The sequence below is a fragment of the Camellia sinensis genome, chromosome 2 (assembly GCF_055761805.1).
Source record: "Camellia sinensis isolate YWXY chromosome 2, ASM5576180v1, whole genome shotgun sequence".
In the NCBI taxonomy this organism is placed as follows: Eukaryota; Viridiplantae; Streptophyta; class Magnoliopsida; order Ericales; family Theaceae; genus Camellia; species Camellia sinensis.
The window spans coordinates 101,790,600-101,862,688 of record NC_138962.1 but is presented as its reverse complement, the minus strand read 5'-3'; the positions used below and the strand labels follow the sequence as shown (position 1 = coordinate 101,862,688).

At 39.2% G+C, this 72,089-nt stretch overlaps 2 protein-coding genes across 2 annotated transcripts; both read left to right on the top strand.

The window, feature by feature from the left end:
• Positions 1-58,394: 58,394 nt before the first annotated feature.
• On the top strand, positions 58,395-60,818 carry LOC145816374 (putative disease resistance RPP13-like protein 1). The gene is made up of 3 exons (XM_082912551.1): positions 58,395-60,139; positions 60,280-60,741; positions 60,815-60,818. The coding sequence occupies exons 1-3, from the start codon at positions 58,395-58,397 to the stop codon at positions 60,816-60,818; spliced, it is 2,211 nt and encodes a 736-aa protein (XP_082768677.1).
• Positions 60,819-60,824: 6 nt separating this feature from the next.
• Positions 60,825-69,575, top strand: LOC145820234 (putative disease resistance protein At3g14460). Its single transcript, XM_082915290.1, has 3 exons — positions 60,825-62,775; positions 64,166-64,251; positions 68,951-69,575. Exon 1 carries the CDS (start codon positions 60,859-60,861, stop codon positions 62,758-62,760), a length of 1,902 nt encoding a protein of 633 aa, XP_082771416.1. The 5' UTR covers positions 60,825-60,858; the 3' UTR covers positions 62,761-62,775; positions 64,166-64,251; positions 68,951-69,575.
• The last annotated feature ends 2,514 nt before the right edge of the window (positions 69,576-72,089 follow it).

The following is a 72,089-nucleotide window of genomic DNA, read 5'->3' as shown; positions in this document are numbered from 1 at the left end:
TGGAGTATGGAGGATAGTAGTAAGGAAGAGGATCATGGGTCATGTTACGGTTCGTGAAATAAATATCATGAAAAGTTTCATTAAACTAATCCAAAGGTGACTGCATAATATATAATAAAACACTACAAACTAATCCAAAAATGGAGAATCTTCATAAAAAAAAAATTAATGATATTTCTTTCATGAAACTTAACATTATTGGAGGGTCATTCCCTAGTGGAAGGAAATCAACTCAATATAACAAAATTTCCATAATAGGAAAAAAAATTAGTTCTTACCTTTAGCAAGACTTGACTCATTAACCTCCCAATTAAAAGTATACATGAGTGATAAATTAGTTAATACCACATAATTCTTAGATGTCAGTTTTTGTTAAAATATGATGATAGTTAGTAATTGGATAAAATTACAAAAAATAAATAACCTAAATATATATATATATATATATTTTTAATGGGTTAAACAAGAACCAAACTAGCTGCAAAGTTTCATCCATAACAAGATGAGATAACTTAGAGGGAACTTCTTCTATCTAAACCTTCAACCTAAGTGCATGTTGATCCATCCGAGCCAATTGATGAGCAATTTTATTTCATTCTCTTAAGATATATGAGCAATAGAATTTCTGAAATCCTCTACTCAATCCAATCGCACCTTGAATAATATGTCCAAAAGGAGATAACAATTGTTCATTTTCTTGGAAAGCCTTCACAATATTCAGTGAGTCACCTTTCAACTCTATCATACCTAATCCTAACTCTCGGGAAAACTCCACTGCTCTTGCAACCGCACAAGCTTCGCACAATCTGCCTCCATCCATTGTTGGAGCCTCTCTAATAATGCATGAATCACTTGCCAATTTTGATCTTGAACAATCACCCCAACCCCAATAGTTTTTTTTGCCCAAAAACAACACCATCAAAGTTGAGCTTGAAGACACCCACACTCGGAGGTTGCCATCGTTAGTGATTCACGGGGGCACCATTAATCCTTTGCGATATCAATTACAAAACTTATCCAAATCTAATTTTTATTTGGCGATAGAATGACCAAAGATTAACTTGATATCAAAATTATGTGCCTTAGATATGTTTTAATTAACCGATGTTTTTTTTTATTTTCTATTTTAATTACTAAATATGATGATAATCACAATTTAAAACGTAATAACATGCATACAAAAAAAAAGAAAAAAGAAAAAAAAGAATAAGATAGATGTGGAGGAAAACAAGAGACAAATGAAAGAGATAGAAACAATTATAAGAGAATATTTTGATAAATTTAAACATTTATAATGGTAAATTATTAGGAATTTATTAGAAAGAAAGAGAGAAAAAAGATGAGATACAAACATTTTAAAGCATATTTAAAAATTTAAAGGGAGTTAAATATAAAAAAAAAATTAATTAGAGATAAAAGTGTAATTTTTAAAAAATGAGGGGGCACGTGCCCTCTGAACCGTATGTAGCTTCGTCCCTGGCCATCGTAGGGGAATGCGACCTAGACGAGGGCCTTGTACCGCGTCTTTGCTTGCCCAAACTCCTGTAGCAAATCACAAGCTTGCCTCACAATCTTCTTAGTAATCCCAACATTTTTGTTAAAGGCAGCTTGATTTTGGGCTAACCATAGACCCCCCAACATAGACCCAAAAACAAACCCAACCCCGCACTATCTATTCGTGAATGTATTGCCTCAAGCCATTGTAAGAAATCAAGGCAACCCACTGAATCAGTTACCCACCTTAGCAGACTCAATGCCCAAACTTGTTATGCCAAAACACAATCTCGCAAGCAATGTATCAGTGTTTTGGGAGCTTCGTCACAAGTCTCATACACTTCCATAATCGACACTCTCCTCTATATTAATAACACCCGAGTTAGTAAAACATTCATTATTTTCAAATAATTTACTATTTCAACTCAGTTTATAACTTAGAGGGTGCTTGATAGCAGGCACTTGGTCCATAAATCTAGGTCCATAAATCTAAATTAAGATTTTCTTTGCTCAAAGGTCCACCCTTTGAAACATTATGTCTATAAGGACCAGCTCCACGAAAATGACCACACTACCCATATATATATATATATATAGTATCCAAACCAAACCAAACCAAACCCTAACCACTCCTCTCTCTTCCCGTCGTCATCGTCGTCATCGTCGTCTCTCTCTCTCTCTCTCTCTCTCTCTCTCTCTTTCATGCTCACCAAACCCTCATCACTAGTCTATCTTTCTCTCTCTCTCTCACCACTCGCCTCTCTCTCTCTTCCTTTCTCCAAATCAACATAGTAGTGTTGTAGGCAGCGACGTGTGGTAGATGTCATTGTCGGCGACGGAGGATCCAAGAGTCGGCAATGAAAGTGGATCTAGTTTTTGAAGATGGATTCACTGCAAAGGCTAACAAATTTGCCTCTAAGATTCTACCACGTGTTCAGTTATGGCATCGCGTCGCCAATCTCTGTCCGAACCATTGCCATCCGCTAGAAACTTGCCCCCATTGTCGCCATTCCTCCTCCGTCTCTTGATCCTTGTCTCGCCAAACAGAAGTTTCTTATATCTATTCCACAACTGCACTAAACTTGCTAGATTTGACTCCAAAAGCAAGTAAACCCTCTTTCTCTCATAGAACACCAAGTCCACACACAAATTCTCTGATCATTTGTTCATTTTCTCTCACTAAAATATATATATTCATATATCTATGTGTTTCGATTTGTATGAATCATGATCTTCGAGGGTTTGATCGATCCTTTTTGTGCTTTGTTTTGTGTAGATCGATTGATCATTGAAGATGCTTGGGAGAGCACCGAAGAACACAAAGTACTATGAAATTCTTGGTTTTTCATTTTTTTTTTTTTTGGTGTTGCTTGGTTGCTAAGAAAACCTCGAATGGGAGAAGAAAATGAGATTGTGAATCTTTAAATTTGTACAGATAAAATTCTGGTTGTTGTTAATCTATTTATTATTTTCCTTTTTCAAATTTAGGTTAGGCTTTAGACAAAGATTATTTTTGTATTGTTGTTTTTGATGATGATGATGAAAAAACAGATTGCAACATATTGTTTTTTGTTCTTGTGCTGATGTTGATACAAATGAGACAGATTGTAACAGATAGGAAGATAGAAAGAGAGAGAGAGAGAGAGAGAGGACCAAATAGAGAGAAGAGAGATTTTGTAATAACCCCGACCTGTGATTAGCTTATAAACCATGATTAAGACAGTCTAATAAGTGACTAAGAGGAAATCCTACATTAATTGCATGTACTATATGTTATTTGCATTTATATCTGTTCATGGCAGGAATATATGTTTGTTGTTCTGATTCGGTATGCGAATTGAAGGCCTTATCGGCATTTGATCACGAAATTGACTTGGTTTATGCATTATATAACGATCCCGGTTTTCCCTCTATTATGTATTGTGTTCTGGACTTAGGTTCCGTTGTTGTTGTTGTTGTCTATATCTTGTTTCCGTCCTTTAATTCTTTGTATTTGAGTTTTGGGATGTGTTGGGTAAGTTTGTTACAGGTTGGTTATGTTTTGAAACAAATGGTTGTTGCCCAGAATTTGGCTTCTTCGCTCGAGCGAGGCCCGGGTATTTGCTTCTTCGCTCGAGCAGTATTGTGGGTCTTTAGGTTTCTTTTCAGATGCCCCTTCTGCTCGAGCAAGCTTTATTATGCTCGAGCGAGGTCTATGTTATTTGTCTCTTGGCTCGAACGAGAACTCTTGCGCTCAAGTGTGCGTGGCATCTAGTTTGGACCTGAAGGTTGGTATTCTTCGCTCGAGCGAGTTTTCTTGCGCTCGAGCGAGCCAGCTATATGTTTTATGATCCTTCGCTCGAGCGAGAAATCTTGCGCTCGAGCGTACGTTTGGTTGCAGATCTGAAGCTTTGAATTGTGCGCTCAAGGGAGGCTTCTTGCGCTCGAGCAAGGTGTTTGTTATGTCTGGTCGCTTGAGCGATCACTCCTTCGCTCGAGCGAGCCCTGTATATATCAGTTCGCAGCAGCGGGTTTGAACATCATTTTTTCATCTCCATTTCTCTCCAAACCCTAGATCTGACTCTCTCTCTCTCTCTCTACACACTTCTTCTCTCTACATATACACTTGATCTAGAGGGCTTCTACCCTACCTCCTTTGTAAAAAGGGTGGAGCATCGCATGGGCTACACTTTGATCCGAAAAATAGTGGATTTGGAGCATCTTGGGTTTTTCTCTTCATCTCCTTTGAGTCTTTTTATTTGAGGTAGGGATACACTACTCCTTCTTATGAGTTTTAACATAAATAATAGTCATTTTGTATAAATGGTGAGATTTGAAAACTTTGGAAAGTTAGGGTTTGAAATTGAAATGTTTAAAAGGGGGGTTTCTTAGTTTTGGGCCCCTTGGCCCCTTTTTAAACGTGAGGTCTTGAAATAGGATCATGTGTGTTTAAATTGATGAAATTGAGCCTTAGGGTTGATGTTTGAGAAAGAAGGAAAAATGCCCTAATTGGGATTAAATGAGTTATATATATAAATAATGAATTAATTATGGAAATGCATAATTGAGTTGGAAATGATGAAATTGAGGGAGAATGTAATTAATTGGTATAGTTGGATTGAAAATTGCTTACCTATGGAAAATATATTAATTTATCTGTTTGATAAATTTAATTATCTATTTAGAAATAACTGTTTTTGGCTATCGGTAGAGGATAGTCTTGATTGTTGTAGAACTGCATGATGGTTAGGTAAACTGCAACTAATCAACTGAATTATGTCATTGAATATGACGGTTGGATTAACGCATTGAATATATGGCTTAATTGATCATTGTATATGATAATGTGTATAAATACATTGTATCTGTATCTTTGTATAGTAGGAGATAGGGGATGTACTCCATTGTTTGGGAGGAGATAGGGGATGTACTTCATTGTTTGGAAGGAGATAGGGGATGGACTCCATTGATAATTAAGTTGGCCGGAGTGTCCAGGGTGAAAGTCCCAAAAGCCTTATATACATCTGAATGATGTTGATGAATTGAAGTATTGTCTTTATGAGTTGTAGTCTTATTTTAAATTGTTGATGAATTAAAGTATTGTCTTTATGAGTTGTAGTCTCATTTGAATTATTTGGGTAAATGAACCATGTCAATAATGTGAATTGGAATTAGAGATGAATATCAATGTTTATGGATTATAGAAATGATGTAAACCGATGTGTGTGTGTTGAACATTTATCAAATGCTAATGTTTTAGTTATTTCTCATATCTGGTTTAGCATATTTTTACTAGGCGTTGGCTCACCCTATATGGGACATCATTTTCAGGTGACATGCCACCTCCAAGGACTTAGCTTGGGTGGTTTTGAGGCTGAAGTCTCTTTTGTTGTAACCAAGTGTTGGCTTGAAAAGTTGTAAGCCCGCAGGGCATTTACTTTTGTTGTCAACATGTAATACTTTTGTAAGGAACACTCTTGATGTATGTATGAAAATGTGATTATCTATCATGATTATAGAACTGTTATGAGATGGATTTATGTTTTATTTTGAGGGCGTTACAACTTAGTATCAGAGCATACCGGGTTTGAATACTTTGGATACGTGGGAAGTGGAAAGTACCACAATGGGTTTGTCTCAACTGTTAGAGACATAGGTATAATGTTATGTACTTATGTGATAACATGTTTATGTGACTATATAAGTATGGAATTTAGTTTCTAGGATGTTGATCGGGTCTATGGGTTTCTAGGAGTCCTATTGGAAAGGCACTTGATCACTGCCATTTCTGACTGGAACTTTAGTAACGCCACGGGACGGTCATTATCCGGAAATGGAATTCATAAACGCTTATGTGATTATGTGCTTATGTGGAGTGAATTACAGTTGTCCAATGTATTAGGATGTGAGTGAAATAGCTTCGTCACATTTGTGAATGTGCTAATCCTTTTGTTACCTTTATTAGGATGTCAGGACGAGGACATGGTGGTAGGCATGGTAGGCCTAGGAGGCAGGAGATGCCTATACCGGATGAAATTTCGGCACAGGAGAAGGGTGTTGGCCAAGCCAATGTGGTCGAGCCAGTAGGTCAGGAGGCCATGAGGGCCTTAGCCCGCGAGATGGCAAGAGCTTTGAGGGAATCCATGGACATTCTCAGGGCTGAGAATCAAGTCCAGGCCCATGTAGCTGAAGCAGGGCCTTCTTTTCTGAAAATGGAGTTCTTCCGGTCGAATCCGGACAAGTTTTTGGGTGATCCAATAGAGCCACTGAAGGCTGATGAGTGGCTTGAACAGATGATGAAGACGTTTGAGATGCTTGGCATCGAAGATGGAGGCTTGAGGGTGACCTTGGCATCCTTCCAGCTGAAAGGAGACGCGGGTCAGTGGTGAAAGTTTGTTCGGGGGCGAATTGGAGAGACTTGGGAGGCTTTCATTGACGCCTTTCAAGAGAAGTTCTTGCCGCCCACTGTTAGGGAGAAGTTGAGAGACCAGTTCTGTCGGCTCAAGCAGCTAAATACAGCTGTGGCAGAGTTTGAAGCCACTTTTACTAGCTTGTCGAGATTTACACCAGAGTTAGTGGCGTCTGAAGAACGCCGTTGTCTGGAGTTTGAAAATAAATTACGGACCGGACTCATGTTTCGAGTGGCCGAGTCCATGATTAGGGAGTATGGACGCTTGGTGCAGGCTGTTGCCCATCTTGAGACCATTATGCAGGTAGAGGAGAAGAGGATAAGGGGCTCCAGGAGGAGTCAGGAAGATCAGGGAGACGGGAAGAGGCAGAGGGGTTTTAACCCTCAGCAGTCCCAGGGGGCACACTCTAGATCTACATTTCCAGCGCCGAGTTCAGGTTCTGGGAGAGGCGGACAGAGAGACATCACCTGTTACAAATGTGGTCAGCTGGGCCACAAGTGTCCAGCTTGTCCGCAGAGGGGAGGAGGGCAGCGTACAACTTCATCTTCGGCTCGTCCTCAGAGCCAGAGTCAGGGCAGAGGCCAGCCGCTCACTTGTTATCAGTGTGGGTAGGTGGGGCACCTGAAGAGGTTTTGCCCGCAGTTGAGTGGCATATCTGGTGCGTCTGGTTCGAGGCAGACACAGAGCCACCAACCAGCACAGTCAATTCAGGCCTCGAGGGCCAATCAGGGAGCCTTTTCGGCTTAGTCTGCGCAGCAGTCTTATGCTCCGAGGGGTGAGCAGATAGATCAGAGGCCTACAGGGCGCGTGTATGCTGTTATAGAGCAGGATCTTGTACCAGCTTCGTCTGTAGTGAGAGGTACCTTTTTGTTTTGTAACTCGGTTGCTAATGTGTTGATTGATACGAGTGCATCCCATTCCTTTATATCTGCTGCATTTGCATCTATTTTGGGATTGGAGTTGGCGCAGTTAGCTTCTCCTATTTGTGTTATGTCACCTGTTGGGGGTGAGTTGATCTTGAAACAGGGGTGTCAGGGTTGTGATATAGAGGTCACTGACCATCGGCTTCCATTTTCGTTTGTAGTAATGGTTATGTCTGGGTTTGATGTGATTTTGGGTATGGACTGGTTATCGTCATACTAACCTGTTATAGATTGCAACCATCAGAAGGTTACTGTATGTACCTTGAACGGGGATTGTTTTCATTTCTTGGGGGATCGGGTTGGTAGAGTCTTACCCCCGGTGTATGATCTGCGAGGGCGGAGTGAGTTTAGTTACCTTCTCGCTAGCTTTATGAGTAGTGAGTGTGATGAGACCTGGACTGAGTTGCCAAGAGTGGTTTATGAGTACTCGGACGTCTTTCCCAAGGATCTCGTTAGTTTGCCACCCCATCAAGAGATCGAGTTCTCTATTGACTTAACGCCTAGCACGGCACCGATTCTATGGCACCGTATCGCTTTGCCTCAGCTAAGTTGAGTGAGTTAAAGATTCAACTCTAGGAGTTACTAGATAAGGGTTTTATTCGCCCTAATACTTTGCCTTGGGAAGCACCGACCCTCTTTGCTAAGAAGAAAGATGGGGCTTTGAGACTTTGTATAGACTATCGAAAGTTGAATCAGGCAACGATTAAGAACAAGTACCCTATGCCTCGTATAGATGACCTGTTTGATCAGTTGAAAGGATCCCGTTGTTTCTCTAAGATAGACTTGAGATCGGGTTACCATCAGTTAAGGGTCAGGGAGGAAGATATCCCGAAGACGGCATTTCGTACGCGGTATGGCCACTATAAGTTTCTGGTGATGCCATTTGGGCTCACCAACGCACCGATTGTGTTTATGGACTTGATAAACCGAATCTTCCGAGAGTTCTTACATCGCTTTGTGGTCGTTTTCGTGGACGACATTCTTATTTATTCACCTTCTGAGGAAGAACACGACAAACACTTGAAAGTGGTGCTTGAGTTGCTTAGAGCCCATAAGCTATATGCTAAGTTTGGGAAGTGTGAGTTCTGGCTGAAAGAGGTTAAGTTTTTAGGCCATATGGTATCCGGGGAAGGGGTGACCGTAGACTCGTCCAAGATAGAGGCAGTGCAAGATTGGGCACAACCTAAAAGTGTTTTTGAGATCCGTAATTTCTTGGGTCTAGCCGGGTATTACTGTCGATTTGTGAAGGATTTTTCCAGGCTAGCTTCGCCTTTGACTAGATTGATGCGAAAAAGGGGTCAAATTTGTATGAAGTGAGACTTGTGAAAAGTCATTCTAAAAGCTTAAGATTAGACTTACTACCGCTCTAGTTTTGATTATCCCGGAGAGAGGTTTGGGTTATGCAGTGTATTGAGATGCCTCACGAGAGGGTTTAGGTGGTGTGTTGATGCAAGAGGGAAAAGTGGTAGCCTATGCCTCACGTCAGTTGAAAACACACGAGAGGAACCACCCTACACATGATTTAGAGTTGGCAGCCGTGATATTTTCCTTGAAGATTTGGAGGCACTATCTTTATGGTGAGAGATTCGAGGTGTTCTCAAATCAAAAGAGTCTGAAATATCTGTTTACACAGAAAGACTTGAACTTGAGGCAAATGAGGTGGATGGAGTTTATAGAAGATTATGACTTCGAGTTGCATTATCACCTGGGGAAGGCCAATGTTGTGGCCGATGCCCTAAGTAGGAAATCCATTGGTGATGTAGCTTGCATTGCTATTCGGGAATGGGAGATGTTGGGTGCTCTTAGTGAGTTTGACTTGCATCTGGGCGAGTCTGTTGAATCTGCAGTTTTGTTTTCTGTAGTTGCACAACCTACACTTGTGAATCGAGTGTTAGAAACACAGAGAGGTGACTTTGAGGTAGAATCCCTCCGGGAGAAGATTTCCAGTGGGAAGGTTGAGAAGGGTCTGACCATGTATCCCGACCTGAGTGTGAGGTACCGAGACCGCTTGTTTGTGCCGGAGTCTTGCCGAGAGGAAGTACTCCAAGAGTTCCACCATTCACGCCTTGCAGTGCATCCGGAAGGCACTAAGATGTATCATGATTTGAGTCGCCAGTTTTGGTGGAGGGATATGAAGAAGGATGTCGCAGTTTTTGTACCTAAGTGCCTTACTTGTCAGCAAGTGAAGGCCGAGCATCAGAGGCCAATGGGTTTTTACAACCATTGCCTATTGCCGAGTGGAAGTGGGAGCATGTTACGATGGATTTTTTAGTGGGTCTTCCGAGGACTCAACGGGGTAGTGATGCCATTTGGGTGGTAGTGGACCGGTTGACTAAGTCAGCACACTTTATTCTTATGCATGTAAGAGATTCGGTAGATCATCTTGCCGACTTGTATATTCGGGACATAATGAGGTTGCACGGGGTCCCGGTGTTGATCATCTCAAATAGAGATTCTCGTTTTACTACTAGGTTGTGGCAGAGTTTGCAGAGTGCCTTGGGCACTAGATTGACTTTTAGCACGGCTTACCATCTTCAGATTGACAGGCAGTCTGAGCGTACTATTCAGATACTTGAGGATATGCTCCGAGGCTGCGTCCTTGACTTTAAAGGGTCATGGAAGAGACACCTACCCTTAGTGGAGTTTGCCTACAATAACAGTTTCCAATCGAGTATTGGTATGGCACCATTTGAGGCCTTGTATGGTCGACCGTGTAGATCTCTTGTATGTTGGGCCGAGGTGGGTGATGGACCTTTGTTAGGCCCAAAGTTGGTGCGTGAAACAACGGAAAAAGTAGCACTTATCCGAAAGAGGCTTGTTACAGCCCAGAGTCGCCAAAAGAGTTATGCCGACCGTAGGAGGAGACCTTTGTCATTTGAGGTGGTGTAGACACCCCATTTTCGACCGACCTTAAGACTCAGATGTCACCAGTTCAGCGCTCAATGATATTGCATATTGGGCTCGTTCAGAAGTTTCAGAGTCTCGGCTGCGAGCCTTGCCTCCGGACTTCCGGACTCTTTCATGCTTTGCCTCGGTTTGCAAACCAGGCTCTGTTTTCTCTTCCCGAAGGGAGGGAGAGGTCTCGTAGATCATCTCTCAGTGGCCGTAGGCTACGTTTCGTGGTCGTAGGCCATTTTGCCCGTTTGGAGTCCGGTTTCTGATATTACGGAGCCGTTGGCCGTGTGCCTCGGTTCGGGACCGCTTAACCACCTCCGTTTGCTCCGGTTTTTGGCATGCATCTTATTTGATCCCTTTTGAGGGACATTGTGGCTCGAGAAACCAACTTCGTGGTTGAACACCACTACCGGTGCCTAACAGTCAGTTTTCAGGGCCTCGGGCAGCGCGTTTCGGCCCCCGAACCTTCATTTTGCATCGGTTTGGGCTCATTTTTGGCAGGGACCTCTGTTTCATTGTTAGGAAGGTCGTAGAAGGGTGGGAGGCCAGTAATTGTTCTGAAACCAGTTTTATTCCTCCATCGCCCTCCGTCGCCCGTTTTTCTTACTTGAAAGCCAATGTTGACCACCCTAAGGCCACTTTTTCTTGCCCCAAACCACATATTTGTGTTGTACACACCTGGGAGGCCACCAATATCATATGGCCGGCCAGTAATTGTGTGTGAACCTTTTGAACCCCTCCTAAAAGTGGGCTTTTCTCTCTCCTGGTTTACTTTCTCCAGTTTTTGACCACATGGTTCTGTTGTGCACACATGGGAGGCCACCAATCTGGGGTGGCCAGCCACTAATACCTCTTGACCCTCTTGACCCTTTTGACCCTTGGCCGACCGACCATGGGAAGGGCCGGCCGGCCACCTGCAACTTCAATAGCCGGCCGGCCATGATCCCCTCCTCTGGTACATTACAAATATGTATTTTGTTTCCCCCCAGATTGTGTATCCGGGGGGCTGCACTTTTGGGGGGAAACTTGAATTCATTTCCCCCCCTTTTTTCCCACACTTTTGCCTATATATCAGGTCCTCCAGCTCCCATTTGAAGGGTTACAAAAATTTGCTTTGAGCTCCTACATTGTATCTCTCTCTCTCTCTACACTCCAACCATCAAAACCTCCCAAACCCTGCACCATTTCTACACCACCACCTAGCACCACACCACCACCATCCATTCCATCAACTTGGAGCAGTTTTCCAGAGCTAAGGAGCCACCAAACTTGGTCCAAGAGTTGTCAAAGCATTGGTCTTCAAGGGTAAGTCTCCCATCCCTCTCTTTGGCCCTATTTTTGCTCAATATATTAGCTCTACTTGCTTGCATATTTGGGCTCTGACCCTAACTAAAAATAGCATTATTTTGAGCTTCTTTTCATGTTTTTTTAAGGGCCTCTCCCTGTTTGAGACTTCCTTTTTACATTTTCTTCTTTACCTCTCTTGTATGCCTCTTTCTTGCATAGTATTTTAGGCCTATTTGTAAACTGTTTTTAGCTCGGTTATAAACTGAAAAGTGGCTTATTTTGAGTCCTTCTTTAACATTGTTGAAGGACTATTCACTTTTTGAGGCTTCCTTTTGTCACTTACCTCTTTATCCCTCTTTTGGCCTTATTTTTGCATGTTTTGTTGGCCCCTTGTGCTTGTATTTTTTGGCTCCGTGCCGAACTGAAAATAGTCATATTTTGATCCCCTCTTCATGTTTTATTAATGGTGTTTTGTTGTTTGAGACTCCTTTTTTACACTTTGTGTTTAAACCTTCTTTTAGGCCTATTTCTTGCATAGTATTTTAAGCTTACTTGTGCACTGTTTTGGGCTCGGCCATAAACTGTAAAATGCCTTGTTTTGAGCCCCTTTTCAACTTTTTTAAAGGACTCTTCATTTTTTGGGCCAGCAGCTGCTACTTGCTTCTTTATCTCTCTTTTGGGGCCATTTTTGCATGCTAGCTTGGTCCTATTTGTGTTCATTATTTGGCCTTGCTTAAAAATGTAAATATTCTTGTTTTGGGACTTTGTTGATTCTGTCTTCACACTTCATGTTCAAATAATGCATGCTTTGCATAGCCATAGGTCATTCCATGTACCTAATTTCATGTTTCGGGTCTCATTCCATGTATCGGGTGCCATGTTTCCATGTTCTGGGGCTGTTTTGTATCGTGTTTCATACCTTTCCATGCTTTGGTATAGTGACATCCGTGCCTTAGGGTCGACCCTCAGTTTGCGTGCACGTGTGCATGCATTTCGAGTTGTCTCATTTTCATCGTATGGCCTGTTATGTGAGTGTGGCTGAGGTCCACTCATGTTGGTGTAAGTCCATTGTGCATTGTGTATGCCATTTCATTTCATAGCATTGCGTATGCTAGGTTGTATGTTAGCGCATTGTGTATGCCATGTTATCTCGTGCATCGTGTATGCCATTTCATAGCATTGTGTATGTTAGGTTGTATGTTAGTTGCATTTCATGCATATCATGCATATTGCATCGTGCTTGGGATAGGAGTTAGCCCGAGCACGGGAAACGAGGGACGTTTCGTACTTCGAGTGACGGAGCGTGTCTCAATTCCCTGTCACCGACACTCTGGATTGCCCATGATGGAGTTAGGTCTTGTTGTGTTTTCATATGCATTCATTCTATATTGAGTTGCACAATTCGACTCCTTGGCCATCATGCATCGAGATGCGTGATTGGTGGCACGAGGATCGAGACATGCATACATTTGTGAAAATACATTGCCATGCCCTTTTCCTGCTCTCTGTTGCAGCAAATCAAGAATCAGTAGCCTTTCAAAAGCCTTGCACAGCATTCCGGCATCAATCGCAAACAGAGGCTAATTGGGGCATCGCAGTGGATTTCTGTGCCAAGCAACCCGAGCTTGCATCATACATCATCCGGAGCGGAGTCGAGGCAGTCCCTAGCTTGCATGCTAGTTTACAGCTTTCTTAGTTTAATTTGTTAATCAATTAGAATTCGGTATTCATTTGGACTGTATTATTTATTTGGACTGTACTATTTATTTGGGACTGTATATTATTTATTCGGACCCTCCGAGCGAGGGCAATGTTGTAATAAGTGTGCGTGAGTGTGATGCATGTCTTCCAACCCCACGTCTTTCTCCCTTTTATTTACCAGCTTATGATGGTTAGATTAGGGCATGTTTCAATTAGCATACAGTATAATAGCATGTTTGCATTCATTCATCTGTTCTGCATGCACCGGGCTCGGCGCATCATACTAACTGCATTGTATTTTCAATTCCAAATTGAATACATGTTAGCTGTAGCATTTCATATGCCATGTTTAGAATAGCCGAGCCTGCTATAGTTGCATCTTTGCATATGTTGCATTAGGCATTTCTGTATAATTAGGATCATGCATGGATTTCTAATTAGCTTCTGTTTTGGCTTGGAGTACTCGATAAGTTTTTATGCTTTAGCATCCTTGCATGTGTGTGAGTGACTGCCATGATAGCATGCTTACCATGAGGCTAATTGCTTATGTGATATAACTGCCTGAATGCCTGTTGGTGAAGGTTGGGTTATTTGAATTGGAACAATTCATCAAATGTGTGTTTTAAGCCCACTAGATAGTGGCAAAATCATGTTTTTCTAAGCCCACCTGAGGGTGGCAAATCCATGTCTTAGCCTACTTGCGGGTAGCACCATCAAACCATTTTCAAATAAACAAACATGAAATGTTTTGTTCCAATTCAGGCGATCCAGTCTATACTTGTATGCTGTGCGCATCACATAGTAATTCTAGGCTAATTACCGGAATAAGAACGCATAATGTTTTCAAAACTAGATATTATGGTTAGTAAAGGCCGATCTTTGATCGGGCGAGCGGGGGTGCTCATGAAGTGACCTTCCCCAATCGTACCCAAGTTCCCGAGCTGAGGCAACTTTGGTGATGACGGACATGTGGCCTTAGGCAACGAGTCAGGGTTTCCTAAATTCCCCCAAAATAAAATATTTAGGTGGCGACTCTGTATCTGGCAAAGCAGTCCATGTTTGGCACTTCTTTCAAAAATCTGTTTTCTCAAAACGATTTGCCGGATTTGGACTCTTTGGTTCAGATTAAGAACCGTGACAATTTGAGAGTCCGAGCTGTAGTGACCCCAAATGAACAGAACGGGACTCACCCTCCCGGGGCATTCGGGGACGTCTACAGTTTCTGGCGACTCTGCTGGGGACTTAGAGAACTTGACTCGAACTCATGATATCTGGTTTTGACTACACTTGTGTGTTTCTTTGCATTGCTTTGCATTGGTGCGCCTAGGACACCGTGTTTGCCATCTGCTATTCCTGAACGGTTTGCCGAAGGCTTGTCTTGTCAAGACATGACCATAAGGCTGACCGGTTGTGGGCTCTGCCAGTATGGGAACACAAACCCCGGTTTTACCGGGGCACCCTTTTTGACCATTCGACCTAGTGCATATTCGGAATCCATAGTGACCATTCCAAGCTAGGACAGGTTGCTTACCCGTTTCTAGGTTGTTTGAAACCGCTGCGTGCGTAGTGAAACCCTAGCTCCTGACAAAATAGGACAGGGAAACCCTACCCCAACATAGGGGTGTTTTGGCTCTCACTTGTCTGCTATGTGCTTTTAGAGTACGTCTCTATAGGAATGCATGTATCAGTCTACAAGTTTGGGCATCAGGCCTGCGGGCAGCAGTTTAGTAGTTTGGGCATCAGGCCTGCGGGCACCAGTTCAGTACTTTGGGATTCAGTTCACCTGAGGGTATCAGTTTACGGGCAGAATTTTGGACAGAATTCTGTAGGAGGCACAGTCATTCAGCTCTGCTCATATGGGTAATCATGAAATCGGGCTGAGATGCTACATGTTTTCTCTTTTGCTAGGTAGCCTGGGAACCATAGCTTCAAAGGGCTCCAATATCCCCCGGGTACACCAAACTTGTGTTGATAGACATTGTCAGGTCAGAGATTCAGTTCAAAGGCAATCAGTGTTCCTTTACCAGAGGCAGGGTGAAAAGGTCGGTCATGCACAGACCACCAGTACAGCAGCTACCAGCTCAGTGGTCTTTGAACAGCCAGGTTGAGATTTCTGAGCCTACTACAGACACAGATATACCAGCTGCTCAGGACAATATGTCGAGTCTGGAAGAGATGGTGCGCCAACTCCAGGGTAGTATGAAAACCATGCAGCAAGATGCTGTCCGTCAAGCGGAATTCGCCAAGCAACAAGCCGCGACTATAGCCCAGCAGGCAGAGACAATTGCCAGGTTAGAGCAGCAAACTGGAGTATCTACTTCACGCCAGGCTCCTCCCCCACCAAGAGTTCCTATACTCGGGGAGGCAACCCACGTCCAGGATGATACGGACATTCCAGTCAGGCTAGCCCCACCCCCGGTTCTACCCCAGCTATCTAAAGCACAAACCAACCTACCGAATTCCCCTTTTGCGCTCGAGGTGGACCCCACAGCGTTGAAAGTGAGCAAACTGGAAAAACTATTCAAGAAGTCTCAAGGAGCTCAATCCATTCCGGACATAGAGGATGGTTATACCGACTCAGTGGTGACATTGCCAGATCGGTTCAAGATGCCACATATCGATTGATTCGATGTCTCTGGAGACCCAATGGTGCACCTCCACCTGTTTTCTGATATCCTAAGACCAATGGGTTTGACCACAGCCCAGAAGCTATCACTATTCGGTCGAACCATGTCTGGGATAGTCGTAATCTGGTATGCGAAATTGGAGAACTCTGTGAAACAGAACTGGGAAGAAATGGCTGAGGCCTTCAGTGATCAATACTCCTACAACACACAGATTGAGGTCACAACTCGTGATCTTGAAGTCACCCGCCAAGAGCCAAAGGAGGGTTTTTCAGAGTTTGTGATGAGGTGGAGAGCAAAGGCCTCGATGATGGCTACAAGGCCTTCCGACAAAGACCAGATAAGGATGGTTGTGCGCAACCTCCAACCCAAACTGATGTAGAAAATGATCGTGCTCCCCTTCCCTACCTTTTCAGATCTGCATGAGATGGGGGTACAGATCGAGGATGCTATGAAGCAGGGCCTTATTGATCAGGAGAAGGAGCAGCCCAGGAGGGCATTTACCCGCAGTTCGAATGCGACCACCAGCGGTGATGCAGCTGCAAGATCTTCTGAAGTGGGCATGGTCGCCACCACCACACCAAGAGCAGCCACCCCCTTTGTTGGTGCATCCAATCCAAACCCCCGAACTTCAGACTATCTACCCCGAGGCAAGAGGGTTTTCACCCCGCTCTTTATGCCTTTGTCTAAAGCTCTAGGGGTCCTACTCAGGAAAGGACATTTGAAATCGTTAGAACAACGGCCCCTACCCGATCCTCTCCCTGCAAAGCATGACCCGACTAAGTACTGTGCTTTCCATCAACAAATCGGTTATGACACTGACGGTTGCGTCCGTCTTCGTCACGAGATACAAAATCTGATTGACAATGAGGTCATCGTCGCACCAAGCTCTGCAAAGTCTATCGGCACTTGATCAGTGAACCTGTGGGGGGATAATGTAACTGTGATCGGGGGATGAACCACCTGCAGGCGGCGTTCAGTTTATTTTGGATGTGGCGTATGGCACGCACTGTTTTGAGCATTTGTGAATGCTTGTTTTGTACGTTCTGGCTTGGGTATTGAGTCAGCTCTGTTGTCTTGTTTTGAGTCGGTCTTTCGTTTTGAGTCAGTCTTTTCATACTGAGTCAGTCGAGGTCTGTCTTGTCGTATCGAGTCAATCCTGTTGTGTAGGAGTCGGGTGATTCCGGGGGTGTTACCTCGGACATCACTATCTTGTTTTGTGTTTGTCTTTTTGCTTTCTTTTGAGTCTGTTTCTGCCTTGGAGCCAGTTATGCCAACAGATTTGAATGGAACAGCAGTGATTTTCACACTTTGTGTTTGCTTCTGCCGTGTGCCAGTTGTGCCAGAAGTTTGAATGAAATGACAGTGCTCTTCGCCTGCCTTTTCTGTGCCTTTGAAGTCATTTTAATGACCTAAGTATTTCAAAACTTTTTTCGAAACATTGTGATAAAAACGAAGAGGAAGGAATTCCTCAGGTTTTACAAAACTTGATCAATTGAGAGAAAGAGAGGCACGCTAAGCCCTTAATGATTGAGATCATGCTTGTTAATGTGAGTACTGAGAAGGACCCTGGCTTGATCCAGATTGGTTCTACACTGTCTTCGGCGAGAGCGATTTGTCGCTTTCTTAAAAAATTTTCAAAACATATTTTGCGCAGTCCTGTGAAGTCTTGTGTGGGATCGCTCTTGAGATTGTACAGCTTAGGATCGCTCTCAGCCTCGAGATTCGACCCCTCACTTTCAAACCTTGAACCTGAGTTCAGAACGTTCAACGGTCAACCACAACGTGAGGCCTGTGTGGCCATTTTGAAGCAGCCCTCGAACAAGAGGCACCAAAGTCAGATCAAGAAGATCAGATCAAAGGAAGCTTGTAAAGCTAGATCAGAAGCCCCCCCTCAAACTAAGGGCAAAAATGTCAGATATGCTCGAAGAGCCGAAGATGGATTCTTCAGTAAATCAATACAACAACCACTCTCCTGGATACGGATGGCTTCAAAACCCTAAAACCATTTGGCATGAACTTGTTACACTTTTACCCTTTGAGAGGCTCGCTAGGCCGAAAACCCGGAAGGGCGACCTAGGCAAAAGTTAGAGCAAGAGAAAAATACAAAAAAAAAAAAGCAAAAAAAAAAATGCAAAAGAAAAGAAAAAAAGAAAGAAAAAAAATCCAAAAAAAAAAGAAGAGAAAAAAGAAATGAAAAAAATTGAAAAAAAAAAAGAAGAACAAAGCTCGCAAGGTCGAAAACCCGCAACGGGCGCCTTGGCAAAAGTTAGAGCCCAAAAAGGAGAGGATAGTACCAGAGTGTACCTTACCCCGAACTACGTAAGGCTTGATTCCTATCTTTGGGATACGTAGACAACTTCATTCTGAAGTCCAGCCGTAAAATACTTTAAATTCAACTGTGTCCATGAAATGGTTTCAATCATCTTTGCCTTCTCTGTATTCGAGAGTCTGGTTGTGTTCGTCGCTCTGAGGACTGACTACAATGCGCTGCGGTGCCGTTCAAACAAGGGGCAACTTTCCGTTGCCATTCAATGCACTGCAGTGCCGCTCAAACAAGGGGCAACTTTCCGTTGCCATGCAGCTCCCCTCCAGCAAGGGGCAATTCTCCTCTAGATCTGAGGTTGTGCGTCTCAAAAGTAGGTTCCGTGCTTGTTAAGCATTGGCCGTTTGCGAAAATAGTTTTTGAGAACTTTTACTAAGGTTGACTAATTTTCTCGAAAATTGTTCCATCTTTTCCAAAAACTGGACCATTTCTTGGACCCAAAATAGGAAAATTTTCAGTGCTCATAGCCTGACTTGCATGATTTCAAATCAAAAATCGAACAAGTGTGTTAATCTAACTCTCATATTGGTCAAAATTGTTTTCGTAGAAAACCAAAAAAAATGGTCAAAATGATAAACTAGGGGCACAGTTGAGTCAGGTGTTCTGTCTTTCCCCCGTCATCAACTACTCGCTAAGAAGGGCACCCTACCTGCCAAGAAGGGCACAACTGAAGTCAACAACAAAAGGTCCGAAAAGCTCTCTCATCCTCCAAGCTACGAGGTATCGAGCCAAGTGCGAAGCACGAGTTGGAATGGATCAAGATATTCTACTTCCTCATCTGGACAAATCTGATCATGTCCAAACTCCCCAGCAGAGCATCGTCAACCGATGTCAGCTGCAAATTTGCTACACGCCCAGTTGTAGCGCAGCCCCTCTATGGGAGAAGCTCACTGTTGTGAACAAGATTAAAAATCTGGTAGAATACCAGCGGCAAGAGCCCACAATTTCCAGTTTATCCATCAACCACCCAGGGGAGGGATTGAAAAATGAGAGATTCAAGAATAGAGAGATGTGCGATGAGAGAAAAAGTGAGAAAAGGGGTTTTTCAGAAAAATAGAGCTTGAGGGCCGAGTGATGTGAGGATCACAAATGAGAAAAGGTGGGAAACAATACCCGGTGAAACAGGCTCCATGTGCACGTCTGTGTGTCGTGTCTTTTGTTTTGTCTCGATTCTTGTCTTGAGTCGTTCCGAGCGTGTCTCGATGTGTTTAGGTTGTTTACCTTTTGTTTTTCGTTGTTGAGTCTTTTTCACTGTGTTCAGTCATAGGCTCAATACCCGGTTAAGAACTATTTTCTTAATTTCAAAAATAAAATTGTTTTATGCTTAGAGTGCTGTGCCATTCTTCACGTTTGTGCAAAACAAGATTCGTTCTTTCATAAAACCGCAGGGTTCAACCCAGGTCATGTGAGAACCATAAAATCAGGATCTATCTGAAGCTATATAGGTTCCGGACTGCGAAGCAAAAGAAAAGAGAGAAAATCGAAGCATCTGAGTGTGTTTCACCTTCAGCAAATTCTGTGATTGTACTCCGGATGTACCTCTTCAGGCCTTGTCACTACTCCGAAGTATGGGTGTACCTCTACCTCAAGCTCAAGATCAGGTCTGCTTCAAGCCAGAATGGCAATCAACGTGCTCCCTCAGAAAACCAGTCCTTGCCAGGAAAGAAAGGTAGTAACTGCGTTTTGGAAGTATAAGCAAGAGTAACCCACTTTCGGCTCAAATTGTTTCTGCGGAATTTTCAATTCATGTCTTCGATGTGTAGCTCATGGTCAGTCGGCATGCACGAGGTGTATCCTTTTGAAATATATATTGTGACCCTTCTGAGAGGTAAATCGGAGGTTGTGTTTGAATTGGTCTTGTTAAGGCTTGTATTCCTTTATTCGGCATTTTGTTCCAAATATACGTTGTCACGCCCGTTCCACTTGCGTTGTGATGCACGTTCCAATTGCATTGTTATGCACCCACTTCACTAGCATTGTTATGCTCATTCATTGCATTGATTTTGCACATCTATCTAGCATTGTCATGCTCATTACTTGCATTGTTATGCACCTTTTCACTTGCAATTATCATTCTTTCTCCTCGCGCGTGCGATGATTTAGACCTTCTCTGGTTAAAAGCATTTGGAATACGTTTCAATGCTCACACCATTCCGAAACACCGGGATACGTCCCTACGTTTCTCTCTCCTTTTTTGAAACACCGGGATACGTCCTTATGTTTCTTCTCCTTCCGAAACACCGGGATACGTCCCTATGTTTCTTTCACCTTTTTTTGAAACACCGGGATACGTCCCTACATTTCTCTCTCATTCCGAAACACCGGGATACGTCCCTACGTTTCTCTCTTTTTGAAACACCGGGATACATCCCTACGTTTCACTCCTCCTTTTCCGAGACACTGGGATACGTCCTTATGTTTCTCTCCCTTTTCCAAAACACCGGGATACGTCCCTACGTTTCTTTCTCCTTTTCTGAAACACTGGGATACGTCCCTACGTTTCTTCTCCTTTGTCGAAACCTTCGGGATACGTCCCTAACCTTTGGGATACATCCCTATCCTTGGGATACGTCCCTAACTTTTGGGATACGTCCCTAATCCTTGGGATATGTCACTAACTTTTGGGATACGTCCCTAATCCTTGGGATACGTCCCTAATCCTTGGGATACGTCCCTAATCCTCGGGATACGTCCCTTTGTCTCCCCCTCTTCGGTTAAAAGCGTTCGGAATACGTTCCAAAGCTCACACCATTCCGAAACACTGGGATATGTCCCTATGTTTCTCCCTGTTCCATTCCTTACACGATTTCAGCGTGTTTGGAATTCATCTCAGGTTGCGTTGTGTATGCACCTGGGCGGTTGTTTTCGGACCTCTTCTCACGATTTCAGCGTGGTTTGAGTGTCCACTTCCTTACACGATTTCAGCGTGTTTAGAATTTATCCCAGGTTGCGTTGTAGACACACTGGGCGGTTTGTGTTTGGACCTCCTCTCACGATTTCAGCATGGTTTGAGTGTCCCGTTCCTCACACGATTTCAGCGTGTTTGGATTTTATCTCTAGTTGCGTTGTGTGCGCACTTGAGCAATTGTTTCGGACCTCTTCTCACGATTTCAGCGTGGTTAGAGTGTTCTTTTCCCTCACACGATTTCAGCGTGTTTGGAATTTATCTTAGGGTGCGTGGAACACGCTCCTGATTTGATTTTCTTTGTTCTTCCTCCACTCACGAGTCCAGCGTGGTTGGCGTGTGTTCACCCTTTGCATCTATTGCACCACATCTATTACATCGTATCTATTTTACTGTCTGGTCTAGGAGACCTTAAATCCTGCATCTTTATTCGCACTGTCTTGTGCACTCCCCGGTCTAGGAGACCTTAAATCCTCTAAAGGTGTAATTCCTTTGGTGTTTGTCGTGCCTGAATGACTTCTCGTGGTCTGGTATAGCCACCTGCCTATGTTTGCAGTGAGTTCCTAGGAGACCAACTGAGACGGTGAAAACTAGAGTTCGAATGGCTCATGCCCAGAACACAAAGGTTCGGGATTTCCGAGGCTAAAGTCTAGTTTAAATACCCAGAGGTATATCCTTGGCTTGAAATCTGTATGGCAGCCCCATAGATTGAGATAGCATGTGTATACGCCTCAATTCTAGATACTGAACCAACCTAGTCTGTCAACCTGTTGGAGAATAGGGGAAACTGCGACCATAGTCAGGGAGAAAAGTAGTACCAGCGGTTCAACCAAGGAGAAGCGAAAGATCCTCAACAGCATGAGGTAAGTCATTGCCAATTGCCCCTATAAGGTACCTTTACCTCTTAGCTATTACATTACATTTTAGCCACTACATTACAGTGCATTGCATGAATCCTCAATTTTCTAACCGACTTCGCATAGCGTATAAGTCCAATTATCAAACCGGCTTCGCGTAGCGTATAAGTCCAATATTCAAACCGGCTTCGCGTAGCATATAAGTCCAATTATCAAAATCTTCATGTATATCATTTTGCATCTTGCCCCCTTCCTGCGGGCATGCCTGCGGGCACATCTCTGTTTATCTTTCCTGTTTGTCTAAGTCTTCGGCCTTGTCAAAAATGGGTCGTCTCTAGGCTTTGACATTCACTCCCGTCACTTATGACTTTCGAGTTCTGTCAAAGAGGGGCAACTGTAGACACCCCATTTTTGACCGACCTTAAGACTCAGACGTCACCAGTTGAGCACTCGGTGATATTGCATACTGTGCTCGTTCAGAAGTTTCAGAGTCTCGGCTGCGAGCCTTGCCTCCGGACTTCCGGACTCTTTCATGCTTTACCTCGGTTTGCGAACCAGGCTCTGTTTTCTCTGTTTTATCTTTCCGAAGGGAGGGAGAGGTCTCGTAGATCATCTCTCAGTAGCCGTAGGCTACGTTTCGTGGTCGTAGGCCATTTTGCCCGTTTGGAGTCCGGTTTCCGGTTTTTCGGAGCCGTTGGCCGTGTGCCTCGGTTCGGGACCGCTTAACCACCTCCGTTTGCTCCGGTTTTTGGCATGCATCTTATTTGCTCCCTTTTGAGGGACACTGTGGCTCGAGAAACCAACTTTGTGGTTGAACACCACTTCCGGTGCCTAACAGTCAGTTTTCAGGGCCTCGGGCAGCGCGTTTCGGCCCCCGAACCTTCATTTTGCATCGGTTTGGGCTCATTTTTGGCAGGGACCTCTGTTTCATTGTTAGGAAGGTCGTAGAAGGGTGAGAGGCCAGTAATTGTTCTAACAACCAGTTTTATTCCTCCATCGCCCTCCGTCCCCCGTTTTTCTCACTTGAAAGCCAATGTTGACCACCCTAAGGCCACTTTTTCTTGCCTCAAACCACATATTTGTGTTGTACACACCTGGGAGGCCACCAATATCATATGGACGGCCAGTAATTGTGTGTGACCCTTTTGAACCCCTCCTAAAAGTGGGCTTTTCTCTCTCCTAGTTTACTTTCTCTAGTTTTTGACCACATGGTTGTGTTGTGCACACATGGGAGGCCACCAATCTGGGGTGGCCGGCCACTAATACCTCTTGACCCTTTTGACCCTTGGCCGGCCGGCCATGGGAAGGGCCGGCCAGCCACCTGCAACTTCAATAACCGGCCGACCATGATCCCCTCCTCTGGTACATTACAAATATGTATTTTGTTTCCCCCCAGATTGTGTATCCGGGGGGCTGCACTTTTGGGGGGAAACTTGAATTCATTTCCCCCCCTTTTTTCCCCCCCTTTTTTTCCCCCTTTTTTTCCACACTTTTTCCTATATATCAGGCCCTCCAGCTCCCATTTGAAGGGTTACAAAAATTTTCTTTGAGCTCCTACATTGTATCTCTCTCTCTCTACACTCCAACCCTCAAAACCTCCCAAACCCTACACCATTTCTACACCACCACCTAGCACCACACCACCACCATCCATTCCATCCACTTGGAGCTATTTTCCAGAGCTAAGGAGCCACCAAACTTGGTCCAAGAGTTGTCAAAACATTGGTCTTCAAGGGTAAGTCTCCTATCCCTCTCCTTGGCCCTATTTTTGCTCAATATATTAGCTCTACTTTCTTGCATATTTGGGCTCCGACCCTAACTGAAAATATAATTATTTTAAGCTCCTTTTCATGTTTTTTTAAGGGCCTCTCCCTGTTTGAGGCTTCCTTTTTACACTTTCTTCTTTACCTCTCTTGTATGCCTCTTTCTTGCATAGTATTTTAGGCCTATTTTTAAACTGTTTTGAGCTCGGTTATAAACTGAAAAGTGGCTTATTTTGAGCCCTTATTCAACATTGTTGAAGGACTCTTTACTGTTTGAGGCTTCCTTTTGTCACTTGCCTCTTTATCCCTCTTTTGGCCTTATTTTTGCATGTTTTGTTAGCCCCTTGTGCTTGTATTTTTTGGCTCCTACCCAAACTGAAAATAGTCATATTTTGACCCCCTCTTCATGTTTGATCCAGGGTGTTTTGCTGTTTGAGGCTCCCTTTTTACACTTTGTGTTTAAACCTTCTTTTAGGCCTATTTCTTGCATAGTATTTTAAGCTTACTTTTGCACTGTTTTGGGCTCAGCCATAAACTGTAAAATACCTTGTTTTGAGCCCCTCTTCAACTTTCTTGAAGGGCTCTTCATTTTTTGGGTCCAGCAGATGCTACTTGCTTCTTTATCTCTCTTTTGGGGCCATTTTTGCATGCTAGCTTAGTCCTATTTGTGTTCATTATTTGGCCTTTCTTAAAACTGTAAATATTCTTTTTTTGGGACTGTCTTGATTCTTTCTTCGCACTTCATGTTCAAATAATGCATGCTTTGCATAGCCATAGGTCATTCCATGTACCTAATTTCATGTTTCGGGTCTCATTCCATGTATCTGGTGCCATGTTTCCATGTTCTGGGGCTGTTTTGTATCATGTTTCATACCTTTCCATGCTTTGGTAGAGTGACATTCGTGCCTTAGGGTCGATCCTCGGTTTGCGTGCACGTGTGTACGCATTTCGAGTTGTCTCATTTTCATCGTATGGCCTCTTATGTGAGTGTGGCTGAGGTCCACTCATGTTGGTGTAAGTCCATTATGCATTGTGTATGCCATTTCATTTCATAGCGTTGCGTATGCTAGGTTGTATGTTAGCGCATTGTGTATGCCATGTTATCTCGTGCATCGTGTATGCCATTTCATAGCATTGTGTATGTTAGGTTGTATCTTAGTTGCATTTCATGCATATCATGCATATTGCATCGTGCTTGGGATAGGAGTTAGCCCGAGCACGGGAAACGAGGGACGTTTCGTACTTCGAGTGACGGAAAGTGTCTCAATTCCCTGTCACCGACACTCTGGATTGCCCATGATAGAGTTAGGTCTTGTTGTGTTTTCATATGCATTCATTCTATATTGAGTTGCACAATTCGACTCTTCGGCCATCATGCATCGAGATGCGTGATTGGTGGCACGAGGATCGAGGCATGCATACATTTGTGAAAATACATTGCCATGCCCTTTTCCTGCTCTCTGTTGCAGCAAATCAAGAATCAGTAGCCTTTCAAAAGCCTTGCACAGCATTCCGGCATCAATCGCAAACAGAGGTTAATTGGGGCATCGCAGTGGATTTCCGTGCCAAGCAACCCGAGCATGCATCATTCATCATCCGGAGCGGAGTCGAGGCAGTCCCTAGCTTGCATGCTAGTTTACAACTTTCTTAGTTTAATTTGTTAATCAATTAGAATTCTGTATTCATTTGGACTGTATTATTTATTTGGAGTGTATATTATTTATTCGGACCCTCCGAGCGAGGGCAATGTTGTAATAAGTGTGCGTGAGTGTGATGCATGACTTCCAACCCCACGTCTTTCTCCCTTTTATTTACCAGCTTATGATGGTTAGATTAGGGCATGTTTCAATTAGCATACAGTATGATAGCATGTTTGCATTCATTCATCTGTTCTGCATGCACCGAGCTCGGCGCATCATACTAACTGCATTGTATTTTCAATTCCAAATTGAATACATGTTAGCTGTAGCATTTCATATGCCATGTTTAGAATAGCCGAGCCTGCTATAGTTGCATCTTTGCATGTGTTGCATTAGGCATTTCTGTATAATTAGGATCATGCATGGATTTCTAATTAGCTTCTGTTTTGGCTTGGAGTACTCGGTAAGTTTTTATGCTTTAGCATCCTTGCATGTGTGTGAGTGACTGCCATGATAGCATGCTTACCATGAGGCTAATTGCTTATGTGATATAACTGCCTAAATGCCTGTGGGTGAAGGTTGGGTTATTTGAATTGGAACAATTCATCAAATGTGTGTTTTAAGCCCACTAGATAGTGGCAAAATCATGTTTTTCTAAGCCCACCTGAGGGTGGCAAATCCACGTCTTAGCCTACTTGCGGGTAGCACCATCAAATCATTTTCAAATAAACAAACATGAAATGTTTTGTTCCAATTCAGGCGATCCAGTCTATACTTGTATGCTGTGCGCATCACATAGTAATTCTAGGCTAATAACCGGAATAAGAACGCATAATGTTTTCAAAACTAGATATCATGGTTAGTAAAGGCCGATCTTTGATCGGGCGAGCGGGGGTGCTCACGAAGTGACCTTCCCCAATCGTACCCAAGTTCCCGAGCTGAGGCAACTTTGGTGATGACAGACATGTGACCTTAGGCAACGAGTCAAGGTTTCCTAAATTCTCCCAAAATAAAATATTTAGGTGGCGACTCTATATCTGGCAAAGCAGTCCATGTTTGGCACTTCTTTCAAAAATCTGTTTTCTCAAAACGATTTGCCGGATTTGGACTCTTTGGTTCAGATTAAGAACCGTGACAATTTGAGAGTCCGAGCTGTAGTGACCCCAAATGAACAGAACGGGACTCACCCTCCCGGGGCGTTCGGGGACGTCTACAGGTGGGTGATCATGTCTTTCTGAAAATATCACCTAGGCAGGGTTTGATAAGGTTTGGGAGGAGTGGGAAGTTGTCCCCTCGGTTTATTGGCCCTTTTGAGATCCTTGAGAGGATTGGGGAGGCTGCATATCGTTTGGCATTGCCTCCGCAGTTGTCCGGAGTGCACGACGTGTTCTATGTTAGTATGCTTCGGACATATGAGCCGGATCCGTCACATGTATTGGATTGGACTGACTTAGAGGTAGATGAGGATGCTTCGTATGAAGAGAGACCGGTGAGGGTCTTGGATAAACGGGACCAAGTCTTGCGAGGTAAGACCATTCCCTTGGTCAAGATTTTGTGGAAACATCATGGAGTGGAGGAAGCCACTTGGGAACGTGAGTTGGAGGTCCGAGAAAAATACCTGGACTTGTTTATGGATGTTTGAATATGTAATGAAATTTTAACCTTTGTAAAGGACTATGAGAACATTGCATATGTTTTGAATTATGAAGTTATTGAAATTGTTGAATATGTTTCGGAACTATGAAATTTAACATTGTATATGTTGAATGTGTTGTAGAAATGCAAATATGTTATTAACATTGAATATGTTAAGGAATTATGGAATATGAGTATTGAAATTTATTGAATTTCAAAGGAATGCATATTGATAATGTATCTTGAGCTTTATATTGTGAATCGTTCTCTTGAGAAGAGATGGAATGACCGGTAATAGGTCGCGATGGTTCGTGTTGAATTGTAAACAAGTTGAGAAATGAAATAATCTTGATTTTGAAACTTGTAATTTCGGGGGCAAAATTTTTTAAGGGGGGGAGGTTATAACGATACCGATTTTTCCTCTATTATGTATTTTGTTCCGGACTTAGGTTTCATTGTTGTTGTTGTTGCCTATATCTTGTTTCCATCCTTTAATTCTTTGTATTTGAGTTTTGGGATGTGTTAGGTAAGTTTGTTACGGGTTGGTTGTGTTTTGAAACAAATTGTTGTTGCCCAGAATTGGCTGCTTTGCTCAAGCGAGGCTCTTTACGCTCGAGCGAGGCCTGGGTATTTGCTTCTTCGCTCGAGCGAGAATTCTTGTGCTCGAGCGAGTATTGTGGGTCTTCAGGTTTCTTTTCAGATGCCCCTTCCGCTCGAGCGAGCTTTATTATGCTCAAGCGAGGTCTGTGTTATTTGTCTCTTAGCTCGAGCGAGAACTCTTGCGCTCGAGCGTGCGTGGCGTCTAGTTTGGACCTGAAGGTAGGTATTCTTCGCTCGAGCGAGCTTTCTTGCGCTCGAGCGAGCGAGCTATATGTTTTGTGATCCTTCGCTCAAGTGTGCGTCTGGTTGCAGACCTGAAGCTTTGAATTGTGCACTCGAGCGAGACTTCTTACGCTCGAGCGAGGTGTTTGTTGTGTCTGGTCGCTCAAGCGACCACTCCTTCGCTCGAGCGAGCCCTATATTTATCAGTTCGCAACAGCAGGTTTGAACATCATTTTTTCATCTCCATTTCTCTCCAAACCCTAGATCCGACTCTCTCTCTCTCTCTCTCTCTCTCTCTCTCTCTCTCTCTTTCTACACACTTCTTCTCTCTACATATACACTTGATCTAGAGGGTTTCTACCCTACCTCTTTTGTAAAAAGGGTGGAGTATCGTATGGGCTACACTTTGATTCGAAAAATAGTGGATTTGGAGCATCTTGGGTTTTTCTCTTCATCTCCTTTGAGTCTCTTCATTTGAGGTAGGGATACACTACTCCTTCTTATGAGTTTTAACATAAATAATAGTCATTTTGTATAAATGGTGAGATTTGAAAATTTTGGAAAGCTAGGGTTTGACATTGAAATGTTTAAAAGGGGGGTTTCTTAGTTTTGGGCCCCTTGTAAATGTGAGGTCTTGAAATAGGATAATGTGTGTTTAAATTGATGAAATTGAGCCTTAGGGTTGATGTTTGAGAAAGAGGAAAAAATGCCCTAATTGGGATTAAATGAGTTCTTTATATAAATAATGAATTAATTATGGGAATGCATAATTGAGTTGGAAATGATGAAATTGAGGGAGAATGTAATTAATTGGTATAGTTGGATTCAAAATCGCTTACCTATGGAAAATATATTAATTTATCTGTTTGATAAATTTAATTATCTGTTTAGAAATAACTGTTTTGGGCTATCGGTGGAGGATAGTCTTGATTGTTGTAGAACTGCATGATGATTAGGTAAACTGCAACTAATCAACTGAATTATGTCATTGAATATGACGGTTGGATTAATACATTGAATATGTGGCTTAATTGATCATTGTATATGATAATGTGTTTAAATACATTGAATATGTATCTTTGTATTGGAGGAGATAGGGGATGTACTCCATTGTTTAAGAGGAGATAGGGGATGTACTCCGTTGATAATTAAGTTGGCCAGAGTGTCCAGGGTGAAAGTCCCAAAAGCCTTATATACATCTGAATGATGTTGATGAATTGAAGTACTGACTTTATGAGTTGTAGTCTCATTTTAAATTGTTAATGAATTAAAGTATTGTCTTTATGAGTTATAGTCTCATTTGAATTATTTGAGTAAACGAACCATGTCAATAATGTGAATTGGAATTAGAGATGAATATCAATGTTGATGGATTATAGAAATGATGTCAACCGATGTGTGTGTGTTGAACATTTCTCAAATGCTAATGTTTTAGTTATTTCTCATATCTAGTTTAGCATATTTCTACTGGGCATTGGCTCACCCTATATGGCACATCATTTTCAGGTGACATGCCGCCTCCAAGGACTTAGCTTGGGTGGTTTTGACGCTAAAGTCTCTTTTGGTGTAACCAAGTGTTGGCTTGGAAAGTTGTAAGCCCATAGGGCATTTACTTTTGTTGTCAACATGTAATACTTTTGTAAAGAACACTCTGATGTATGTATGAAAATGTGATTATCTATCAAGATTATAGAACTGTTATGAGATGGATTTATGTTTATTTTGAGGGGGTTACACAATATTTGGAATTTTTAGAACATTATGGTAGGTTCAATTGAAATTCAATTCGAAACGAATTAATTAGAATAAAATAATGCCCATTTGATTAGTGGTAAGCCTAGTTAATTAAACTTTCTAATCAAGCCTATATAAGGCCAATATAAGGTCTAGAACATGACATACACCCATTTCACCATCTTGTTGAGCTTATACACATAGAGAGAGAGAAAGGGAGAGGCTTGAATCAACTTAGAAGAGGAAAGGAAGAAGACTTGGTGGGATTTGAAGATAATTTTGAAGATTAAGCTAAAATTTCATTACATTCAAGTGTTAGGTAAGATTATTATCCATAACTCTTGCAATTACTCTATGTAGGAGTAGATCATATTAAATAGGTGAGATCATTTGCATGAGTATGTAGAGAAATACATGAATTAGAATAGAGCGAATTAAGCTCATGCATGTACAATTCACCATGTATTGAAGTTATTTCCAAAGAATTCCCTCATTCATGTCATTGTTTTGACTTAGTTTTGGAAATTCATCAAGTTTCATGTCATTTCATATCATTTGATCATGTTTTAGAAGGTTAGAGTTCATGATAATTCATGCATGTTATGTTTTTAATATTTCAAGTTTAGTTTTGTATAATTGGAATGCTTTTGGGCTTTGATTTTGTGAAATGGCTTTCAAACCATGAAGTTCTATGAATTTACATATGTTTCCTCAAGTTTGGGCCTAAAAGGATGTGTTTTGTTGGTTTGAATTTGAGTTTTGGACTTAGAACAGCAATCTGGAAATTCCAAAACTTTGCATCTCCGCTCAAGCGACCGAAGTTGCACTCGAGCAACCACCATTTGTTTTGTGCTTTTACTCGAGCGAAGAAGTCTAAGCTCGAGCGTAAAATTCATGCTCCTAGAAGTTTACAAAATTTTGCAAACCGCTCTAGCGACACAAGTTGTGCTCGAGCGAGGACCCTATTTACTCAGCCTTCCGCTCGAGCGACCGTCGAGCGAAAAATTCATGCAACAAATACTTTTGCAGACCTAGGGGCTCGCTCGAGCATAGGAAGTGACGCTTCAGCGAGGTGCCCTATTTTCAAAAAATTTGCTAAGTGTTTTAAAATGCATTGTGGCATCTTCATTGCATCTTAAGCATTCATTAGCCATAATTAAGGTTCAATAATGAGGATAAGACTTATAAACATGCTAAGAACGAGACGAAATAAGATAAGTGTTATCCAAATGTGTATTTCAATATATGTATCTGTTATGTTTGTGTAGGTCACGCACCATGAGCGGTTTGATCCATTTGTTCTACTACCAAAACTATCTGTGAGTAATAACTCTGTAAAGTTATGTTTAACTTTAATTATTTTCTGATGATATGAAATGATCAATTTTCTAAAATGTTATGTTTTGTATGAATGAATGATGATTCAATTCTTTGAGAGGTATTTGTGGTATCCTTAGCAGAGGTCCTCACCCAGGAGACATAATACTATGGCTTATGGTCATGAGGCCCTTCCCAGGAAAAACAATACTGTGGCCTATGTATGTTATAAGATACCCGGTACCAGAGGTTCCATTATGGAACTTGATAAGCACGATATGCATGACCAATGTGATATGTTAATGCTAATGGATGTACCACACATGATTTGAATACGAATATGATTCTGTTTCTGATAAAAAAAGAACATGACTATGTTACCGAGTGATAGGAGATTTGAAATCCGAATTTATTATGGGCATCATTCATCAAAACCTTTACTTTGTTATTATTCTCTGGGCTTTCACTCACTCTATTATTTATGTATATAGGTGACCAGGCGCGTGACCAGGTTCAGTGATGATTGCCTGGAAGTCATTTTTGTCGACCAACCTTTGTGTCTCTCGAGGAGGTTCCGGAAAAAGTCAAGTGGTCGAGTTTTGTGAATCAAGTTATAAGTTTAAGACTTTTGTTTCTTTTGTGTTATGTTAATGACATTATAAGATGGACGTGTACATGACGTCATATGTGGATGTATGTATATAAAGTTTTAAATTATCTGCCCTATGTATGTTTGCACAGCTCTATGGACATTATTATATTTGTATTTGCTTTTGCTAGCCCCTGTATTTTGTTAACTTGCTTAGAGGCCTTTGGTAATCTCAGGATTACTAACCAATTACGTCGTTAAACCTATAGGAGCGGGTTTGGGTCGTGATAGATTTGAACAGGTAGAAGAGAAAAAAAAATTGAACAAATAGGGTTTGGTGATTTGGTTTGGCTTCGTATTTCAAAAGATTAAAACATAAAATAAAAAAATTAAACAAATAGAAGAATTTAAAGAAAAAAATTGAACATATAAGAACATTTGAATAAATAGAAAATTTACGCATAAAAAATTTGGACAGATAGAAAATTTACGTAGATAAAATTAGACAGATGGAAAAAATTTAAATAGATAGATATAAATTTGAACAGATAGTTAAAAAATTTGAACAAATAGGAAAAAAATTGAATAGATAGGAAATTTTTTTTTGAACAAATAAGAAAAAAGTTTGAACAGAGAGTCAATGAACATCAACAGATAAAAAAAGTCAAAAGATAAATTAAGGGATAAAATTGGAAACAAAATATCCTTCAAAACAAACAAAATGACTTCTCACCAAACTATTCCACAAATTGTGGACCTCTCACCAACAAAAATATCCATTGAACCTAATGTGGACTTTTCAACAATTATCTCGTTTGATAACCTCATTCAGCACTTAAAATTAAATGTATTAAGTGATAATCAATCAAACTCATTTGATAATTATTATTATATCACTTAAAAATTAAAGTCTCTTAAAATAAATGTTAAAACTTAAGAAAATTTTAAGTATTGTTTGGTAGAGTTTTAGAATGATGATTTGAGAATAGAGTTGTATTTTAATTTTTTGAGTTTTGGAATTCTGATTTGAAAAGAGAAAATTTGTTTGGTTATGAGTTTTGAAAAGAGTTTTGAATTTTTGATGTGATATATGAAATGAGAAAAGTTATTTGGTTATTCAAAATTTAATTGAAAAACTTATAACCCATAACCAAACACACAACTCAAAACTCTATTGAAAATTCTATTCAAAACTCATAACCAAACTCTTTTTAAAATTCAATTCAAAAAAATAATTTTTCATTTTGGTTTAAAAAAATAATTTCTATATTTAAAAAATATCAAAAATAAATATAATTTTTTTTTCTTCCAAAAAATAGGTAGCGATTGGCAATTGAAAAAAAAAGGTATTGTTCTGGTCAACCGACTGGACATCCGGGTAGACAAAAAATTAAAAAATTATCTACTTTACCAAACATGTTTTCAAAATGTATTTTGAAATTGATTTGGAATCATGATTTGAAAACTCAAACCAAACATAACATTAGAATGTAAGGGTGTAATTAATTTTAGAAAACTCTACCAAACACAGCCTTAAGTTATGAAACTTACTTAATTTTAACTGAATTTATAACTATTATACATAAGCATCAATATACACTATTATAAATCCACCACCACTACTACCGCCACAAATACTACCATCAAGCTATTGCCACCATTATCGTTACCACTACTATCACCACTACCATTACTATTGCTACCGCCGCCGCCACCATGCCATAGTCACTACTACCACTACCACACTACCACCATGCAACATCCACTACTACCACCACCACCACGACCACGTCACCGCCACCACTACCACTACCACTACCACTACCACTACCACCATCATGCCACCACCACTACAACCACCACATTCATCATCATTGTCATTGTTGTCATAAGTATCACTATTATTTTACTACCACCACCATCGCTACCGCCATCACCACTATGCCACCACTGCCGCTACCACCACCATAACAATATAAAAATTGAGATGTACAATTTGAAAATAATAAATTTTAAATTTGAACTTATATATATTAAACAATTTATTTTTAGTTCAGCACTTAAATTTTTATCAAATAATTTTTCAACTTAAAAAATTTAACATTTAATTTTTAATAATTAATTTTCAAGTTTCAATTTTACCAAACACCATCTTATTTGGCCACCCATGTGGGGTTGTTGTATTATTGGTTTCTTTCGATTACGATGCTATTTGTTGGGTTTGTTGTTGGGGTATTCGATATTAGGTATGTGTTGTATTGTGTTTAGACTCTGGATAATTATCTTATATTTGTAAACTCTTAGTAATTGACAAAAATAAAAATAAAAATAAAAATAAAAAAATCCCCTTTTGATTGAGTTAATTGGTGAAAGTCCATTCTTACGGGTCCTACGTTATTTGATCCAAGGTTTAGTTTTTTTTTTTGGTGGTGGGAACACAAGTTGAAAAATCCTCAAAAAAGTCGTCAAAAATTTGTTCAAAAAAATCGCTTGCAGCTAATAGCTAATGGGCGGTGAGATGGATAGATAGGTAAATAGATTTATATATAGGCGATATTTGATTAGATATGTAACACGTACCCAGATAACTAACATCGGATTAGATAGGAAACACGTATACAAATAGGTGATATTTGAACAGATAAGTGACATTTTGATTAGATAGGAAACACGTATAAAAATCAGTGACATTTGGACAGAAAAGTAACATTTAGGCAGATAATCAAATAGATAACTTTTGAATATGTAGGAGTCCTTTTTTTAATTAATAAGTGTCATTTGGACAAATAATATCTTTTTAACTCAAAAAGATTTCCGTCACTTGAGCGTCTTTTTTTTTATGTTTGAATTATAGAATTAAATAAATTGAGTTAAATTTTATTTTTAGATCTATCAATAATTTAAGGGCTTGTTTGATTGGGTGGATCATAGTATAAGATTGAGACTATTAATCTATAATATTCACATTTTATTATTTGGTTACAAATTTTATTATTCGTATTAGATTCCAATGACCATTTTAGCTAACAAAATTAACCCATTTTATTTAACAAAAATAACCTTTTTTTTTTTAAACCTATGACTAATAACATATAATTTAGATTATATATTTTCATATCTATTACAAACCAAACATATCCAAGAAAGAATTATATATCTCATTAATTCAATTAAATAATTAATTTTATATTAATTCCATAAATTATTAATCTTTTTCTTATTAATTCTGCTAATCATATAGACTCAAAGGCATTATTTGAAGGTGTATTTAAATTTTGGCATAGTTTGGCATAATTTAAAAAAGTCAAAAAGTCAAAATCCTATTTAAGTCACATCATTTTATTTAAATCACATCATCTTTTTACCACATCACTTCAAACCTATCATTTTATTTAAATCACATCATCTTTTTACCACATCACTTCAAACCTAACCCATATTTCACGTTTTTTTCATAAAAAGTTAAAAAATACACTTATTTAGATAATTCCAAACAACCCCTTTGTCAAAATTAGGAGTCAATGCAGTCACCTATCTCACCCACCCCAACTACCGATGTGTACGCGTTCAGAAAAAAAAAAAAAAAAAAAAAAAAACTGTCTTATTTTCTTTAAAACCCCGTCACTTACTCGGTTTTGTTTCATTTTCCTTTTGTCATTTATGTTTTATATCTTAAGCTTGTTTTGGTAACTCAATTAGAAGTTAATTTTTTTTATTTTTTTATTTTTTAAATCATAGCATCTCTTTAATTTTTTTTTATATATTTTTAAAAAAAATTAAAAATTAATTTTTAACTTACTTTTCAAAATAAATACGGCTTGTTTGGTTTTGTTTTTCTGAAAATAGTTTTCAGAAAATTCTACTTTCTTATTTTCCGTGTTTTTTTTTGTTTTTAATGAATTTTTTTAATATTTTAAACAATTTTTTTTAATTTTTAGATATACCTAACATAAATATACCTAAAAAATAAAAAAATTGTGAAAAAACTTTTTAAAAATTCACTAAATACCAAAAATATATATAAAAAAAAAGAGAATTCAATACATTTTTTGTATTTTTATGTATTTATTAATTTTTTAAAATATTTTTTTACAAATTTTTTACTTTTTAGATACATCTAAGTAAGGTGCATCTAAAAAACTAAAAAAAATGTTTAAAATTTTAAAAATATTCACTAAAAATAAAAAAAATGCGAAAAATAAAAAAATTAATTTTTAAAAAACTAAATTCAAAAAACTCAAACCAAACATTAATTACTTTTCAAAATAAATACACAACCACCCCTTCCCGTTTATCTAACAACAACTGCGAGGTGATATTTCAATTTCTTTAGTCCTATAAGCTAGCATAGATGCCACTGAAATACGGAGAAATGAGTGCAAAGTAGGCCACTGAGATGGGCCTCCATTATTGTCTTCTTTCATTTACTTTATGACTATACTGCTAAGGGATGTAAAGTCTTATTTGGCATAATCTAAAGAAAATTAGAAAGTTAAAAAATTATTATCCTATTTAAATCAAATCATCTTATTTAAGTCATATCATCTCTCTTTCACATCACTTTAAACTCAATCCATACTTAACCCGTATTTCATAAAAAGTCAAAAAGTACACTTATTTAAATTATCCCAAACTAGTCCTAAATCTGTCCCAGTCCGACTTATATCGGGTCTCACATGCTCTCATCAAAATTCGGATCAGATCGGGCTAACCTAAAGGCCAAAAAATTAAGCCCAGGCTCAGACCCAGGGGTATTCGGCCTTAGGTGGGCCGGCCTGGTGGGCATGGGTCTAGCCTCGGGTTTGGGCTGGGTTTGGGAGGGCCTGACCTTTTTTTTTTTTTTTAATTTTTCTACTAAAATTTTATTTTTTTCATTAAAAAAGACATTGGGCCTCGGGTGAGACGGGCCTCAGGGCGGGCCTTGAGTGGGCCTTAAGTGGGTCGATGAGCTGGGCCATAGGCCAGGTTTCAAAATGATAGCCCAGGCCCAAGGACTCAGGCTGGGCCTGGGCCCAAACGGGCCTAAACCAGTCGGGTCCACAGGCCACGGGTCATTTTTACACTCCTAGACCTACTCTATCTAAAATTATTTGATACAGTCGCATAATATATTATTAAATATGTTTTGATTAATAATAAAAAAAAATTACGCTTAAATCTCTTAAAGTTTGAGTTTAATATATATCATTCTTGATGTTTGAAAAATTACACTAATTCTTTGTCATTGTAATTATTTAAACGGAATAAAGATATTGAACTCATGCACTCTATTTTCTTACTTTACTATATTTTCTCTATTTTTTTTCCTTTCCTTGGCTTTATTTTTTTTTCAATGTAATTTTTTTTATTTTTCTATTAGGAGCTGTTATCTTTTATACAAATAAGGAGAGATTGTGAAATGAAATTATTAACCACAGGGATAAAAATATAATTTTCAAAACTTCAAAAGATAAAATATAATTAAACCAAACCTCAAGAGGTGTCAATATAATTTATCCATAAAAACAAGTAAGACGAAATTCAAAATTTTATATTAATTGATTCAGGGGTATTTTGGAAACTTTGATAATAAAAAAAATGTCAATTTTTTTTTATTTTTTTACACAAAAAATCATAAAACAAACTTTTTAACACAAAAAAACTAAAAAATTATTTTTTTACTGACTTTTCAAAACACCAATCAAAAACCTAAAACAACATAAAAATTTGTAATTAATTGGTCACGTGATACCTCTGTTTTTGATCGAGTCACATGGGGTACCTCTGAACGCCACTTTCTTTTTAGCTTTTGAAAGAGAGTTGCTCTTTCACCTTTAGTTAAGGCTGCCTAAAAACTCGAATTCAACCACTCCACAATTGTTCCATTTCTTAATTAAATTTTTTGAGGGTAGTTTAGAAATATGTTATTTTAATAATTTTTAATTTTCTTTTAAAGTTAGTTTGAGAATATATTTTTTTAATAATTTTTAATTTTTTGACTATAATATGAGATAAAAAATTAATATATTTAGAATGATTTTTAATTTTTTACAAAAAGATATGTAAAAAAAAAAGAAAAAAAAAAAAGAAATCTTTAATTTTTTTGATATAAGTTATAAATCTTTTTTATTTTTAAACTAAAAATGTTACATTCTAAACTAGACCTAAAACTTTAAAATGTTCATGTGTGGGAGAAAATCTCACCGCACTGCCCGCTTAGTAATTCAGCTGTAGAACACTGGCAGAATAGAAGGCACCTTACTGACCTGCAACAAAAAGAGAAGGCTCCGACGGTGGTTCTTCCACCCGGGGGCACTCCGACGATCAAGTCAGTATATCTCTCAAAGATAATCAAGTGTTAAACTTATTGCTCAAAACATAAATTGCGTACCTTAGACCCACGGGGGTGCCTCTCTTTTATAATTAACTCAATCCAAGTCCCACTAGAAGCATGACTTCTATGGATTCCAATTCAGTGCTTACTTTGGATTTCTCAAGAGATAAAGATAAACTCCCTAAGAGCTTTATCCTTATCTTGGCTAAGTCTCCTCTTTGTCTTAGGACTCTGGTCCTCCATCCGATTATCTCGAATTCCGATATCTTCGGAGGTAACCTCGGCAATTCCGAGATCACCTCGGCGTAACTACCACGACACGTGGCACCTCGGCTGACACGTCGGCGTCACCATGCCACGTGTTGGTACTCAGAAAATATATCCTCACAACTGCCCCCTAGGTTCTATTACCTCGGCATTCTGAGGTGATGGAACCTATATCGATATTTCTTTCTTCATATTGGCTCAAAAACTGTTTAGCCGAGATCATTCATTTCAGGCCGACGTGTTCTCTTCGGAGAACAAGAATTCAAATGAATCCCTTTATGCGTATGAGCTGTCATACATCACTTTTCAACCGTTTTACTCACGCGTTATATCCTCATTGGCCCGTGTCCGTGACGCGCCTGTAAGCCGTCTTTCCTCCGTCTGCGCTGTCTGACGCACGCGTTCCTCTAGCCGCAATAAATGCCGTGTTTTTGCCGCCGTTTCAAGTTTTTTACAAAACTTTTCTTTTCATCTTCACTTTTGTATTCGATTTTCTGGCTCTCTCTCTCTCTAAACTTTCTCAAATCTGCCATTGCTCTAGCTCCAAGCTCTGCAACCGTTTTCATTCCTTCATTCCAACGAAGCTTTTCGCCGTTCTGTTGTGTCTGCAATCGTTGCCTTACCTCGGCGACTTTCATTCCGGCTTCATTTGTTCTGGTAAGATTCTGTTCCTTTTATTCCCAATTTCTTCTATGCGCCTTCGTTTACTTGCTACCATTATTGCTTTGTTCAAACCTTGGATTTGCTGAACTATTCATCTGAATGCGTCTGGTCCATGATTTTGCTCATATCTTGAACACTTGCATTATTTCGACACTTTTCTTGCCACTATTCTTGACTTTTTTACTTCTGTATTTCTTTCGCTTTTGAGAACCGTACCTCTGTTCTTTGATTCTGAAACGTCATACTTTGTTTCTTGTTTTCTGTTTTGCCTTTCCAGATCTCTGCTTTTGATCTTTATCTTCATAGTTCTTAGGCTTGGGATTTGTTTGTAGAACCTTCAATTTTTAGGGAAAACTGAAACAAGCCGTACCAATACTTACCTAGGTTTTTGCCAAGGTTCCAATAACCCTTTAAGGACACCTTCTTCCTGAGACCTAGCCTTCTGATTTTAGGCCGATGTTATGGGTATGTGGAGACATAGGGTAAACACCCCAACCAAACTCGAATACTTTAGGCAGGAGTTCTCCATCCCTGCCGATGTCCACCTGAGACTGGCTGGGGATGATGACTCCATTATGCCTACAGATAATACGATGCCTTTTCCTATTGTAGCCTTTACTGAATGTGGACTCCGGCTTCCACTAAATCTTCTTTTTCGCGAAGTTCTCAACTTCTATAGGTTGAACCCCATGCAACTTACCATCAACTCCTATCGAGTGATTAATGGTATCATAACCCTGGCTAGGCAGGAGAATGTTAGGATCACCCTTGCCGATGCCCAATACTGTTATACCATGTGCCCACTTAACCTGAAGGAAAAAGGTTACGTCTACTACCTCAAGCCGAGGTCCACCGAGTTCAAAATTGTAGCCGACCTCCCAGACTCCAACAAGGGAGCCGGGGATGACTTTGTTATTGCTTCGGGAAGTTGGGAATTTGGCCCAGACGAAGATGTTCACCTCTACCCTCTTCCTCGAACAGTTAAAGAGGGCAAGGGTAAGAGCCCAGCGTCAATACTTAGTTATTTCTTTTTCAAGTCTTCATAACTTTGTCTGTTTCTAATGTCTGTTTGTTTGTCCTGCAAACCTTCACCAGCCACAAAAAAACTTTCGCCAATCATACTTCCCAGGCAAAGACCTAAAAAAGCTCCTAGATCTTCCCATCCAGAGGCGCAAGGCTCCACCGGTGCTGAACTTTATTCCAACATACAAATCAACTCTGCCCGACGTCCCAAAGTCGAAGAGAAAGAGCCTCTCTCCACCTACTGCCACAACTCAAACCGCCTCTACATCACGAACAGACCAAGGATCCACTTCTGACCCAGCCGATCTTCCATCCAGTTCGGCCCAATACTTGATCCCTGTACTTGAAAGGAAACGTCGGCGAAGACTTGTCAAGACTGTCGAAATGGGTCGTCCGAAGCCCGTTGCCCAAGGCCTCCTAGCTGACCTACTAGCCGATGTTGATGCTGCACCGACCCAGTCCATGCCCCCACCAAAGCAAAAACGGCTCAAAAGGGCTCAGCCTAAGGCCAAAGCCACTGAGGTTGAGGCAGAGGATGCTCTGCCTATCTCTCAACTGGCTGAGAGTAAAAAGACTACTTCTGCCTCTGCCAAAAGGTCTGCTGAGGCCCCGCCTTCAGAGTCCACCCAATCCAAGAAGCCGAGGTCATCATCTGCGACGACCTTGGCGTCCAAGAAGCCCGACGTCCCCTGGGCCCCTCAGCTTACTTTGGAGGATAGACCGATTATGTCCAGTGAGAGCGCCGATGATATTAACGTCGTCGTTGCCCTCAGTACGGCGCTGCTCCTTCCTGGTGATCTGGAGCACAATGCCCAGTATAGTGAGTACGAGAACTATGCTTTAATGCTCCAGTACTCTGTTCAAGTAAGTGTTCCTGCTTGGTACCTTTTCCTTTCTTTTTGCTTTATACTTAAGATATTTTCTAACACTTTGTAACAATTTTTGCCTTGTGCTCTTTTCAGGCCATTCAACATGCCCACTCTCTGTCTATGCAAGCTTTTGAAAATAGGACGAAGTTGACCGACATGAGGAGGGAGATTTCTGCCCTTAAAAAGGAGAATAAAACTCTTCAATCCAAGATGAAAAAACTGGAAGACCAGGCTGAGGCTGCCACCAAAGCCCGAACTCTGGCTGAGGAAAAAGCCGAATCGGTCGAAGCCATTAAGAAGGTTGCTGAGGCCGAGAGGAGAGAGGCCGAGGTAAAAAAGGCTCAAGCCGAAAAAGAGCTTGAGGAGGCCCTGGCCACTAAAAACTCCAAAATTACTGAAGCCGATGAAAAGGCTTACGCCCAAGGAATGGCCGATGTTGCTGAGGACTATAAACTGCAAGTCAAGCAGGCATGCAACAAGGGCTTTTCCCTTGGTTGGATGTCCCTGGCCAAAAAGCTCAATGTTCCTGAAGATTCTCCTCTGCGCAAGGCTGAAGCTATTCCTCTCCCATTCCCACCTCCTGCTCCACCTTCAAGTCAAGCTGAAGATGAATCAGAATCTGAGGCTGAGGATGAAGATAACAATGATGATGAGGCCTTGGTGAGGAAATCCAAGGATGCTGCTGAGGCCAAGTCCCCTCCTTCAACTGAGCAAGTCATGGACTTAACTTTGGATGAAGAGGGTGATGAGGTTGGGGAGGCGCCTAAGGAAGCTGTTACAGGGCAATTATCATCCGACCTTCTCTTAGCTGAAAGAAGTCTTGACAAAACGCTTGCAGAGATTGATGCCGAGTTGGCTGCAGAGAAGACTGCTGAAGTAGTTCCCCAGGAATCTGCCGAGGTCCAGACCCAAATCGCTCCTGAAACTGAAGAATCATAACTTGGATGTCTTCCGTACTCTTTTTGTTTCTTTGGATAATATAAGTTTTTCTGTACTTCTGGTTTTGAAACAATGTAAGCTCTTCTAGTTAGCTGATGTATCTTTTGCTTCTGTTGAATACAACTTTATTTCTGGTAGGCCGTAGTGCCTTCTTTGTATACAATTGCAACTGTTTTCGTCTGAACGCTTTAATCTTTAATTTCTCTTGATTGCGTCTGTATGATTCTATACTTGGAATATTTTGTATGCCTTTCCATTTTGCCTCCTTTGTGTAATCTTCTCGGGGTTACGTACCTCGGGTACAATAACGTCAAACTTTACTTCGGCAAGATACAGACCCGTAAACTCTTCATAAATTCCAACAAGTGTTTAACATATACTATTCAATGTTAACTCTGCAAACGTTTCTCAAGTTTCAACAAGTGTTTAAACTATGATCTCAGTCTAACCCACTTGTAAATTGCTACAAATTTCAACAAGGATTAACAAATACAGTAAACTTTGCTCAAGTTATAACAAGTGCTAAACAATGATCTGCTTGTAAATTGCTACAAATTTCAACAAGGATTTAAATGATATACTTAGCTTTTACTTCAACCTGTAAATTGCTACAAATTTTAACGGATGATCATATGTCGGCTTAACGTCATCTTGTAAATTGCTACAAATTTCAACAAGTGTTAAGCATCTTCTTCGGGTTAACCAACTTGTAAATTTCTACAAGTGTTTAACCAATAACCTCGGCTCTACTTCGGCTTGTAAATTGCTACAAATTTCAACAAGCGAAGAGAAGCAGTAATCTCGGCTTAACTTCAACTTGTAAATTGCTACAAATTTCAACAAGTGAAGATAAGGAATCAGCTTAACTCCAACTTGTAAATTGCTACAAATTTCAACAAGTGAAGATAAGGAATCAGCTTAACTCCAACTTGTAAATTGCTACAAATTTCAACAAGTGAATTAAGGAATAATCTCTGTCTTCCCTCTGCCCCCAATGTGAACCTGAGTTCTACTTGGGTTCTCATTATTCATGTCTCCAAAAAATATGTAATTTTATCAATCATATGTGTTGAAAGAACTCTGAAAAAACTTTATTGATGACATCGGCCAAAAATAATGCACATCTAATGATAGAAAAATTTCAAATTACAAGTGTTCCAAGGTCTTGACAGTGCTTTGCCCTCGTTATCTTCAAGCCGATGAGCTCCATTGCCTAATACCGAAGTAATTCTGTAGGGTCCTTCCCAGTTTGGGCCAAGCTTGCCCTCTCTGGGATCCTTCTTGTTGCCGACGACTTTTCTCAAGACTAGGTCACCGACTTGAAAATTTCTTGGATTAACCTTCTTGTTGTAAGCTCTGGCAAGCTGTTGCTGGTATACTGCGAGCTGAATTGCAGCTTTTTCTCTTCGTTCTTCCAAAAGATCCAGATCTCGGGCTAAGAGTACGTCATTGGTGCCATTCTCTGCTCCTTGGGTTCTGATCCCTGGGATGCCGATCTCCAATGGGATGACTGCTTATGTGCCATAAGCCATGGCAAAGGGGGATTCCCCTGTTGATTGGGCAACTCGTCTACCCATTTTCCTTTTGCTGCCTGCAGCCTCTTCTTTATTCCATCCAAAATTACTTTGTTCGATGCTTCTGCTTGCCCATTACTTTGGGGAAAACTTGGTGTTGAAAAGTAATTCTTGATCTTGAATTTTGCACAAAAGTTCTTGATGAGTTTGCTGTCAAATTGTGTTCCGTTGTCGGCAACTATTGCTCTTGAAATCCCAAATCTGGTGATGATATTTCTCCATATAAAGTTCTTGACGTCCACATCTCGGATTTTGGCAAGAGGTTCTGCCTCTATCCACTTTGTAAAGTAATCTGTTGCTACCAGCAAGTATTTTCTCTGCCCAGTTGCCTGGGGAAGTTGCCCAACTAGATCCATGCCCCATTGGGCGAACGACCAAGGGCTGGATACTGGGTTCAGGTCAGTAGCTGGCTGATGTATCAAAGGTGCAAACCTTTGGCATTGTTCACACTTCTTCACGTAGGCCTCAGCATCCGTTTGCATGTAGGGCCACCAATACCCCTGGGTAATGGCCCTGTGGGCTAATGATCTGCCCCCAGCGTGGCTTCCACAAATCCCTTCATGAACCTCGTATAGAAAATCTTCAACCTGCAAAGGGTGTATGCACCTTAAAAGGGGTCCAGTGAAGGACCTTCTGTAGAGATGGCCCTCTGCTGTCAGACTGAATCTGGCCAACTTCAATCTGATTTTATGTGCTTCCTTATGGTCATTTGGCAGCTTTTCCTCTTTTAGGAATGCAATGATTGCATCCATCCAGCTTGGTCCTAAGTCCACGCACATTGCTTCTTGCTTGGTGCTCTGTGGTTCTATGCTTGGGCACGACATATAGTCGATCATAATTGTCCTTGTTTTTCTAGTCTGAATTGAACTTGCCAGGTTAGCCAACACGTCGGCGTGGGTGTTGTCATCTCGGCTAACTTGGAGTACTCGGCAGTTCTGAAATAGGGCTGCCAATCTGATGACTTCTTTTGCATATGCCGACATTCTTTCGTCCCAGGCTGCAAATTCTCCTGTTGACTGGTTAACAATAAGTTGTGAATCACAAAAAACAATTACCCCATCTGCTTCTGCTGCTGCTGCTAGTTTTAGCCCTGCAATTAATGCTTCGTATTCCACTTCATTGTTTGAAGCCTTGAACCCCAAACGGATGGACTGTTCTATTATTTCTCCATCTGGAGATATCAGCAGTACTCCAGCCCCCGATCCTTGACGGTTTGAACTTTCATCGACGAACAGTCTGAATGAATCGCCGATGTAGATGCTGCAGGGTCTGAGTTTTTCCTTCCTTTGCTATTTTGCCTTTGGCTGGGATTCTCCTTGCTTGCTGGGACAATGCTCATCTTGGCTCAACGGAGCCCGATGTTCGACGGTTTCAGGCATGAATTCTTCCAGGAAGTCGGCCAAAACTTGGCCCTTTATTGCTGTTCTTGGCCTGAACTCCAGGTCATATTGGCCCAGGGCAACTGCCCATCTTGCTATTCTTCCTATTAAGTCTCCTTGTTGCAACAAGGATTTTAGTGGGTGTTCTGTTAGGACCACAATCTTGTGCGCTTGAAAGTAATGGTTCAACTTCTTTGAAGCCATTACTAAGGCTAGCATTAATTTCTCCAGTGGTAGATACCTCGTTTCTGCATCGGCCAAGGTTTTACTTACATAATAAACAACTTTTTGCTCCCCTTTTTCCTCTCGAATTAGTACTGCACTGACTGCGTGTTCTGAAACTGCCAAGTACAAAAACAGCTCTTTCCCAGGTTCAGGTGTTGAGAGGACTGGGGCCGTCGTCAAGTAGTTTTTCAGGTTGGTCAATGCGACTTCGCATTCTTCTGTCCACAGGAAGTCTGTGGCTTTTTTCACCAGGTTGAAGAAGGGTCTGTACTTATCTGAGCTTCTACTGATGAATCTGTTTAGGGCTGCGGCCCTTCCAGTAAGCATCTGAACCTGTTTTGCCGACGTCAGGCTCTTCAGCTCTAGGATGGCCTTGATTTGGTCTGGGCTGGCCTCAATGCCCTTTCTTGTTACCAGATACCCTAGAAACTTACCTGATCCAACTCCAAACGCGCACTTTGATGCGTTGAGTCAGAGCCGGTATGTTTTGAGTATATCAAAGACCTCTTTTAGGTCGGCAAGATGACCCTTAGATTCCCTGGTCTTCACGACCATGTCATCGATGTAGACTTCTACCGTTTTTCCAATCAAGTGCTTAAACATCTTTGTTACTAACCTTTGGTAAGTTGCTCCTGCGTTTTTCAACCCAAAAGGCATTACCTTGTAACAGTACAGGCCTTTAGGGGTGATGAATGCGGTCTTCTCCTCGTCTGGAGGGTACATGGCAATCTGGTGGTACCCCCTGTATGCATCCAGAAAACTCATCCTTTCATGCCCTGAAGTAGCATCTACTAGCTGGTCAATTTTGGACAGAGGAAAGCTGTCTTTGGGGCAGGCTTTGTTGAGGCTGGTAAAGTCTACACAGACCCTCCATTTGCCGTTCTTCTTTTTCACCACTACTGTGTTGGACAGCCATGTCGGGTAGTGAACTTCTCGGATGGCCCTGGCCTCTAGAAGTCTGTCTACCTCTTCTTCTACTGCTTCGACGTGCATCAACGTCGGTCTTCTGGCTCATTGAATCACAGGTTTTGCCGACCTGTCGACATTCAGTCTGTGGCAAGTGACCTCGGGGTCAATGCCAGGCATTTCATAAGGTGTCCAGGTGAACACCTCTATGTTTGTTCTCAAAAAATCTTCTAGTTCTCTTTCTTCTTCTTTGGCTAAGCCTGAGCCGAGAAGAAAGAAACGCTCTTCGTCGCCCTCCTGGACGAGGATTTTCTTTAGTGCCTCTTCGCTCTTCTCGGCTGGTTCTTTGCTGACGTCTTCTAGGACCTCCACGTCCTCATCTTCAACTTCTTCTTTCTTTGGCTCTCGTACGCTGCAGGTAGACTTCATTGTTGCCATGGAGCAATTCTTTGCCTGCAGTTGATCTCCTCTGACTTCTTCAATCCCATGCTCTGTTGGGAACCGCAGTAGTTGATGCAACGTTGAGGGAACTGCCCCCATTGCATGCAACCACGACCTTCCCAAGATGATGTTGTATGGCGAGGGCGTGTCAATTACCAGAAACTCTGTTTTGATCTTCTTAGTACCTGCTTGCACTTCCATGCTTGCTGCGCCCAGTGGCCATGTCGGCGTTCCATTGAAGCCGACCATTGGGCCGTTGGATTGCTCTAACTCATCAGGGTGAAGGCCCAGCTCTTTGTAACATCTGACATACATGATGTCGCAAGAGCTGCCTTGATCTATCAGGATGCGTCTCACTTGGCATTCCCCAACCTGGAGGGATATTACCAAGGCATCATTATGCGGATGTTAGACCAACTCCAGGTTGGCTTCGGTAAAGGCTATCATCAGTCCTTGGCACTCTTCTGGTCGATGTCTCTTTTACCCGACTTGGTAGACATGCTGTAAATGCCTTACCCTCTGGGTCTCTCCTCTGACTTCGTTCTCGTTGACCCTTGAGTGGATTACATTAACTACCCGTGGCCCTCCTGCTTGTGGTTGCTGTGCTGTGGAAGGCGGAGCTGCTGGTGCTTGAGGCAATCTTGCCTGTTCTTCCCTTGTCCGGGCTTCATCGACCAGGTCCCTCAGAAGGCCTTGCCTTACCAAGTCCTCTAAGTGTGCTTTCAAGGCTCTGCAACCCTGAGTTGGGTGCCCTTCTTCATTGTGGTAGGCACAACGCCTACCAACGTTTCTTCCCATGAATTCCCCTAGTGCTCTTGCCGGTGCCCTGAAATAGGGTTGGTTTCGAATTTGATCCAGGACTTTATGGATTGGGATTCGGAATACCGTCGTCACTGCCTGTTTACCCCTCAATTCCGTCTCTTGTTTGGTCAGCCTGTTGTTACCTCGGCCTTGCTTCGGCGAGCCGTTTCCTTTTTCCTGCTTTACCTCTTTGTTTCCCAACGTATCTTCCTCGGCTCTGGCGTACTTCTCAATTCTCGCCATGAGTTCTTCCATGTTTTTTGGCAATGTTTTTGCCAAAGACTTCCGTAGTTGGCAGTCATCTTTCAGGCCGTTCTTGAAAGACACGACTGCCACTTCTTGGTTGCATTCGGGTATTCGATTGAACACCTCGTAGTACCTCTTTGCGTAGGCCCTAAGGCCTTCATCCTTGGTGATTCTTAAAGCCATCAGAGCATCAACCCTCAGGGGCTGTAGTTTGTTCGTCACAAACCTGGCCACAAACATATCGGCCAGGCCTTCCCAGTTCTTTACGCTTCCCTTCGGTAGTTTATGGAACCAATCAGATGCAATCTCCCCAAAGGATGAGGGGAATACTTTGCAGAGCAACGGCTCGTTCCCACTATATAATGCCATTGAATTCAGGTATAGCCCAACATGAAAGTTGGGATCTGACTTACCATCATAAATTTGGAACCTCGGCATACTGAATCTCTTTGGTGCTTCAAATTTGTCCAGTTCCACCGAGAATGCTGTCCTCGGCTTAACTGGGGAGTTTACCTCGGCTTCAACATTCTGTTGCTTTCTTTTGAAGTAATCCCTCAAGTCTTCTTTACTCCTTCCTGGAGCTCGGCTATCTCCGGACTTCAATCTTTTTGGCACACTACTTTCGGCCTCGTGGTGGGCCCATTTTGATTTTTCTCCGTGGGTTGTGTCAAAGCAGAGTGCTTGCCTTTGAACATGCCGATGTTCTTTGGGCTCTGGATCCTTCGTGTGATGCATTCTTCGGGACTCTTCTTGCCTCGGCTCTTCTCGTCCGACTTCCCTGGAAGGCCGGTGAGAATGCCTTCCGCTCCTGGTGTGCTGAGGGACTTCGGGGATTGTTTTCCTTCCTCCCTTCTGGGTATTAATTGCTGGCATCGGTGTATCTTGCAGTGGGTAGGGTGGCTGCATAACATTATTCTGCATCATAAAGTTGACGACCGACTGTATGTCTGCCAACTTGTTTGCCAATTCTTTTACTTCTTCATCCCTCTGTAGGCACCTGTCCCTCCATACCTGGAGGTTATCTTCATTGTAGTACTTCCCTTGGTCTGTCCTCTTCGAAGTGTCGCCCTCCTGGACGACGTCTTTCTCTCTATGACCCTGGTCATGGGTTTCTGCATTGTGGTTGTCTCCTTCAATGTCAAGGTCAATTGGTCTGCCACTCCCAGCGGGAGCGTCGTCCCCAATCTTTTCCTTCTGTTCGTTACTGGCCATCTATTCTTCCTTCTTCCCACAGACGGCGCCAAATTGTGTGGAAGAAAATCTGACCACACTGTCCGCTTAGTAATTCAGCTGTAGAACACTAGCAGAATAGATGGCACCTTGCTAACCTGCAACAGAAAGAGAAGGCTCCGGCGGTGGTTCTTCCACCCGGGGGCACTCCGACGATCAAGTCAGTATATCTCTCAAAGATAATCAAGTGTTAAACTTATTTCTCAAAACATAAATTGCGTACCTTAGACCCACGGGGGTGCCTCTCTTTTATAATTAACTCAATCCAAGTCCCACTAGAAGCATGACTTCTATGGACTCCAATTCAGTGCTTACTTTGGATTTCTCAAGAGATAAAGATAAACTCCCTAAGAGCTTTATCCTTATCTTGGCTAAGTCTCCTCTTTGTCTTAGGACTCTTGTCCTCCATCCGATTATCTCGGATTCCGATATCTTCGGAGGTAACCTCGACAATTCCGAGATCACCTCGACGTAACTACCACGACACGTGGCATCTCGGCTGACACATCGGCGTCACCATGCCATGTGTTGGTACTCATAAAATATATCCTCACAGTTCACATAATATGAACTACATCCATATAACACATTTGGTAAAACTTTTAATAAAATTTTTAAAATTTCTAACATTTTTAATGATTTATTAATCAAATTTTTTATGATCCTTCTTATTTACCGCAATCGTCTTGTTTTTATTTATTTCGGTCCTCACTTTATCATTTGAATGATTGGCTGATCCACTTGTCGGCATAAATAAATTTGGACAATTTCAATTAGATCAAATTCATATTTTTATAATTTTTTTGTTATATTTTTTTATCTAATTTTTTATTTTGTAGCTACATCAACATTATTAGAGCATTCGCAATGGAAGGGTTAACTCTTCCACTAGTGTCAGGTGTTAATTATTTGGCCAATCAAATTATTTTTTTGTTTATATAATGGAGCTGTTAAACACATTGTTAGAGCACATTATTTGTATTGGATGTTAAATACATTGTTAATTATAGCTAGCAGGTTGACACACAAAGAGAGGGAGAGAGAGAAAAAAAAAAGATAGAGAGAAGCACTAACAGTGCAGTGGGGGTGGGAGACCACTGCACAGGAAAATATATTAATTTATTTTATTTATTTATTATTTATATATATATATATAATTTTTTTAATACACATCTGAACACATTTATTGTACTACCATTCACTCTCTAAAATTAACAAACTCTTAACACACCTTAATACACATTTTTTGGTCTCACTTTTATCACTTTTTATCATATAACATACTTTAATAAATAATTTTAATACATCCATTGTGGATGCTCTTCTGCATGAAAGAAGCATTTTAAGGTTGTTTTCAGAAATGATAAATAAATTGATTTTTTTACTTATTATGAAAAAAAAAATGTAAAAAGTAGAAAGGTAATATGATTTAAATAAGTTAAAAAGCTAATAAATTAGCTTATAACTTATAAGTCACTTCTCAAAAGAGATATTATAAACAATTTACAAAATTTGTTAAATTGATTCTATTTTCTACCACCCATTGCTCCACCACCGCGATCTATTTCGCTCCCGCCTCGATTTTATTTATGACAAATTTTACTTTACTCCTTATCGTTTGAATCAAGTGCAGTTTATTCCCTAATCTTTAGAAATTATCACATAATCCCCACGTGGTTTGTGAACTAAAATGCATAGTTAGACATTCCGTCCAACTTAACAGCAAGTGTGAAACACGTGGGTAGACATAAGGGGGTTATGTACTCATTTTCAAATTTCAAGGAGATAAATCACACATGGAATAAAGTACAAGAGATTAAAGTGCACTGTACCTTTCAAAAAATTACGAAAATATCCGTAGTTCACATACCTAAGTTACTTATATACATTGGTATTTTAGTCTTTTTATTAAATCATTAACGGGCCAAACAGTGCATTTCAGTCCACAATCATGTGGATGTTATATGGTCATTTCCAAACGTTAAGGAAGTAAATCGCACATGACCCAAACCACAGAGAATAAAGTGAAGTTTGAACTTTTATTTATTAAATATATTTATATATATATAATTTAATTTTTTAATATAATAAAAGTAGAATATTAAAATATTATAGTTAATATTTATTTGCACTCATTTATTTATTATAATACATCTTTTAACTCTCATTAATTATAAATTATTGTTTATAATTTTACTAAAAAATTTTATTTGTAAAGTTACAAAATTAACTCACTTCCTGCCCTTCCTAATGGGCGGAGGTGGGGACGGATGATGACAAACCTGCTCCAAACCTATTTCGTTGCCATCCCTACTCATTGCTACCAGCTACCATCACCAATAATCTCCTTCGCCAACCACAACCACCATCTCCCTCAATCGCTAATCACCTGCCATCGCCACCAACCATCTCTTATCGGCGATAAACACCTTTGGCTACCACATTTTTTTGAAAATCACTTTCAACCAGCACTTTATAAATTAAGACAACTATTAAAAACTAAATAATAACTAAAAATCTCTCTATCCATAAATAAATAAACACAGACACAAACGTAAAATCCTAAATTCTAAATGAAGACAGAATTTAAATCATAATTATACCACTTTATCAATTTATTCAATTTATAATAGGTTTGAACAATTTCAAATAGGAAATTGACAACCACTGTGTAAAAAAAATATTGAAATATATGACAAGTATATGAAAATTGCAAGGAATTTTTTTTTTATAAATCCCATGTATAGGACTATCTACCTAAAAACTTTTACTTTTTGTTTTTCTTATAACTCATTTAATCCCGTGGCATGCAAAACTACATAAACACTCAAATATTTCAATCACACATGTTTTGGAGTTTGAATTGTAAACTCCTAAGTAACGCTATAGAAAGGTAACTTTCTCAAATCTCCAAACATGAATTCATTGCTACGAATATCTTAAATCAATATTTCAGTCTCATTGTGGAATCCTATTATTGCAAATTTCACAGTGATTTTGACAGGCATCCGTTATCATCCTAGTCAAGTTATCTTACTTCAGTGGCTTCGTTTCGCAAGTTTGGTTCGGACTAAAATAGTCACTAAAAGATAAAAATCAGCTAAAAAGTCAATAATATAAGATGTCACATTCAAATCATAATTATTTTTTGCTTTTTCTCTTCAAAAAATCAAAGAAGGCAATTCAAACGAATTTTTTAATTCCAAGTTAAAATAACTAAAAAAACCAAAAAGCCAATTAAAAAAACCAATTGACAAACAATGACATTGCTTTTAGAAACACATTCAACATCAAAAGTGTGAACATTCACATTTGAGTTAGGCAATGTAAATACAAAAGATAAATTGTAAATTTGAAATCATGGAAGCTAATAAATATTGTATTTAAAATATGAAAATTAATAAATATTTTATTTTCACACTTTTTTATAATATGCAAAATTTTAAAATAACGCAACAAAAAATCTAAACGAAAATTAAATTACAATGTAAATGTTCACTGTAAATAACAAATATATAATTAATATTCGAAAAAACAAAATATCTACCAAAGAACAATGTGAATGTTCAACAGTAAATAACAAATATACAACTAACTTTCAAAAAAATAAAACTCATATCAAAATATAATGTGAATGTTCATAATTTACAATTAACATACAATTGTCGTTAACAAAATTATCTCATAGCAATGTAAACATTCAAACTGCAACGTGAAAACATGAAACAAAATATAAAAAAAAAAAAAAGAGTAAAAATTGATTATTTCGATTGTTCATTGATAACAAAAAATGATTGTTCAATCAACAAGTATAATGAAAAAAACAACAAACATACAACTAACCTTCGAAAAAAATAAAATTTATACCAAAATATAATGTGAATGTTCACAGTTTACCATTAATATATAACTAGCCTTAAAAGAGGTAAACTTCATACCAATGTAAACATTCACACTGCAATATGAAAATATGAAATAAAATTGAAAAAAAGTAAAGCATTGACTATTTCAATTGTTCAATGGCAATAAAAATGATTGCTCAACCAACAAATATAATAACAAATAATATACAACAAATCACCAATCAATATATAAAAAATCATCAAATAGTTCATATATATATTGACGTATGTTTTTTAAAAAAATCTGTATATAATAAACTTCGGCATAATATTGGTATATAAACTACACAATATTGGTGACTACACAAACCGACAGGGAGACTAGGGTTTATGTATAACAATGGCAAAAAATGATTGTTCATTGTCGGTTTATCATCTCTGTTGCGAGTCCACCACCATCTCTATCATTAGTCTATATGTACAATTAACCTTCTCTTCTAAATGTTCTTCCATGACAGAAGCTTATTGTAAAATAATGGGAAGGAAGATCTTTGATAAAAGTGAATTCTTTACATTAAGGAAAACAACACACTAAGAATAACAATCTTCTATATTTATGTACAATATTTTATAGGGCGCTCGAGCAAAAGTTCTAATTTTCAATTTTGTTTGGTCAAAAGTCCAAACGCTAGAGTACTTTGTACAAAAGGACAAGCTTAAACAAAATAACCAACATGCCCCTAGCCCCTCTCTCTCCATCTTCAAACCCTAACCCCCTCTCTCTGTATTGTAGTCGCTAGAGTCACCTGCGTCGTCAGAGTTGCTATTCGACCTCTCAATCGCATTGCACCACCAGCGAACTACTGCAACACCTCTTCTTCATCCTCTTTCTCCTATGTCGTCCTCTGCCGCCGAAGGCCTAAAGAAGAAGATTCAAAGCGACTCTTTGCCACCAACGTCCAATCTATCTATCGAAGTCAGTGCTATACTCTCATACGGCGATGAACGAGGAAGCGGTGGTGGCAGATCTGGATCTTTTAAAGCTTGACGAAAACGGCATCACAGTAGCTTTCTCAGGTGTTGGTAGGGTTTTTATCTACTCCTAGTTTTCACCTATAGAGAAACCTCGATCTAAGATGATCTTCTGCCATATCGACTCCCCCCTTCATGGTTTATGGCGAACTTTGGCGATAGAAGTCAACTCCAGCGAGTAACACTCTATTTGGTGTTCGTCAACGCTGAATATCTCAACCTATCTAATTTTAAACCTCCCAAAATCCTTCTTTATAGGGTCTTTAGATGTCTGCCTGGATGTAGTGTAGATGCATCTGATGAGCATTTTGTAAGGTGTGTATCAACATGTGTATAAAGATCCGAGTCATCCCATAATTTTGGGTTTACGATTCAGCTTGTCATATTTATAGCGATCCCGGTTTCCCTTTTCTTTAATTGTTGTATCCGGACTTAGGTTTCGTGGAGTTAGTTGTTGTGTGTGTTTTGTTTACATCCTCTACTCCTTGTGTTCGAGTCTTGGGTTGTGTTGGGAAAGTTTGAAACAGGTTGGTTGAACTTGGAAACCAAGAGTAGTTGCCCAGATTTTGGCCTTCACGCTCGAGCTGGGATTTTTACGCTCGAGCGGGCCCTTCGTTGTTGTCTATCCGCTCGAGCGGAGTTTTCGACGCTCGAGCGTAGTTTTCCATCTTCCAGTATCTCCTCTGCAGTGTTGTACGCTCGAGCGGGAGTTTTGATGCTCGAGCGGGATGTTGTGTGTGATGCTCGAGCGGGAGAGTTGACGCTCAAGCGGAGACCTAGTTCTGTAAAAGTTCTGGGAGTATGTATCCGCCGCTCGAGCGGGATTGTTGACGCTCGAGCGGGAGTCTGTGAGTGACGCTCGAGCGTGGCGACTAGGTTAAAGCTCCGTGTTTTGACTTTTCAAATCACTTTTTCCACTTCTCTTCTCTCTCTTACTTTTCCAAAAACACCATTGTTGAGCTTCTCACTCTAGAGCTCTACCTTCTCTCTAGGTATTGATCTAGTAGGAGTGATTTCCTCACCTTTGGCCTTTACAAAAAAGTTGTTGATCGTCGAGGGCTACCATTTGATCCGAGAAATTCGTGGTTTGGAGCATTTTCATTTTCTTCACCTTCTTGGTTGGGAGCCATTCTTTGAGGTAGGGATATCCTACTCCTCTCTATGAGTTTTGTCTTTAAATTTTAGTATTTTGAGATGTTGGGGTTGGTTTGGTAATTTCGTGAAAGTTTGGGGCCTTTGTGTAAATTTACAAAAGTTGGGGTTTTAGCTATGTAAAACCTAAATGCATGTTTGACATGAATGAATGAAGTAAATGTTGAAACATTGATGAAAGTGAAACCGTGTAGGGTTGAAATGTTAATTATGGAAAATGCCCTAATTACATTGATTGATTAATTTGTAAAATTAATTGTTGGAAATTGGAAAGGGAAGGGATAAAAGGGTGTAGTAGAGTCACTTACCGCTCAATGAATTAAAATGTTGATTTAATATCCATTTGTGCATTTATTTTCTGTTTAGAAATAACTGCTTTGGGCTATCGGTGGAGGATAGTTGTGATTGTTGTAGACAATGCATGATGATTAGGCAAACTAAAACTAATCGATTGAATGTGTCATAGAGTATGACGGTGGATTGAATACATTAATTTTATGTATTGATTGATTGTGTATAGAACCTTTGTGTTTATATGCATTGTGTATAGAGGAGGAGATGGGAGATGTACTCCGCGGTTTAGGGGAAGATGGGGGATGTACCTCTAAACCGGATAGTGTTGGGAGGAGATGGGGGATGAACTCCGTAGATACAGCTCATATGCTTGTCTAGAGAAGTGAAGATACAGCTCATAGGCTTATCTTTGAGAAGTGTAGATACAGCTCATATGCTTGTCTAGTGAAGTGTGGATATAGCTTATGTGCTTATCTGTTGATGCGTGATATGTTTATCTATTGATATGTTGATATAGCTAATATGCTTATCTACTAAATAAAGGTGGAGAATGAAAAGTAACATAGACTTGTATGTTATGAAACTGTGATGAGATATATGTGGATGTATCGGTATTGGCCATCTATCAATTGCTAATCTTTTAGTCATCGTTCATAGTTGGTTTAGTATATCTCTGCTGGGCTGTGGCTCACCCTATATGGGAATATCATTTTCAGGTACAGGTAGCATGCCACCTCCAAGGACGTAGCTTGGGAGGCTAGAGGCAGGCAGACTTTTGTCGTTTTATTTCTTTGATGTATTACATGTATATTCAAGCCAAGGGCTTAATGTTTAAATGAGTTAGCACTCTTTTGTTGTAACCAAGGGTTAACTTAGAAAGCTGTAAGCCCGTAGGGCATTTGTTTTTGTTGTTAACATATAATACTTTTGTAAGAAACTACTCTGATGAATAGAAGAATGTTTATCTTTATTACCAATTCATGTCTATATTGATGGGTTTAATGTTATTATTTTGAGGGCGTTACAATATTCATGTGATTTGTGTAACTAAGTATCGCTAGATCTGCTTTGGCGAGGTATTTGGTCACTCAGAGTTTAGCATTCAAGATAACTGTGAGGCCAAATACATTTTAATTGCAAAATAACCTAGAATACAGATTTGTTGAACAAAAATGCTAGAATACAGATTTGTTGTTACAGATAATTTTTTTTTTCTTTATTGTTGTTGTTGAATACATAAAACCTAAGAAGCATGGACACAGACACGTGACACAACATAGATACAACACGGACACACTGGCATGTTAATTTTCAAAAAATGAAGGACACGACACGTGAGGGATACACATGAAATATGTAATTTTATACATTGATTATATGTTATATATATGAATATATCATTCAAAGATAATAAAAAATGCAATATTACACTAATTCCTATAAATTTATATGGTTTTTGTTTTATTATTGTATCTTAAGTTTTTTTGTTTAAACTTATAAGTAGTTTCACATGTGTCCCATCGATAGACACGTGTATTTATGCGATTGACACATGTGTCCTCCAAGTGTTCAAAAAGTGTTTGGGTCTTTAAAAAAATTTAAAAAATAGGACACATTTTGAAGAGTGTCGGATACGTGTCCTAAGAGTGTCGGTGTCCGACATAGACACGACACGACATGGCACGGATACGTCACATTTTTAGAACTGTCTGTGCTTCTTAGGATAAAACAAACAGATAATTTTTGTTCTTTGTTGTTGTCGTTGTTGTTGTTTTTAATCATCCCTCCCTAATGATAATTTTTTTTCTTTGTTGAACAGATACATTTTGGATTTAGTTGTTCATATCTATAAAATTGTTTTTTTTTAATCTATTTTTTGTTGTTGTTTTTTAATCTGTTGGTGTGTTGTTGTTGTTGCAGTGGATAATTCCAATAGATAGAAAACAAGTTTGTGAAATTTCAAATAGATAGAAAAATGGACCTTCAATTTGAACAAATAGAAAAGAAAAATTGAATAGATTAGATATAAAATTCAATAGATAGCAAAAAAAGTCAACATATAAAATAAAGTCAATAGGTAAATTAAGGGGTAAAATTAAAAACAAAAATGTCTTCCCAGAATAACAAAAATATTTCTCACCAAATTATTTCACAAATCACAAAATTTGTAACATCAATCAAAAAATACATAATCTCCTTACAAATTAAAGTAATAAATTGTCTAAAATTTTGTGGTTCATGCTACAAAAGTTTGTGATTTGGTTAGGACATTTTTTGTTACCCTAATTTGTGGCAAGATTATGTATTTTGTGATTGATATTATGGAATTTTATAATAAAATTATTTTTGTTTGTGATAGGGTGCATATGGTAAGAGTGTGCAAACCATAGGCTTTCTCTCATTTTAATGATTTTTATTCATTAATAAATTTTAAATTTTTATTCAATATATTTAATATTTGACTCATTTTAAATGTGTGATTTCACTCTTTTTAATGATATCAAATTTATAAAAATTAAATATACATATTAAAAGTTATGGAGTTGGCTTTCTCCGTTATTGGATTGGACGGTACTATTAGGCCATTTGGGGCCTTAATTTGGGCTCATCTCGATAATATAAACCGTTGAATGTGTAGAGTCCATTGACTATATTATCCCTGCAAAAAAATCACAGTGATCGGTTATCAATGGCCACTTGATCATGTCACATTTTTATTACAGTTTATTTTGAAAATTGTGCATGCCATTGATAGAAATGTGATCTAATGAAATGTCTATAATATCCGATTAACGTGATTTTTTGCATAAATGATGTACTCAATGAGCTCTACATTGAATGGTTTGAATTATCAAGATAGGCCCGGATCAAAGACCACAACAATCGAACAGCGCCCTCCAGTTTGATACCAAACTGGAGAAGAGCTAATTCCAAAAGTTAATTATATTTTATAACATATAACAAAAATTACAAAAAGATATGATTATAGATAAAGTAGAAAGAAAAAGTTTTGACGACAAAATTGGTATTTAAAAATATGAATAATGTTATAGAGATACTCCTCCATGTCTTATCATCTCTCTATATTTGGAGGATCAACCCATGCTCTCCTTCCAAATGGAGACGATTTTAGAGGATGAGTTGGAAGTAAAAATCCTTCATACGTGAAGATGTAGATGGTGAGTTGAAGAAGCTCTAACAAAGTTGTTATAATTGGAGAAATTTTAATTCAGGAATAATTTTAAAAAATAATTAGAAATACGTAGTAACAAATTTTATAAATATGAATAATTAAAAATATAAATTTATAATAATTTTTTTCAACTATCACTGATCTATAATTTTCTCATTATAATTTAACAATAACAATTACAGTCATAGAGTTGTAGAAAAAAAAGTGTTTTTATTATCTATCAAACTTCTCTTTTAAAGTTGTGTTACCACTCAAGTCAGGAAATGAGCAAACAAACTAGAGTGCAAAGTGGGCCATTGAGATTGAGAAATTTTTTTTTTTTTTGAACAGCATTGAGAATGAGATTGATTTATGTATGATTATGATTTCAACAGTAGAGAGGGAGGGGGCCCTATCTGCTTTATACCCAGTTTGATAGAGAACAGAGAGAACCATCGAAAATCATGTTCTTCATCCAAACTTGTTTGAAACAGAAACTTGCACAGTTTCAAACTGCTCCTTAATTCTCTCTCTCTCTCTCTCTCTCTCTCTCTCTCGCTCTCTCTTATATTGCTTTGTTTCATACATTCCTTCCTGGGCTCTTTCACAACAAAGACGAGTAGACATGGATGTGGTGGGGATCTTTATCTCTCCATTGCTTCAAGCTGTGATTGACAAGTTGTTGTCCCCTGATTTAATCAACTTTGCGCGTTGTGACGGTGTCACCACTTCCATCAAGGAGCTGAAGAAGTCATTCGAAGATATAAACCATGTTCTTGCTGATGTAGAGGACAAGCAGATATCTGACGAGACTGTCAATAGGTGGCTGAAAGAGCTCCAGCATTTGGTTTACGATGCGGATGATGTGCTGGATGAGTTTGCCACTGAAGTTCTACGCAAGAAGCTGATCAGGGCAGAGACTGATGCTGATGTTGATGTTGGTGAGGCCAGCACACGTAGGAAGGTACGACGATTCCTCCTTCCTACTTGTTGCACTAGTTTTACTCCAAGTGCGATTTCATTCAATTTCACAATTGGGTCCAAGATAAAGAAGATCAATGGTCAGTTACAAGATTTTACTACAAGAATTAACGAACTTGGTTTGGTGAAAAAGGCTATTGGGGGGACTAATAAGCCTACAAATGCGTGGCCGAGACGAGAAACTACATATTTGCTGGATGATCCTTTTGTTTGTGGCAGAGATGAAGATAAAAAACGGATTGTTGAATTGCTTCTTAGAGATACACCAACTCAAAACAAAGTCGATGTCATTCCCATCACCGGCATGGGTGGGATTGGCAAGACTACTCTGGCTCAACTCATTTATGATGATGATGGTGTCAAAAACCATTTCGATCTAAAAGCGTGGGTTTGTGTATCTGACGAGTTTGATGTTAAGACAATAACAGAGGCAATTCTGGAGTCATTCACTCTCCAGTCATGCGATTTGACAAAGTTAACTGCCCTTCAAAGTAAACTTGAGGTCATGCTGGCAGGAAAAAAGTTTTTGCTTGTTTTAGATGATGTGTGGAACCATAGAGATGAAGAGTGGAGTTCACTACAATCTCCATTGCGAGCTGGAGCACATGGAAGTAAAATCATTGTGACAACACGAATCGCAGCTGTTGCGGAAAAGGTGATGACGATTAAATTTCACAATTTGCCAAGCTTATCACCTGATGTTTGCTGGTTAATATTTTCCCGTCATGCATTCAAGAATATAAATATTAGTGAACATCCAGAATTGGAATCAATTGGCAGGCAAATTGTTGCCAAGTGCGGAGGCTTGCCACTGGCAGCAAGGGCCCTTGGTGGCTTATTACAATGTAAACAAAATGAGCATGAATGGAAAATGGTACTAGCTAACAATATATGGGATAAACCATACGAGGCAAGTGGCATTCTCCCAGCACTGAAATTGAGCTATCATTATCTCCCTTCCCATTTGAAGAGGTGCTTTGGTTATTGTGCAATTGTCCCAAAGGATTACGAATTTAGGAAGGATGAATTAGTCTTGTTATGGATGGCAGAAGGTTTAATTGAACACCCAGAAGGTGGAGAACAAATAGAAGATGTAGGCCGCAGGTGTTTTCACGAATTGGTGTCTAGGTCATTTTTCCAATTGTCAAGGCATAATAAATTGCTATTCATAATGCATGACCTCATCAATGATTTGGCTCAAGCAGTTGTAGGGGACATCTGTTTTAGGTTGGAGAATAATTTAGAAGGTGGCAACCAGAACAAGATTTCAGACAAAGCTCGACATTCATCTTATGTTGGTAGTGAATATGAAGGAATCAGAAAATTCAAAGCTTTCTATGATGCCAAATGTTTACGGTTTTCACCGAGTGCATTCAACTACACAACAAGGTACTTGATTCATGATTTGTTGCCAATGTTAAAGTGCTTACGTGAGTTGCGTTTGTGTTATTCTGGATAGATGAACTACCAGATTCCATTGGAGATTTAAAGCATCTACGGTACCTTGATGTATCCTATTCTCAAATTAGGAAGTTACCTGAGTTGGTGGTAACTCTCTACAATTTACAAGTCTTGTTTTTGAAATTTTGTGTTAAACTTGAGAAGTTGCCTCTAAACATGGGAAGGCTAGTGAACTTGCGCCACTTTGACATGACTGGGGTACATATTCCATCATCAGAAGAGATGTCACTACATATAGGTAAATTAACTAATCTCCAAACATTGTCAAATTTTATGGTGGGTAAAGATCGTGGGCGTAAAATAGGAGAGTTGAAAAACCTATCACATATTCAAGGGGCAATACACATATCAAGAATGGAGAATGTCAGTGGTGTTAAGGATGCAGTGGATGCCAATTTAATGTCTAAGGAGTTAAAAGAGTTATCACTAGAATGGGATGAATCTCATAGTTCACAGAATGACATAGTTCAGAGGGATGTGCTTGCCGTGATGAGGCCTTTCAAATTTTTGGAACGACTCACCATCAGTGGGTATGGTAGTACAAAATTTCCAAACTGGGTTGGAGATGTTTCATTCTCTAAAATGGTATTCATGCGATTAAAGGTAGTAAATATTGCACATCTTTGCCACCACTTGGACAACTACCCATGCTTAAGGACCTTTACAGTGAAGGAATGAGTACAATAAAGCGCCTAGGTTGTGAGTTCTATGGGCAGCAGTGTGGTGCCAAACCTTTCCTCTCTCTAGAGAGACTGAGCTTTGAGTTTATGACAGAATGGGAGGATTGGTCTGCTTTTGAAACAGAGGGAGTTCAGCCGTTCAGTCATCTCAGTGAGCTTTCCATCATAAATTGTCCCATACTTGTTGGAAGATTACCAAATGATCTTCCTTGTCTCAATTCTCTCAAAATTGATGGTTGTCCACAGTTGTTGATTGATGTTTCGAGCCTCGTTCAGCCATCACTTGCATCCTTGTCAATGAATAATGTTATGCTCCCAAGCCTTCCAGCACTCTCAGGGACAAAGAACATGATTGAACTTGGTTCCCTCACCTTGGATATTAGCCATGTTACAGTTCCCGACTCCCTCTGCGATCCAAGCACAATTGATGAAGAGTTACTGGCTACTGAAATGTCTAAGCATTTGACTTCAATAACTGCTTTGAGCATTTCTCATGTTGAAAAATTGGTTTTCCTACCGACATGGTTTACTCGAGATTTGATGGGACTCGAGAAATTGGACATTAATAACTGCCAAGAACTCATAACATTGTGGCGGAATAAGGTAAGAGTACAAGTATGTCTCCCTTCCCTATGCCATTTGCAGATTTCTTATTGCCACAAACTCGTTTGCTTGTTTGAAGAAGAGCAAGAAAAAGGAGGAGAAGGTTCGAAAAAGCAGCAACATAAGGGGCTGCCTTGCATGACGAGACTGGAGTATTTAACAATTGATTGGTGTGGAATGCTGAAGAAACTGCCACAAGATCTGCACACATACACATCTCTTGGGGTGCTTAGAATCCACAATTGTGCAAGTCTGATCTCTTTTCCAATGAAAGGTTTGCCATCTATGCTGAGAGAACTTGGGGTTTTAGGGTGTGATGCTTTGGAGTCCCTACCCGAGTTGATGACACTCAATAATCTGCAAGAGTTGAAGGTTTTTGACTGTGCATCACTCACATATTTATTGTCAAAAGGTGGACTACAATCCACACTAAAACAACTTGGGATTGAGGGTTGCAGAAATCTGGAGTCACTTTTTGCAGAGGAAGGGATCAAAATTGATTGTCCATCTCTTGAAAATTTTGAAATTAACCGTTACAGCAGTCTCAAATCTTTACCTGAAGCCAATAATCTCAAGAATCTCAATCATCTGCAGATATACGATTGTTATAATCTGGAGCCCCTGTCACTTGGTGGTCGTGATGAGAACAACAACATCAACCAACTCACTTCGCTTCAAAAGCTGCGTTTAGTTGATTGCAGAGCAGGAATGGTCTCCTACTTTGTCAAGGAAGGGAGTTTCCCCACCAACATCATTTCACTTCGAATCGGGAGTTTGAGAGTGGACAACGTGGGTCAACTTCCAGTTCCACCTCCATCTCCATTAGAATGGGGTTTGCACAAACTCTCTTCTCTTACAAGACTCGACCTGAATGGCGGAGGTTGGCCGTGGGGAGATACGGTGTCCTTTCCAGAAGAAGGGATGTTCCTGCCCACCTCTCTCATCAATTTGACCATCTTCAACTTCCCAAATCTGGAAAGACTCTCTTATGAGGAGTTTCAAAACCTCACCTCTCTCCAAACACTTGATATCTGGAGTTGCCCTAAGCTTGCGTCCTTTCCAAAGGAAGGGTTGCCTCCCTCTCTTTTGCATCTATGCATCGCGTATTGCCCTGAGCTAGCGACCTTTCCAAAACAAGGATTCCCTCCCTCGCTTTTGTCATTGGAGATCTGGGGATGTAATCCAATACTGAAACAGAAGTGTGAAAAGGGGAAACAATATTGGCCCATCATCCAATACATTCCTCAAGTAGATGTCGTAGTATAAGCAGCTACCTGCAAGGTACAAACAAACAAACACAAAATCTGTCCTATCATTTTTATTTATTTATTTATATTATCATTACCACTTTCAGATTTTTATCACAAATGAGGATTTATTTATATTTGCATCCTTTGCCATCACAATATAAAAATTAAAAAAGTATAATTAAAAATAATAAATTTTAAATTTAAACTTTAAATTTTAAATTTTAAATTTGATCTTATACCTATCAAATAATTTGTTTTAGTTTAACATTTAAATTTTTATCAAGCAACTTTTCAACTTTCAATCAAGCAAACACAATCTATCATACCTATATTGGAGCATGCATATATTTTATATATTAAATTATTAAATATATAATTATATTCTATAAATTATTTTTTTCTTTTTAGTTAGTTTTAATATATTTGTTAAAATACATAGTTTTGTTGGAGATTGATATCAACTACAAATTGTCTTTATTAAATATAAATAAATATTATGTACATAGAAAGCACTATAATAAGTGTGAGTTGTTTTTCTTTTATTTCTTTAAGATTTGTATGCTTGAGAGATTCTATCTCAGTTGAAAGCAAGTTTATTCCTAAAAATGAGCGAGTTTCTTGCTAGTTTCTTATTTGAAAGCGTGGAATTGTGTTTCTTAAGAAGCATCACCAAATTAAGAGTTTCCTGCTACTATGGCTTGTGCTACTATGGTCTAGTCAACTCAAATTGATCATTTTGTGCCTTCAACTACATCTCCACATCAGCTCTAATAATTCTGATTTATAGCTTCTATTTTTCACCTGTATCAACACACAACAATGTTTTTACGTTCATTCCTTTTTTCTTTTCCTTTCAAATATTTCCTTTTCCTTTTTTTATCTATATACCTCAACTGAATGGATGAATTTCATTCTCATTTTTATTTTATTTTTACCCTGACTCTACTACAAGCATGTAGTTGTGACTTTGAATACTATGCTCTTTTTGTTGTTCAGCTTGTAAAAGTTTACTTTTCTATATTTTCTCAGTTTTCTGTGAAAAAATATAGTAAATATGCTTTGTTTCGTTTAGTTTTGAAAACTATTTTTGAGAGCTCAAAACCCAAAATTTGTTTGGTTTACAATTTTCCCAAAATTGTTTTCAATCACTTTTTCTATCTCATCTTTCCTTCTCTCACATCCTACACATCAATCAATCACTTTTTCTCTTACACCCATCTATTCAACTACAAAAAAATTTCAAATCATTCCAAACTACAAACCTACAAAACTAATTTCAAAATATACAACCAAATAAATTTTCAAATTTTGAAAACTCTTTTGAATCTTATCTTTCAAAACTAAACCAAACGCAGCCTTTGTGGGCAGTTTAAATAGTGAAACCCACTAACTATTGTTGTTATCACCCTTTTGTTCTTCAGGGCTTTGTTGTTGTGGAAACAAACTTTAGGATGTATTCATACTTACTGTCTAAGCTGCATTGCAAGATTTTCTGCCTCCTTTCAAGGTATGCCAGAATTATGCTTGGTAAACACTTTGGCTGCTCTGATTTAACTCAATGCTTCTTGGCTTGGGAGAGAGCTACAATTTTGAATTCAGTGGGTCACTATTTTTTGAGTTTGAGTTGTCATGAGTTTTTTTTTTTTTTTTTTTTTAATTTCTTTTTAGAATATATTCATATACTATTGCCCAGTCATGGCAAAAGCTCTCATAAGTAACAAAGGAGCAAGAGATATATGAAGAAAATTGAGAATAAAGTCCTTTCCTGATACTACATTGTAAACGCGTCCCTACTGCACATTGTCATGCAAGACTTTTGATCATTAAGACTTCCATGCCTTGCAAGAAGGGAATTTTTTTTAATATCAAGTTGTATTTTTAAACCATCCTACTTGCATGCTGGACTACATTTGACAGTTACAAAGCCACATGTAATCTTGTCAAAATCCATGTGGGCAATCTAGTCTAGTAGTTGGAGGGATTTAGGCTTCCTTTATTAAATGCGAGTTGAGAAGCCATGTCACGCCCTCAAGATAATAACATTAAACCCATCAAATAAGACATGCATTGAGATGCAAAAGTTCCACATTCTTCCATTTATCCGAGTTCTATTACATAAGTATTACATGTTAACAACAAAAGAAAAATGCCCTACGGGCTTACAGCTTTCCAAGTTAACACTTGGTTACAACAAAAGAGTACTAACTCATACACGTTAAGCCCTTGGCTTGAGTTTACATGTAATACATCAAAAGTAAATCAACAAAAGTGTGCCCGCCTCTAGCCTCCCAAGCTATGTCCTTGGAGGTGGCATTCTACCTGTACCTGAAAATGATATTCCCATATAGGGTGAGCCACAGCCCAGTAGAAATACACTAAACCAACCATGAACAATGACTAAAATGTTAGCAATTGATAGATGGCCAACACTGATACATTCACATAAATCACATATTTATGTCATACGACCAATGAGTCCAAATTACTTTTCATTTTCCCTTTTTCAACGGATAGGCATATAAGCACTAGCCACATTCTCAACAGATATGTATAACAACAATATCCACATTCACAGATAAGCAAATAAGCTATATCCACATTCTACAACAGATATGTATATCAACAATATCCACAGATAAGCATATAAGCTATATCCACACTTCACAAAGATAAGCATATGAGCTCTATCTTCACTTTACTAGACGAGCATATGAGCTGTGTCTACGGAGTTCATCCCCTATCTTCTCCCAACACTATCTGGTTTAGAGGTACATCCCCTATCTTCCCCTAAACCGCGGAGTACATCCCCCTTCTCCTCCTCTACACATAACGTATACAAACACAATGGTTCTATATACAATCACTCAATACATATAGTTAATGTATTCTATCAACCGTCAAATTCCATGACACATTCCATTGATTAGTTTCCGTTTGCCTAATCATCATGCATTGTCTACAACAATCACGACTATCCTCCACCGATAGTCCAAAACAGTTATTTCTAAACAGAAAATAAATGCACAATGGATATTCAATCAACATTTCATTTCCTCATTTCTCACAATTAATTATCCCAATTAATTAAACAACGTAATTAGGTTGTTATCCATAATTACCATTTCAACCCTTAGGTCCCATTTTCATCAATGATTCAACATTTATTCCATTTCTCTACTCCAATCATGCATGTAGGTTTATTATGAATAAAACCCCAACTTTTACAAAATTACCAAACCAACCCCAACATCTCAAAATACTAAAATTTAAAGACAAAATCCATAGAGAGGAGTAGGATATCCCTACCTCGAAGTTTGAGCCAAAAAGGAGATGAAGACTCGAAGATCAACGTGTTCCAAATCCCAACTTTTTCAGATTAAAACAAAGCTCTCAACGCCCTCTATCTTTTTAACAAGGCCCGAGGCTAGATTCACACTCTAGGGAGATCAATTCTTAGAGAGAGTGTAAGTTTAGAGAGAGAGGGTCACGGATCTAGGGTTTGGATCAAAAAGAAAGTGAAAAAGTGAAGTTCAAAATCGCTACTGTCCGCTGATATAAAACACTCTCGCTCGAGCGAAGCCTTTGTCGCTCGAGCGACCAGACACAGAAAACTCTCGCTCGAGCCAATAAGTTCTCGCTCGAGCCAAAAACTCAAAAGTGCGCTCGAGCTAAAGAATGCTCGCTCAAGCCAACAACTCAAACCCTCAGGTCTGCAACCAGAAGCACGCTCGAGCGACAGACCTCTCGCTCGAGTGAAGAACAAACCAGACCGCTCGAGCCAAGAAAAGCTCGCTCGAGCCAAGAAACACAACTCTCAGGTCCAGAACCAGACGCCATCACTCGCTCGAGCGAAGCCACTCTGGCTCGACCCACCAGACACAAACTCAACTCTCGCTCGAGCGACCAACTCCTCGCTCGAGCGAAGGTCCAAAAATCTGGGCAGCAACACTAGGCTCCCAAACACAACCAACCTGAAACAAACCTGTCCAACACATCCCATAACTCAAATACGAAGAAAAAGGATGCAAACAAGACAATAAACAACTACCAACATCCACGGACACATGTCTGGATCACGGTATAACAAGGGTAAACCCGGGATCGCTATAAGCCATCTACCCTACTTGGAGTATTATTTAGAATTCAAATACTAGGCAAATATTTAAAAAAATATAGGAAACTATTAGAAATTGGTATACCGTATAGAGTTTTTGGATTTGTTTGTTTAAATTTACATGTTGATTTGTTTAGACTTGTCATGAAGTGGGCGATATGGAAAACAATAAGAAGAAAACATATGGGGAAGTTCATCTAATAATAACAAATAGTTCTCTAATCTTTGATAAAATCGGGTTCTTTTCTGGATAGGGTTCACCAAAGACTGAAGTGTCTTAGCAGACACTAGAGAGAAATCCTCGCTACTTTGCCACTCCAAAAATCTTCTGGCAAACTCCAAAACATGAAATATTAAAAAATGTTTGGAATAAGAGTCTTAGCTTTAGATATATTTATTCTACTAGATCATAGGCTATTTAAAAAATAGTCGATTATTTATTCTACTAGATCATAGGCCAACTACAAGGTACAAACAAACAAACACACCATTTATCATACCATTTTTATTTATTTATTTTATCATTATCAATATCATCTCAGATTTTTATCACAACTCAGAGTTTACTATCTACTTCTTTTGGATCGTAGAAGAGTTTCAGTTTGTTGTGAATGTTAAAATTACCAATACATTACTAATTAATTATTATTAAACACACTGCTCTGTTTTTCAATTTTCATTTTCAATTGTTATCTTATGTTGTATTATTCATAGGTGCTGATGGAAAAAGTGCCTTATTTGTTTTGAAAACAGTTTGGTTATGACTTTTGAAAAGAGGTTTGAATTGTGTGTTATGAATTTTAAAAATAGTTTTTGAATTGAGTTTTGAGTTGTGTGTTTAGTTATGAGTTTTGAAATTTTTTGATTAGAATCACGATTCCAAAAGTAAACCAAACGCAACCTATTTTTGTATAAAATGTTTTCTCTAGAAAATGATCTCCTATGTTTGATTGCAACTTGAAACTAATGTACTAGTGGTTGTATTAGCGGTGGTGTCGGTTGTAGTAGGGGTGGTGCTGGCGGTGGCAGTGGCGGTGGCGGTGGTGATAATGTGGTGGTGTCGGTAAGACTTTGGACCAAAAAATGTCTTACAGGAAAAAAATTTCACCTTCAAAAGTGTAAAGAATTTTTCACTAAAAAATGCTTGTTTTTTTATTGACCATAGAAAACATTTTCCATTTAACTTTCATTTTCTATCATACTAACCACTAGAAAATGTGACAAACATTTTTCCAAAAAAAATTTCCGCCAAAACAAACTGAGCATAAGAGATGAATTTTTTCTAGGTTTATTATGTCAAAGGGTGGCTATTGATACTGTTTGGTTTCAAGTTTCTGTACCAAGTTTGTTCCCCTGTTTTTACTCACCCTGAGCTCAATTCATGCATAATCAGTTGCCATTCTTCTAAAATTCTACTTGTTCCCACATTAATTCATCTATGTTTAAGTAAACAATAGAATCCTTGCACTTTTGTTCTACAAGTACCTGAATGGAAGGAAAAATTTTACTTCTGCACCATGCTTCATTTATATTTCGAGTTTGCATTTTTGTTAGGACCTTAAGATTACATCTCATTCTGAAAAAATATGCATGTACAAGCTTTGAACTTTACAAATCTGGTTTTTTGAAGTCTATTGCAAAGTATAGCATCAATTTTTGATACTCTTCACGACACTAACTCACTCAAACATAATTCTTCTATTGTTACCATCATTGTAATTTCGAGTTGTTTCAAGTTTTGACTTTAGTAAATTTGAAATTTACTGATGATAGATAAGCTTATGCATAAATTTGAGTTTCAGATTTTAGGGTCTTGCTTAGAATTAATAGCTAGCAAATTGAAGAATTTTATTATCCTTAAAAAGACAACAATGCTTCTCTCCTAAACCGTATAAGTGACAATCTCTAAAGATGTGGAGCTCATCAATCATCCAAAATCTTAGTCACTATGTTCATGGTCTTCCATGCTCACCTATGGATGACAATCAAAATCTACTCTGTAGGTTCTAAAGGTTCACTTTTACTTTTGGAATACATTAGTTCTCTAATTCATCCTTGTCACCAACTCACTCAAAAATATTTTTTTGTCCAGGTTCTTCATTCACAATCCAAGCTAGATGGTGCCTTTTCTCTTGATCTTTCATTTTTCCTGTACTACTGTTTTGATTCCAGGTAATTGGCAGACAAAATTTCCTTTGTCTTTAATTTCATTATGTTATCTATTTGTAGTCCATATCGTGGCTTCTAGTTTCATTTCAATAGAATTAGAATTATGTATTCCACTTTTGCAATTTTTTGGACTTAGGTGGGACATGAAAATTTGGTGTGTCCCATTTATGCAAAACATATAGCAGTGCCAAAGACAGCATAATGTATCATATCCATGGCAGCATGGAATATATTTTGGGAAAATTGATCTGTTACATCAACAATTGAAATGTTGACATATGATGTATTAGCTAGCTGCATAATGTTTCCAATGGCAACAAAATAAATGGTTCAATAATTTGTATTAGATCGAGTTATTTGTTCTTTTTTGAAATTGCCAAGACAAGAGCTAATGAGTGGTTCCATTTCACTTGGAATGTTGATATTGTTTTTCATCTGCTTCATGAGTACGTTCGCCTACTCCACCAAATACAAACACACCTCCATGAGCATCGACAATATTTTTAACCCTAAAGAGAACAACTTCCTCAATCTGTTACAAACCTGCAGTTACAGCTTGTACAATTGTGATTTTCTGTATTTTTTCAATGTTTTGTTGAAAATCTAAATATAAAAATGTACTGACTATTGTCATTACCTTTTTGTTCTAATGGCTTTGTTGTTGTGGAAACAAACTTTAGGATGTATGCATGCTCATCGTCTAAACTGCATTGTGAGTTTTTGCTCCTCTTTTCAAGGTATGCCAGAAATTTGCTTGATAAGTGCTTTGGATGCTCTATTCTAAAATAAGGCTTTATCCAGTAATGTAGAAAACTCTCATAGGTGATAAAGGATTAAGAGACCAAAACAAAAATGATAAAGGATTAAGAGACAGGAAAAAAAATGATAAAGGAGTAAGAGATATTTCAAGATAATTGAGAAGAGTCCTTTCCGTAATTGAAAAAACCTCCCTCCAACACAATCTTAGGCAAGACTTTTGATCATTCAAATTTCCAAACCTGGCAAAAACTCACTTTGTGTTTTTAAGCCTTTCTCCTTGCATGCTATTCTATATTTGACAGTTAGTGAGCCATCTAGTCTGGTCAAAATCCATGTGGGGAATCCAGAGTTACTTTACCACTCCAAAAATGGCATTATGGAAGAATCAGTCATTTCATCTTTTACTTGACAGAGTAGCTAAGCTATACAATAATAGTTAATAAAATGATGATGTTTGGTCCGTTTTCCTTTATGTGAGTTTGAGTTTGGTTGCTAATTTCAATTTATTTGTTATTAAGCAAATTCACTTGCCTTCTCATCTCTACTACAATTGTGTTCATGTATATTACTTTGAACCTCTTATCAACTTATGGTTTTGTTTCCTTATCTTGCAGATAGCTTTTGAGGATGCTTGAGACTCTCCGCAACAATATTGAGCTTTGTTATGGGAAAACTATAAAAAAGAAAAAGAAAAAAAAAAATGATCCTGCAGGCTAAAATACCCATGCACATTTGAGAGTTCCCTCATCGTCAAAGGCAATAGACTCTGTGTGCAATCTGCAAGAAAGTATTTGAAGTGATTTGAATGTTTGGTGTGTAATGATTTGGAAAGTTAGACGGATTCCATGTTGATGCTAAAGTTTGCTCACTTATTGATGAAAGCACTAATGTCTGGAATGCAATGAAGCTCTCATCACATAGTGCTTTTTGGATTTTGAAGTTGAGTTGATATGTAAAATCCCTTTTTCCCTAAGGCTTGCTGATGACAAATTGGTTTGGCACTTTACTAAAAATGGCCTTTTTTCTGTTAATCCGCATATCATTTGGAGATGGATTTGCAAAGAAGACAAACACGGGTCAGTTCTTCAAATGGGGCGAGTTTTGAAAGGGCATTTTGGAAGAAGGTTTGGCTGCTGAAAGTTCTGAATAAAGTGAAAATCTTTGGATGGAAAATATGTTCAAATATCCTTCCTGTTTAGTGAAACTTGAGTAGGTGCAAAGTAATTCAATTTGATGAATGTTATTGTACATTAGTGCTGTTTTTGGTGGTTTGAGTTAGCTTACAATGTAATTGACAATGTTAGCATTGTAGTCGTTCACTTCCGCACCAAACAGAATTTGTGGATCAATGCAGTTCTGGGCCCTTTTTAAGTCTCTTGACATAGCACATCTTCATTTGTAGAATTTAACTTTCACATGGTATTCACTTATCAAGAGCATTCTTGAGAGAGAGTATGTTTTGTTACTTGCTCATATAAATGATGTAAAGCACAATTACTTGAACAAAGTCCTGATCTTGTATTTAGTTGATGTTCTGAAGCAAAATGTTAGTTTGGCACTTGGAACATAATACCTGCCCAAAAAAAGAAAAAAAAAATCCTATTGAGTCGAGTATAAAATTGTCTAAAGGAAAAAGACGAAATACGTATATGTGGACATACATAATATATCTATACCACATATATATATATATATATATATATGAATGTGTGTGAGTATTCAAAGCCTTAATCTCATTTGTCTATTATAATTTCTTCCCATTATTGTCATAATGGCTTATAGTACTATTCCTCATTCTATGGCTGTCAACTTTAACCTTATTCTAGCATTGTAGTTGTGGAATGATTCTTTTGCAACATACGGATTAATATAATGCTGAAGGGCCTCTTGACCCTCAACTGATGGTAACCCGATCTCAAGTCTATCTTAGAGAAACAACGGGAACCCTTCAACTGGTCAAACAAATCATCTATACGGGGCATAGGGTACTTATTTTTAACCGTAGCCCGATTCAACTTCCGGTAGTCTATACACAATCTCAAGGCACCATCTTTCTTTTTAACAAAGAGTGCCGGTGCTCCCCACGGTGAAACACTAGGGCGAACAAAGCCCTTATCTAGCAATTCCTGGAGCTGAACTTTCAACTCAACCAACTCTGCTGGAGCAAAACGGTAAGGTGCCATAGAAATCGGCGCCGTACCAGGCACTAAATCAATAGAAAACTCTATCTCTCGGTGAGGTGGCAAACTAACAAGATCTTCGGGAAAGACATCCGAATACTCACAAACCACCCTCGGTAACAT

Bases quoted from the DNA above. Each gene is read 5' to 3' on its own strand.
- LOC145820234 (XM_082915290.1), top strand. From the start codon at position 60,859: ATGCTTAAGGACCTTTACAGTGAAGGAATGAGTACAATAAAGCGCCTA.
- LOC145816374 (XM_082912551.1), top strand. From the start codon at position 58,395: ATGGATGTGGTGGGGATCTTTATCTCTCCATTGCTTCAAGCTGTGATT. The intron at 60,140-60,279 runs GTACTTGATTCA...TTCTCAAATTAG, and splicing joins GCATTCAACTACACAACAAG to GAAGTTACCTGAGTTGGTGG.